This window comes from Neovison vison, chromosome 7 (genome assembly GCF_020171115.1).
Source record: "Neovison vison isolate M4711 chromosome 7, ASM_NN_V1, whole genome shotgun sequence".
Classification (NCBI taxonomy): domain Eukaryota; kingdom Metazoa; phylum Chordata; class Mammalia; order Carnivora; family Mustelidae; genus Neogale; species Neogale vison.
In genome coordinates, this window is record NC_058097.1 from 56651182 (window position 1) to 56708673 (window position 57492).

Here is a 57492-nt window from a genome sequence, read left to right on the forward strand (position 1 = left end):
GATATATGGATTTATGACACTCCCGTCTGTGGAGTGTTTGTGCGTAAGTGGGTCTCCATACCTGTTTGTGTCTAAACATGTCCTTCTGTGTGAGCCCACGAAAGGGGGTGTGTGTGTGCAGGTCGGTGTGCCCGAATGCATGGCCGTGTCTGGTCTGTGGTCAACCGAGTACATGGTTTGGAGTACGCCTATGGGAGGACTCTGCATGAGTGTCCGTGTGTCCGCCCTGACCTCTGACTGTGCGTCCACACGTGTCTGTTTGCAGGTCCTGCTGGTGACTGTGTAGGGCTGTGTGGATGGACGTTTTGTGTGTGTGTGTGCTGGCGTAGTGTGTAGGCACGTGGGCCACGCTGTGTAACCATAGCTGCGATCTGCTGGTGCCTGTCTGTCTGCCCTCAGAGGCAGCCCTCGCCCAGCTCCACTTCCCGTCTTAAAAACACGAGTAATTCCCTATTTGTCAGGGTGTTGTGTCCCTGGGCGTTCAAGGGTTACACCAGGCAGAAAAGGGCTGCATGGGACAGGTGTGTCCTGAGAGCATTCTGAGGTGGGACAGCTCCTATGGGATCAAGGCGAACGTCCATTCAGAGAATTCCCTCCCACAGTGCCCCCAGCCTCCTAAGCCACTCAGCACATTTAAGACAGTCATCCTCCCAGGGCTGCCACCCTGCCACTCTGTCCCAGCCTTGTTGAGGGATGCTGAGGACACAGGGGTGACCCTGAGCCCTGCCCTCCTGAAGCCAGCACAGGGCTGGGGTGAGAAGGCGCTTGCAGAGGGCTGGGCTGGGGGAGCTGGGAGGGAGGCTCAGTTGTCTGTAGGGGCCCAGAAATAGCCCCTGCTTCACGCTTGTCAGTTCACGCTGAGCCACTAGAGGGCCACGTAGGGGTTTTTCCAAGGCAGGATGGGGACAGTGGGGAGGGGAAATTCTGGGCAGAGGAATCTGAGTGCCAAGACAGGGGAACATGGTCAGGTATCCTTAGGGTGGAAGGATCTGGGCCGTGTGCACTGATGAGGCTGAAGCCATCAGCAGGAGTCAGACCTGCTGGACCTTGTGCGACTGGGCGGGGAGTGTGGACTCTGTCTTAGGATGATGGGGAGCCCCAGAGGGTCTTAGGCAGGGGAACAAGCCGGCCAGATTTGTGTTTCAGAGAGCTTGTTGAGATTCATGGAGAAGAGGAGACTGCAGGTCCAGAGCCACGGAAGTGGCTTCCATAGGCTCCAGGGGACAGAGGACGGGACCATGAGCATGGAGAGGAGGCGTGGGTTGGAGAAAGGGACAGAAGGAAGAACCAGTTCTTACCCGGTTATGTGCTGCCTGTGTGGGGTAAGGTAAGGGAGGAGCCCAGTGTGGGGTAGATGGCGGTGTCATTTATCGGTTTGGGGACACAGATCAGAAGCAGGTTTGAGGAAGGAGATAATGAGTTCCATTTTGGACACTTTGGGAACTGGGCACAGTCCCTGCTTCTAGGGATTTCTCTGACCAGTGGGGCAGCAGACCCGGATCAACTAAAGTCCTCAAGGACCCCACGAGTGCTCATTAGTAATTATGTGTCATAGTCTAGTACTTGGGGCTGAGGGCTGGAAGGGCTTCCTAGAGTCAGTGTTGTTGGAGCTGGGTCTTGCAGAAGGAGTTCACAGGTCGGGAGGAGCGGAGGGCAGGGCAGAGAGAGCCTCACAGGCCAGGCCCCTGCTCCCTGTGCCAACCTCATCAATCAGCTTGCTGTCCTCCACCTCCTTGCCTGACCCGAAACTCTCCACAAACCTGGCGCATGCCCGCAAGTGTGGCTGAAATCTATGACCTCTCCCAAATGAGAATGTTTGTTTTGTTTTGTTTTTTAGTTGATGTGTAGGGGCAGCTGGCTGGCTCCGTCAGGAGAGCATGCAACTCCTGATCTTGAGGTTGTGAGTTCAAGCTCCACGTTGAGTGTGGAGCTTAAAGCAGTAAGTACATAAATTAAAAAATAATAATAAATCAAGGAATACTTATTTTAAAATTACCATTTTTAATGCAAACATCTCATGGCATTTAGTACATTCCCAGAGTTGAGAAACCAACCACCTGTAACTAATTCCCAATCCTTCCCAGGTGAGAATCTTAGGTAAGCCTTCTTGGTTCAAATTTAAATGCTAGCCCTGCTGACAAAATGGTAGCATTCAGTGAGCTCATGATGTTACTATGTGAAGTTTTTACAGGCATGATCTTGCTAAAATCCTCACAGCAAGCCAGTGAGGTTGGGCTGACCATCCCCAGTTGCAGACGAGTGAAGCAAGGCCCAAAGAGCAGGGAATGAGTTGTTTTGGGCTCCACAGCTGAGCAGGGTGGGACCTGGACATGGCCTCGTGTTATTGACTCTAGATTTCATGCTCTTAACCACCATGCTGGGTGGCCAAGTCCTCCCTTCTCTTTATGAGACATCAGAAAACTGTTCCTGATAATCTTGTGGTTCTTGTAAGCCTAAAACAGAAGATTCCGGTTGTGATAAAGGAAATAAAAATAAAACAGTTCTCTCCATGGGAGGGATGTTTGACCTTCTGTAATGTTTGCATTTTGGAACATTAAACCAAAGACCAGGCCAAGCATTGTCACCTCAGTAAAGTGGAAAGTGAGCAGAACAAGGGGTTTGGCCAGAGTGAAGTGTTGGTTTTCAGGTTTCAGATGACAGCAAGGATCAGGGTGAGCGGCAGGATGGAAGGCCAAGGAGCAGAAGAAAGTCAAGGTTCTTTCTGTCTGGTTGTTGGGACAGCGCATGCCCACCGGTATGACTTCTTGCAGGAGCAGGGCAGGCCTTGGAGGAAAGAGAGGGAGAACGTTTGTCAGAAGACAGAGACAAAGGAGAAAGACTCCAAAAAGGAAGGGTTTTATGAGATGGTGGAGAGTCATATTCCAAAAGTACTCTGGGGAGTTTTTGACTCTGCTAATGGTTGAGAAGCTCCTACCAGATCAAGCATCCTGAAAATAACAGCTATCGACTCAGAATAAAATCTTGAAAACAAAACAAAAACCTGATTCCCTGACATCACTGGAGAGTGGGTAAAAGCAGGCATATACTGAAGGAGGTCAGAAGGGAGTTTCCTGTTATTAAATCTTCTGGCCTGAAGGCAGGTGGAGACGAAGCCTTGAGGATGGCTGAAACCCAAGCAGAAACTTTGTAAATTTTTGGAGTGAAGAAACAGAGGACAAAGAGCAGGGTGATTACAGTGTGTGGTGGTAGCCGTGATAGGATCTCCAAAAAGTGAGAGCCAGAGTGGGGGAGTCCCAAATCTCTGTATAAACTCTGTCCCATTTTCTCACTTGTTGTTGAAGTACTTGCGTGCTAGGAAACTCCATGTGGTGCTATGTAAGTCTACAACATTGAAAGATTTCAGAGCTGTGCATTTGAGTTCAGCCAAGTTAACTGCTCCCTGAAACAAACAGAACAAGACAAATTGATATTCTTCAGTAGAACATTACAGAATCCAGAGTCTTTGCAATATGTGACTTGTCATATCGAGGACAAAATCCAAAATAACTAGGCATATTAAAATACAGGAATATATAACCATACTCAAGAGAAAAGGCAATTGATGGAGATTGACCTGGGGATGCCCATAATGTTGGAATTTAGCTGAGACAGTTTAAAAGTACCTATTATGTCTGTGCTCCATATGTCAAGTGGTATTCAGAAGCAAGAGGTATTGACCTACCTTCTGACTGTGAGACTCAAAGGAGGTAGTCAAATGTGTCCTCTTCATTGGAGAGAGTGTTAGGGAAAGCTGTGCTCTTGAGGGAAGAGCTTATTTTGAAAGAGATTAGGAAAGAGAGAGTTTAGAGACAAAGTTTATTTTTACACAGATGTTAATAGAATACCTACCATGTGCCAGCCACTGGGTCAGGTGTTGAGGATATAGCAATCAGCCAAACAGTCCAACATCTGACTCTCTGCAATTTACATTCTAAATGTGTCCAGGAATTTTGGTCAAAGGCATTCTGCTCAGGAATCTATTTGGGGAAAAGGACATGGAAGCAGAAAGAAAATAAATGGCGTCTTGTAACGAACCAGCAGATAATAATGGCTGTATTTACTATTATTTTAGCTAATGATCATGGAATGCCGTGTGCCAAGAAGTATGCTAAGTGATCTGCATGCAAGACCCTTGCTTAGTTCTAGGAACAGCTCTGTGAGATAGGCTATATTATTATCTACAGCTTTCAAGTGAAGATGTTGAGGTCACCAACTCAAACGTTGCAGAGAAAAGACTGGAATTGAGGTATGTCTGTGCACAGAGCTTGATCTCTTAACCACTACACAATAGTCTACCGGGCAGGTGTTGGAAACATTAAGAGGAATAAGAACAGGCTGGTTCGAGTGAAATCTGTTCACATAAAGCTTAAATTACTAAGGCTACAAATATGGGAAAACTATAAAGAAGAGCAAGAGAATGATAAGTAGAAAATTCAGAATGGAAGCTGTTTCTCAGGAGAAGCAAGAGAAATGATTACAAAGAGACAGAGTGGATTTCTAAAGTTTTAATTTTTTTAAAGATTTTATTTATTTATTTCACAGACAGAGATCACAAGTAGGCAGAGAGGCAGGCAGAGAGGGAGAGAAGAGGAAGCAGTTTCCCTGTTGAGCAGAAAGCCCGATGCAGGTCTCCATCCCAGGACTCTGGGATCATGATCTGAGCCAAAGACAGAGGCTTTAACCCACTGAGCCACCCAGGCACCCTAAAGTTTTAATGTTTTATCTCCAAGGTGAAGTGGCGAATGTTCATTTTCTTGAAACAGTGGTTGTATAGTTTATCAGCATTAGTACATATGATGGGTGTAGCCAGTTGAATGGTGACCCTCAAAAGATACGTCTGTGTTCTGATACCCAGATCTTGTGATTGTTACCTTGTTTGGAAGAAGGACATTGTGGGTGTAATTAATGTAAGGATCTTGAAATGAGGAGAACATTGTGGATTATTTGAGTGTGCCATAAATCCAATGATGAGTTTCCTTATAATAGAAAGGCAGAGAAAGGGATGAGACAGACAGACTTGAAGACAGAGACACAGAGGAGGAGGCAAGGAGAAAACAGGTGTAGATTGGGTTGATGTGGCTAACAAGCCAGGGAACCCCATGGGTTGCAGGCAGCTGGCAGAAGCTAGGACAGAGGTTTATAATGCATTATGGCAGGCTTAAGTAACTCATACAAAAGTTTCACCAAAAAAGGTAACCATTTAAAAACTAGACAATAGGGGCACCTGGGTGGCTCAGTGGATTAAAGCCTCTGCCTTCGACTCAGGTCATGATCCCAGTGTTCTGGGATTGAGCCCCACATCAGGCTCTCTGCTTAGCGATGAGCCTGCTTTCCTGCCCTCCTCTCTCTCTGCCTGCCTCTCTGCCTGCTTGTGATCTGTCTCTGTCAAATAAATAAATAAAATCTTTTTTTTTTTTTAAGGAGAAAAAAAAAAAACTAGACGATAGGGCACCTGGGTGGCTCAGTCAGTTGAGCATCTACCTTCGGCTCAGGTCATGATCCCAGGGTCCTGGTATCGGGTTCCACATTGGGCTCCCTGCTCTGCAGGGACCCTGCTTCTCCCTCTGGCTCTCTCTCTCTCTCTCTGCCCCTCTCATAAATAAATAGATAGAGTCTTAAATAATTAAAAAATTTCAAAAACTAGACCATAATAAATATACATAAGTAGTTGGAAAGCTCTGTTCTCTTTTACTTATTTATTTTTTAAATTTTTATTAAATTTCTATTTTTTTTAAGAGAGAGAGCACGTGCACAAGGTGGTTAAGGGCAGTGGGGGATAAAGAGAATCCCAAGCAAGCTCCAGACCTAGCAGGGCTTGATCCCACAAGCCCCAGATCAAGATCTGAGCGGAAATCAAGAGTTGGTGACTCCACCGACTGAGCCCCAGATGTTCCTCTTCTCTTTTGTTTTATTTTTTTAAAAAGATTTTATTTATTTATTTGACAGACAGAGGTCACAAGTAGGCAGAGAGGCAGGCTGAGAGAGAGGGGGAAGCAGGCTCCCCACTGAGCAGACAGCCTGATGCGGGGCTCGATCCCAGGACCGTGGAATCATGACCTGAGCCCAGGACTGTGGAATCATGACCTGAACTGAAGGCAGAGGCTTTAACCCACTGAGCCACCCAGGTGCCCCTTCTGTTTTGTTTTAAATTGAATGGCTTTATACTTTTTTCCCCCGATGTTAAAGTGATACACACTACTTATTAAAATTGTTGGAGGCACAGCATGGTTGGAGTCGTGGATCAAACCAGGCCCTGACTTGTGTCTCCTTTAAACTCCAGAAGCCTTGATAAGGGATTAAGGACAGGAAAGTTGAGTAACACAGAGAAAGGGTCTGCGCTATGTGTCATGCGCTCACCAATGTGACTTCCCACACGTTCTCCCTACAGAAGGGAACAATGTGGTCAGGGTCTTAAATTCTTAGTTGTTCCTTGTTGTTCCTGTACTTCCCATAACCCACTCCCTGGTTGATTGTAACTTCTTGTATCAATAGTAGCTAATGGCATTAGCCGTGACTACCTGGCATCGTGAGATTTATTTGTAGTTAATGTAAACTTGTTATAGGAACTTTCGGTCATCTGACTAGATACTGATGTATTACTCCTTCTATTGTGGTCTGCCTTATAAATGCTTGTAAGATGTGGAATAAAATCGGCACTGTTGGACATCCTCCTCAGTGCTCCTCCTGCCCCCATCTCTTTTTCTCTTAATTTCCTTTCACCATCCTCTTACCCTCACGTTCCTGGTCGATTGTCGCACCGGCCATGACATAAAATAATTTAGACAACACAGAAAAGGCTAAAGAAAAAAAGTAAGACCCAGAGTACATTATCCTTCAGAAACCTTTACTCCTTCTCCACATCCCAGTGGATGGATTGTGTGTCTTCACATCTTGATCTTGGCCATGGCCCAGAGACTTGCTTTGAGTTATGGATGTGGAGGGATCAAAGACAGGAAAGGCACTTGTACACTGCACCTCTGCCGTCACCCTGAGAACAGGGCTGGGTTGGGGCCAGTGGACATGAGGAGGAAGATGGCCACGGGGAGGGGAGCCACCTCGCCGAGCTGAACCCAGACTAGCAAACCCCCCAGCTAACCCTCAGAAACCGAAGTCCCATAAATGCTTATTGTTGAATGAAGTGTTGTGCTTTGTTACCCAGGGATAAGCAGTGCAACCCCAAATCCACTCTCATAGAAATAAGACTTTCTATTTAGGTTAACTCCCTTCCAGACCTTCCTGAATGCACATAAACATATGTAAGTACACAATTACATTTACTGTTCCCTTTGCCCAAAACCTTGTTACCCGGCATCTTGTAACAGGCTGCTTAGTAATAGTCAAAGCTTATCTGAAGTTGGGTTTCGTTTCTTTCGCAACTTCATTTACAATTGATGTGTAGTGCTGTCACGTGCAGTGGGGTGTACAATGTGATGCTTTGGGAGGTGCCTGGGTGGCTCAGTGGGTTAAGCCTCTGCCTTCAGCTAAGTTCATGATCTCAGGGTCCTGTGATCAAGCCCCACATCAGGCTGTCTGCTCAGCAGGGAGCCTGCTTCCTTCTCTCTCTCTCTCTGCCTGCTTCTCTGCCTACTTGTGATCTCTCTCTGTCAAATAAATAAATAAAATCTTAAAAAAAACAAAAACAAAACAAAAAACCAATGTGATGATTTGGTGCATGTTTATATTGCAAAATGGTTACCAGGAGAGGGCTAGTTAACAAATTGCCTCATATAAACACTATTTTTTTTTTGATGGTGAGAACATTCAAGTTTTATTTTCTTATCAGTTTTCAAGTATGTAATATAATGTACTGTTATGTGTAGTCACCATGCTGTCCCATGGATCTGCAGAAATTTCTTGTCTCATAATGGGAAGTTTGTACCTTCTGACTAACATCTCCCCATTTTCCCCAGCCCCCAGCCTCTGAAATCACCAATCTAACATGGGTTTTTTATAAGTTCGGCTCTTTTAGATTCTATAGGTAAGTGAGATCATGCAGTATTTGTCTTTCTCAGAGTGAACCCTAGTGAAACCATGGGCTAGAGTTAACAGCAAGGTAGCAACACTCCCTCATCAATTGTGATTTCCTCTCACCAGCTTTATTCCAAATGCTCACTTGTCACATATGGCTAATGCCCATCCTGCTGGATGACGTAGTTCTAGAGGAAGAGGAAGTAACCCTTCCACTCCTCCTCTCTTGGCCAAAATGGGAAAGGGAAGCTTGTAATTAGGTGTCATTAAAGTCATTTATTTCAGTGGTTAAAGACTCTTGATAGCTCACCCCTTGGGAGCAATGAGGTGGTCATTCTCTCTCCTTCAATGAGTCTGTTTTGCACAGGAGTCTTCCGTTGGGAGGGCTCACCGATGCTCAGATCCTTGAAGTGGAGGGAAGAAACTCCAGCCACTGAGAGCGAACACAGTTGCTTAGGTTACATCTGCCTTTCACTTAACATTGTATCAAGTAGAAAATTAAAGAGACTTTGTTGAAACATTTTTAGTAATTTCTTTTCACATTCTCGATCTTTCTCTTACTGGAGGAAAAGTACCAATTCATTTAGTTTGATGACCAATGCATGCTGATCTGCTAGAAAATGCATATGTGGATTATTCACCTTATTTTTGTCTTTATAAACACCGTTGAAATGAACATCCCTGTGTTTCCATCTTTGCACACTTTTCTGAAGTGTAACTGTTGTGTCAACAGGTAGGTACAGAGGAGATATTTCTAAAACTAGAGATAATTAGATAAATCACAAAAAATTAGAAAGAATTTGACTTCAAAAGTAATAATTTTATTTAAAAAAAAAAACACAACAACGCGAATTCAAGGGCAAATGCCTCATGAAACCTCTTTATCCAAAACCAAGAATAAAGGTCAGCATCTTCGTTGCATGACAAGTTTATAGACTCAATGAGTAAAACTCTGAATATAGAGTAGGTTCATGGGTAAGGAATATAAACTGACAACTCCTTATGTAGAAATGCAAGGATAAACAAACAAAAGTCAGGTCTCATTACTAATCAAAGAAATAAAAACTTAAACCATAGTGTGCCACATTTTCTTGATCATTAAATTGACAAATTTTGAGAAGAATGATAATACCTATGCTGAGTGAAATAAGTCAAACAGAGAAGACACTTATCGTATGGTTTCACTCATATATGGAACATTAGGAATAGCATGGAGGACATCAGAAGGAATGGAAAAATGAAGGGGGGAATCAGAGGGGGAGAGGAACCATGAGAGACTATGGGCTCCAGGAATCACACTGAGAGTTTTAGAGGGGAAGGGGTTAGGGGGATGGGGGAGTGTAGTGATGGGTATTAAGGAGGGCATGGATTACATGGAGCACTGGGTGTTATATGCAAACAATGAATCAAAAACTAATGATGTACTGTATGGTGACTAACATAATACAATTTTTAAAAAGAATGACAATACATGTGTCTCATGAGGGAGCAGTATGAGAAATTCTGGTCAGAAAATGATAAAAACCAAGCATGAAGTTTCTAAGGACATGACAGATATGGATAGAGAGAGCCTTTCACACATTTCAGATTTAAAGTCTCAAGATCTTCTAGACAATCCAACAAAGAATTTGATTTGGGGACACCTGGGTGGCTCAGTTGGTTGGGCAGCTGCCTTTGGCTTGGGTCATGATCTCAGGGTCCTAGGACTGAGTCCCGCATCCCACAACCTTGCTTGGCTGGGAGCCTGCTTCTCTCTCTCCCTCTGCCTGCTGCTTCCCCTGCTGTGCTCTCCCTCTCTCTCTCTGTTAAGTAAATAAATAAAATCTTTTAAAAAAAAGAATTTGATTTGTTTTTACTGCTGATCCATCTAACAACCCAAGGACAGAACCAGCCTCTGATAGCTGTCAGTCTGTCAGCAGCCCACTCAAGAAAAGAAAAATGAAGTTCATAGTCCCTACATTGCCTAGTTTTTCCTTCTGCTTCTATCATCTTTCTGTTCTGTAACTCTGGTTTTTGTTTTGTTAGCTGAAACCCATCTAATTACTGATTTTCCTTAACACCAGTAATGAACGTGCTGGACTGTGAGCCATGTGGTCAGTGACTGACTCTCTCCTGGTCACCTTAATGTCAGGAGATCCCAACAGTGTGCAGGACTGAGGGCAGGAATGTGTCTGGAATGGCTAGGTGCCTTGTAGCCCTGGGGATGTCTCCTCATGAGAGAAAATAAAGTGTCTTTGAGGGTCTAGAGCTCTTTTGTGCTTTACTCAGAGGGTGATTAGCAATCCTTTTCCAAACTATTTCATGTATTGGACTTGCACACAGGAAAATCTAACATAAGATTTTCACAGCTAAGAATGTGTAGTGATGATTGGGTTATATACTTGCTAAGTGAGTTGGTAGCTCTAAAGATGGCTCATGGAGAGAGTGGTAGGGCTATAATGATGTGTGTTTGTGTGTCTATGTCTATGATGGGCATGGAGATGTGCCTCCAGATTCCCCCTTCAAGAACTTGCTGTTCTTGCCAAGAGAGCAGTGAGCTGACAGCTTCTGGGTACAACACCATCAGGATCCACCTCAGCTCAAAGCTGAGTCCATGCTGTTCCAAGAAAGCCCCAGACCGAGGACGGTTTGTTCACGCTCCCTAACATTACAAAGCCAACTATTATGGGGGCTCATGTACCTGGAACCTATGAGGTTAAGAGAGATTCCAAAGGATGAGGTCTCATCCCTGACCCTCTTTTTCTCCCACCCCATATTCAATTCATCAGCAAACCTTGCCAGCTCCATCTTCATAGCAGATCCCAACCTGGCTCACCTCTCCCTGTTTCTACAACACAGATCTCTATTTCCCCATCTTCAATCTCATCTTCAGGCAGCAGCCAGAGTTTGCTTTTAAAATATGTCAGTTGGTGTATGTCACCCTGTATTCGCCAGGAACCATCCCCTCACTCAGACTAAAAGCCCAGGTCCTTACTGAGGTCCACGAGGCTTCACACAATCTGGCTCTTTCATGCCCTGCCTTCTTCCCATTTCCCCTTCTCTCCCTCCTCCACTCCACCCGTAGTCTGCTTGTGGATTCTAGAACACACATGCACAGCCTCCTCCTTTATGGCTCTGCTGTTTTTTTAAATCTTACTGCCAGAAACACTCCCTTCCCAATAACCCACATAGTCTGTTTCTCCACCACCTTGAGACACCTAGCCTGTCCTGATAGTAATCCCAATCCTGGAATCTCTGCTGTCCTAATATATTATTTTATCATTTACTTATTTATTATGTTTATTTTTCATTGTCTATGTCTCCCACTAGAAGGAAACTCCATGAGGGCAGGAGTTGTGGTCTGCTTTGTTCACTGATGGATCCCAAGTACTTGAAGATGGTATTGGTACATGTTGGGTATTTGACAAACATTGGTTGAATAACATGAAGTATGAGGGAAAGCTTTCATCCATTAAGTGAGTTGATGGAGCTTGGAAATAGAATGATAGGAGGCTGAATAATTCTCCACAATGGAATGGGGGAGAATCTGAAACTGGGATTTGTGAAAGAAGTTCCCTGCAGACCAGGAAGGTACGTTTAGAGGGAGAGACAATTGACGGGGTTTGGGGCAAGGAGCCAGCAAGATGGTTGTGAATAGAATATTGGGGGGTTGAGCATCAAGTGGGAAATCTCTGGTGGTGGACTCCTAGGAAGGGTAATTGATAAGGGGAGTCTAAAAGGTCATTTTAAGTAGTTTTCTATGCCCTACAGTGACGGTGCACAGAACACACAAGAAGCCAGCTACACTCAACAGCTTTGACTCCCTGGCTGCTTTTATTTTATTTTATTTTGTGCGGGAGATGATAATCAGGAAGACGAATGGTGCACTACATTTGGGACACTATCACAAAAAGACATAGAGTCTATAACAAGAATTCGGTGGAGACAGGAAGCACCACAGAGGGGAAGAGAACACAAATTCTCCAGATTGTTGCTGAAATCTTGGACAGCGCATTGCTTTTCCATTGGATGGAGCCGGTACATATCTCTGTATTTGCCCATAACCCTCCCTGACCTGCAGTCCCATGACAGTAGGAATAGTGCCTTCTCTTAGAGCTGTTGTGAGAATTTAAGCTGTGGTGAGTGCCTCTCCACCTTAGAGGAGGTGAGCTGGTGCACTCGCATCCGTGGACAGAGCTCTGGTCTCCGACCGTTCCTTCTGCGCCCAGTAGAGGGCACTCAGCGGGCCTTGAGGCAGAGCTCATAGGTTGGAGGGATATTGCCAAAGCCTGAGACCCTGGGTGTGATATCGATGTCAGCGGGTGGCACCAGCGAGTGTAGAGAGAAGTTCTGAAGGATGGACGTAAAGTAGAGAAAGAGTTCCATGCGGGCCATGGCCTCGCCCAGGCAGATGCGCTTTCCTGTGGGCACAGGGGAGGATGGAGGGTGGCTCATATTTGCACTGGGATCATGAGGGCCTGTGGAGCTTTCTGGCCCCATCACCCCATCACCGCTCAGAGCCTCCTCAGCATCCCTGGGCTCATGATAATTAATACCTGCTTTGTGGGGTTATTGTAAAGACTCAGTGGGCTCCTCTAGGATCTGCCAACGCATGGCAGCTACTTCTCTGATGACTTGATTCCATCAGATCCCAAGAAGGAATGGCTCTAAAAAAACCTCGAATTTGAAGTTTCTGTTCATTTAAATTTCTCAAAGGTTTACCAAATGCCTGTTAGGTGTCAGATGCTGGTGAAGGGGGAAAAAAGGAAAGAAAGAAAGAAAGAAAGAAAGAAAGAAAGAAAGAAAGAAAGACTGACTCACCCTTAAATAATGCTTACTATTTGTTGGTCACCCTTCCAATGGTTTGAAAAGATGAATCCCCACTTTATAGACAGGAAATGGAAGTAACTCACCTATGACTCCAACCTTTATAAGGGTGGGGTGGGGGTTCTGTTTCCTAACCACTGCACTGATTGAATATGGCTTATACTTAAAATACTCTCTTAAGGTGATGTGTCATCGGTCACAAGCTCCTGTTCATCAGGCAAATCCACCTGCTGCCTATTTTTTATACTACCTGCAAACTGTTAAAAAAGAAAATCACACACCCCAAATGGAGTCACTTAGATTAGGCCAAGTCATTAACCCACGCTCAATATCTGAGCTAATTTCAACCTCCCCCAGAAATGCAGTCTTAACCAGTTAGTTGAGAATTTTTTGATCTGCACCCACGAAGTGATCTGCCACATGGACCCTCTCCACCCACTAGAAGAAGATGATGTAATCCGCTGAAAGACCCTTCCCCCAGTTAACTAATTAACTGCTCTTTTGCCTTTCTGTAACCTTGGCTTTTAGGGGGTGATACTGGTCTCCTGTTTGAACAAGATACCTTCTGCTAATAGCCGAGGCATAGGCAGGAGGCAGGGGGCCACATAGTCACGTAGGCAGGATGCTTCTCTGCTGAGTAATAAGGTCCAACTCCCCCTACTCACTCCCCCTCCCCGCCTTTTTCTTCGCGCGCGGGTCTTCCAAAGCCAATCCGCAAACACCAAGTATGCCTTTTTCAAATGTTCAAGTTGTCAGCCAATCAACTCTGCCCCATCCAAAACTTGTTTGTATCTGTCTATAAAAATCCTGCACCACCCCAGCCTGGTGTGCTCAGCTAGCAGGAGCTGCTGACCACCCGCAGGCGCCTGCGCTACAATAAAGAACCTCTTGCTGTTTGCATCCTGTGGCAGTGTTGAATTCTTGGGTAAGGGGATCCGCGGGTCTTACACCGCCTAATAAGATCTTGCCATTTGCAAAGACATGGATGGAACTAGAGGGCATCGTGCTAAGCAAAATAAGTCAATCAGAAAAGTCAAATATCATAGGATTTCATGCATGTGAGGAATTTAAGAAACAAACCAGAGGACCATAGGGGAAGGGAGGAAAAAATAAAACAAGATGAAGTCAGAGAGGGAGACAAACCTTAAGACACTCTTAATTCTGGGTTAAGGGCATTAAGGAGGGCATGTGATGTCTAGAGCAGTGGGTGTTATATGCAGCTGATGAATCACTGAACTTTACCCCTGGAACTAATAATATACTATATGTTAATTAATTATATTTAAATAAAAATTTAAAACCCTGCCCTTCCCCTAGGGGAAGGTGATCTTGTCTATAACAATCCTTTCTTTTCTTTTGCTAATAATTTCCTGCCCACTCTCCTCCCTATACCGACTTTCTATTTCTACAACCCTAAGGCTGCCCTCTACTTACTAGTTGGAATGCTGCTTGATATTTAATAAAGCCAAATATATATTCAAATTTACTCAACTGAATATTTGTTCTTCAACAAAACTAAGGATGCTTTTCACATCTTTAAATGGTTGAAAACAGTCAAAAGAAAAATAACATTTTCTGACATGTGCAAATTCGATGAAATTCAAATTTCTATGTTCATAAATAAAGGTTTTTGTATCACAGACATTCTCATGCATTTTTTGTGCTGTCCATGGTCACTTCTGTGGCACAAGGGGGTTAGTTGAATAGTTCAGACTGAGATTCTACTCCTGGCAAAAACTAAAATATTTTCTACTCCGTCCTTAACAGAAAAAGTTTGCTGATATCTGTTTAGTACTATACCTTTTCTAATTATCAGAGTTAATGGTTCTAATATCCCATGATTCTGGAAAATAGCATTCAACTTTCCATCCAGACCTGAATGTTGAAAACAGACCAAGAATTGGGGGGTCACATCTAGCATGTTCCTGTGGTGGGGGCGGGGGGAACTCAGACCATAGAAACCTACCAGAGGAAAAAGGTACAAAGGCTTCATTCTTCTTGAAGCGGCCCTGCTCATCCAGGAAGTGTTGAGGATAGAAGGCATCTGGATAGCGGAAGTATTTTGGGTCTTTGAGGACGGAGCCAAGCAGTGGGAACACATCAGTGCCCTGGGGTGGAAATTCAGACAGTTAGGAGAAATCAGTGTTGGAGGATGGGGGCAGGGAACCCGGAGGAGAGAGGAGTGAGATGGAGGGAGAAGGGGTAACAATGAGACCCAGCTCTACCTTGGGCAGAAGGTAGCCTCGGAAATGAGTGTCCCGGATGACATTATGGGGGACACCCATGGGTACAATATCTGTCAGTCTCTGTATCTCATGGATCACAGCATCCGTGTAGGGCATCTTCACTCTGTCATCCACACTTGGGATCCGGTGTGGTCCAATCACCTGGTCAATCTCTTCATGGATCTTGGCTAGAAGGGGCCAGCAAACATAGCAGACAAGGATACAGGAGGTGTTTCTGGAGGTCAAGGCTAGGCTATGGGTTTGTATCTTTAGTACCTGTGGATCCGGAGGGAGCACACCACGTGTGTTTGCAATGCCTCTTTATTCTTAACCCCATCATTGGTGGGGTGCTCCCAGACCAATGGGAGGCACACAGCCTGGAGCCTAGAGTGCCCGCTGGGATGTTTGGTCTTTATCTTGCAAGTACTAAAGAGCAGGGCAGTGTCTTGGTCCCAGATGGGCTGTCATACACAGATTTTTGATAGGATGGAGGAAAGGTACAACACATAACCAGGACAGGATTGAAGCAAGTGACAGCAATTATGTCACAGGAATTAAGAACACTATTGGTGCAGTTACTCCTCCCTGAACTTCCTAGATGAGTGACTCTGAGGCAAATGACTTAACCTTCTGAGCCTCTTTCTTTCTTTCTTTCTTTTTTTTTTTAAAGATTCTATTTATTTATTTGACAGAGACAGCGATCACAGGTAGGCAGAGAGGCAGGCAGACAGAGAGGGGATTGCAGGCTCCCCGCTGAGCAAAAAGCCCAATATGGGGATGGATCCCAGGACCCTGAGATTATGATCCGAGCAGAAGGCAGAGGCCCCACCCACTAGGCTACCTAGACACCCTGAGCCTCTGTTTCTTCATCTTCCAAATGGATGAGATGGTTCAACAAGTTTAGAGTTGTAAATTTTACCTAAAATGCAGCATGCAAGTAAGTAGAATAGTGCCTAGGCACATAGCAGGTGTCCGTTAAATATCTGATTGTTTAGGTATTTAGTTGTTATTATTATCATTTGGTAAAACACAAGAACAATGGAGCAGGGGCTAGAAAAGTTTGAGTGGAAACAAGTTAGTCTCTCCCATTGTCTATACCAGGAAAATTTTTTTGGCTTGTTTTGAATTGCATTAGAAGGGAGAGATGCCAATATTGGGGGTTTTCTTTAAGCAAGGAATGAGCTCCTCATCACTAGAGTTACCCAACAAGACCACACTGCAATTTATTGGAGATGGATTCTATTGGATTCCTGCACTATAGTTGGCTAAATAAGGACCATCAAAGGTAACTACCTCCTAATCCCCAGAAATTGTGCATGTTACCATAGAGGACAAATTTGGGGCTTTGAAGACATCATCAGAGTAAGGCTCTTGAGAGGTGGAGATTATCCTGGATTATCCAGATTGGCCCTAAATAAAATCACAAGTGTCTGTATAATTGGGAAGCAGAAGGGTCAGAGTAAGAGGAGATGTGAGCACTGAGGCAGAGAGATTTGAAAATGCTATGCTTCTGGCCTTGAAGATGAAGCAAGGGTCATGAGCCCAGGAATGCAAGGAATACAGCTCTTGAAGCCGAAAAGGCAAGGAAACTGATTCTACCTTGATTCCACCCAGTGAAATCCTGTGTAAACTTCCGAAATTCAGAACTGTAGGATAATAGATTTATGCTAATTTAAGCTACTAAATTTCTGGTAATTTATTACAGCAACGATAGGAAACTAACACAGGCACCAAGTAGAAGATTAGTTAAATAGCCTTCTAAGTCAGAGGTGAGATTCTGTACACTGAGATTCCAGAGTGTGAAGAGTGTATGACCGTGGGGTTCTAAGGTTTCAAGATTATGTCTTCTTCCCTGTTGGGAGTGGGGGTCACCAGGTAAGCAGCTCAGGTGAACACTCACCTTCCACCTCAGGGTACTTCATCATTAGCAGCAATCCATAACGTAGTGTAGAGCTCACAGTCTCTGTGCCAGCAAAGAATAGGTTGAGTGTGGTCAGCACCAAATTCTTGAGATTAAATTCTGTGTGGGGATTATTTGTATCCTGAAAATGAGAAGGATAGGACACAGAATCACCCTCTTCTGTGTTTATCTTCTTATTTTGTCCCTTTGTGGAAACACAATAGATGGTTAAACCAAGTGACTATCTGGGAAAGGAAACAGCCAGAGCACAGGTCCTGGGGCAGCAGTGTCCCCCATGTATAGAGGAACAACAAGGAGGCCAGTGTGATTGGAGTGGACAGTGGGGAAAATGGGAGGAGAAAAAGTAGAAATTTGAAAGTTCTAGGACATTAAGCTATATAATTGTAAAATTCCAAGTGCTGAGTGTAATAAAAAAATACATAAATTTCTAAAATTCCAAGACTTTATGATATAGAAGTATTAAGTTTCTAAATTTCTACATCTCTAAGACTTAAATTTAAAGCTTAAACTCTTAAGCTTCTCAAATTCTCAAAGTCTAAGCTTCTCAAATTCTAAGACTGTAAAGACTCATTCTGGCTTTCTGTATTTGTAAGTCTCTGGTAGTTGTAATCACAAATGATTTGAAAGTTATAAGTTTTAAGTATCCTTGCTCTTAAATTTTCTAGATTCAAAGTTTATTTTAAAAGCGTAAGAGTAGGGTGCCTGGGTGGCTCAGTCGTTGGGCGTCTGCCTTCGACTCAGGTCACGATTCCGGGATCCTGGGATCAAGCCCCACATCGGGCTCCCTGCTCAGCAGGAAGCCTGCTTCTCCCTCTCCCGCTTCCCCTGCTTGTGTTCCCTCTCTCACTACCTTTCTCTGTCAAAAAAATAAATAAAATCTTTAAAAAAATAAATGAAAGCGTAAGAGTGTATGTATGCCTTCATAGTTTCTATATCTCATCTATAAATAAGATCCAACAATGTAAAACAATGCTTGCTCTTTTAACTCCAACAGGTTTGCAGGTAAAAGTTGCAGGTACTAGGGAATAGGATGATGAGAGAAAAGGATTGGAGAAGAGGTACCTGGTACATCTTGATGAGGAAGCAGTCAATGAAGTCCCGAGGGTTTTGTGGGTCAAAAGATGCTTCGTTGATCTTCACCCTAGAGGCAATGAAGTCCTTGAGCTCTTCTACCAAGTAGTAGATGCGATTGTGTCTTCCTGGCAAGTACTGCATGATCCCGGAATACATGTCATACAGCTGTGGGGAATAAGCAAAGGGAGTTTGTCAGCAATGGGCACCTGGGGCCAGTGTAGGCTGAGTCTGGGGTCAGCTAGCTGGGCTCAACACCCAGATCTGGGTCTGAGTCCATTTGCTTCTTGGAGGCTCCAGGTGTATCAATCCTTGCCTCCCAAGGTTGTGGGGAGGACTAAGTGAGGTACAGGCAGGTGCTTAGTTCACTGAGATTGGGAGTGGGCAGGGAGGTGCTTAGTGGGCACCTGTGCCCAGGGTGTGCTCATCTCAATGAAACTCTCATTGATCATCTGCAGCAGCTTCAGGAACTGCTGGTCTTCATAGTCAAAGCGGCTTCCAAAGACGACAGAACTGATGACGTTGGAGACAGTGCGGCTCAGGAAGAAGGTGGGTTCGATGGGAGAACCTGGAGGGGAGAAATTGTCTAGGTTGGAGACAGTGATTAGGAGCATGGGATGGAGAATCATTCAATCATGGATACAAGTCTTGGCTCCACTGTGTAATAGCACATGTTAGTTACTTCATTTTTTTGTGTTTCGAGTCTAGATTTCCCAGTATGCAAATTGGTTTAGTAACCAAATTGGTTTAGTAACCTGAGGCTTCAATATAATTATCCATGTGAAATGCTTAGCACTGTCCTTGCCATGTAATAAGCACCCAGAAAGTGCTGGTGGAGTTTAATCATTACTTTTGGTTATTTAACTGTGTTTGTGCTGTAGAGTCACAGATTTGGGAAAGAAGTCATGGTATGGGACACATTTAAAAAAAAAAAAAAAAAAGGAAGGCTGGATTCTGTGTATCTCTAGCAATGATTCCATTTGAACTATTAAGAAAATTCTTCCTTTGGCCTCATCTGCACCATCTAAAACAGGATACCAGATCTGGGAACAATTTTTCTAGAACAACACTCATATTCACAAATACACAATTTTGCAAGTAATTTCTGGGGGTACAATGGACATTCAAAGTCTTCATGTCAGGGTGTCTGGGTGGCTCAGTGGGTTAAAGTCTCTGCCTTCAGCTCAGGTCTCGATTGCAGGGTCCTGGGATGGAGCCCCACAATGAGCTCTCTGCTCAGCAGGGAGCCTGCTTCCCCTCTCTCTGTCTCTGCCTGCCTCTCTGCCTGCTTGTGATCTCTGTCTGTCAAATAAATAAAATCTAAAAAAAAAAAAAAAAGCCTTCATGTAGACTGTTTAGTTAGCACCCATGAAACCTAGAAGGAAAACTCTGATTTAGAGAAATTTCTCTCTCTTGCTATATCTTATCTATTCCTCTTTGTACTTCTAAGCTGCTGTGTCTTTTTTCTCCCTCTAAATCCTGTTGGTTCCAGACCTAATTTCAGGGCAGGGATTGGATTCCTTAAAAAATATAATCAAATGAGTATAGAGTTTCAGATTTGCAAGATGAAAGATTCTGGAGATCTGTTTCACAACAATGCAAATACACTGGAACAGGCACTTAGGAATGGTTAGGATGGTAAAATTGTACATTATGTAGTTTTATGACAATTGTATTATGTATTTATGTATTTATGACAATTGTATTCCCTAAGTGGAGGTGGCAGAGACCTATGGGTTGGGTATATGTACTATATGTATACATATATGTGTAATTAAATTTGATCCTGTCATCGGAAAAAGGCACAAATTTACATATTGCAAAAGTTTGCACATGCTTTCAGGAGCTCACAAAATCCCTGAGATCCACTAATTAAAGCTTCTGAACAAGTGGTCTCTGAGAGGCTTTCACATTAACTTTTAACATGGAGCCTGGCTAGAAATCTCAATAAACCCTTAGTCTTTTTCATCTTCTCCCATTCTAGAGCCTTCTCCCACCAAGGCCCATCTTCTTATGACTGAGCTCTTTATAATAACCATTCATCTTTTAGCCCTGCCCCCTTGTTGCCCCCCGGCCCCCCCGCCGCCTTACCCTTGGTCTTCCGTAATTCCTCTAGTAAAAAGCCAGCCTCTTCCTGGATCCGCTCCTCAATGCTCCGCTTTCCCATTCCGAAGTCCCGAAGAATGGTCAGAGAGAAGCGTCGGAGGATCCTCCATCGTTCTCCATTAGCCAGAGCTACACCTGCCAGAATCTTTGGGTCAACCTCCTGCCTCCCTTCCCCTTCCTGTGTCTAACTCTGTGCTACACAAGGATGGGAACAAATTATGAAAGCTCTGGACTCTGGTCTCAGGGAAGCCCCTCCCAACCTCCCGGGCTTGACGGAGAGACCACAGTTCCCTCCCTACGGGACCCTCAAAAACAGTCTAGGATTGAGATGGAGGGAAAGGAAATCAGGCTAGGAATGATTGAGGGAGATCATGGAGAGTTTATTACAGGATAAAGACCTAGAACTGGATAAATAACTGGTTGGATACATAGGAAGGGAGAGGGGGTATAGAGAGAATGCCATTTATGGTACCTTGGAATGGAGAACTACTTTTATCTTCTGTACACCATTTGGGTTCTCTAGATATATGCATACATGCAACAGAAGCTCATACCTGTACATCAATATACCCACCTTCTAGTAAGTAACACTTTGAAATGATCAGATGTGTGTAGATTGATAATTAATGTTTAGAAATTTAATGAAATTATTTTAGTGGATTAATGAATGAAAGGAAGAGTTTTGATTGGAATGACTGATAGATGATGGATAAGAGACTCAATGGGTGAGTAAAGTGTTAATGAGTAGAGGGTTTGGGATGAATGGATAAGTGGCTGGAAAGATTTACTTGAAAGGTTAATTGATGGGTGAATAATAGAAGGGTTAGTGAATGGATGGATGGATAGAATGGTGGATAGATGGGTGAATGGAAAGTTAATTCATAGATGTACAGATAAATTGGATAAAAGATATTTGTATAGAAAGGCTAATTAATAAATGGATGTTTTTAGAGGATGCATGGATCAATGGAGAAGTGGATAAATGGGAGAAAATAGATAGGGATAGATGGATGGATGGAAATATGGAAAGAATAGCATGAGGCTGTTTGAAATTGAAGAGTGTGAACAGTTAGAGGTAGATGTATAGGACATATTAGAAAGGTATATCCCTAAGTGGAGGCAGCAGGGACCTATGGGTTGGGTGTGTATGTATGTACAGAGAGATAAGAAGTAATATTTGTTGTCAGGGCTTCAGTGGGTATACAGTGTCACTAATCCATTAAAAACAGAAGTAATGCAGCAGATACTCATGAGTCAGATGTTTTGGGTTCAAAACAAAATTGTTTCACTTACTGTGTGATATTACCCAAACTCTCACCCTCAGCTTCCTCATTTGCAAAATTAGTAAGACATTAATAGTTCCCTCAAAGGAGTCAATGCAGTCATTCATGCAGAGGACTTATCAAAGAATCCAGGACATACGAAGTATATTATCATCATTTTGTCGTTGTTACTTACCATGACCTTGGAAGTTTCGCTCTATCGAAGCCAGTTCTCCACGGCCACTGAACTCATCTGCCCGGTCTACCAGGGCCTCTTTCACTGCCTCATGTCCACATAAAACAACTACTGGCCGGGGACCCATGTACACAGTGAAGACTGGACCATACTTCTCCTTGAGCTGGGAGCAAAGGAAGATATAAGTGGAGGGAGCTGAGTGGAGGACCAAGTATATATCAATCAAGGACCTTAGGGTGGAAATTTCAAGAGGGTACAGATATAGGAATAACAGATAAAGGTGAGTCTTGGGCTTAGACTATTGAGCAAAAGGTACAGATGCCTTGGGTCCTGTGATCCTGGGCAAGACCTCCCTGCCCAGTGCCTCCACAAGCCTTAGTTTCCTCATCTGTAAAATGGTGCACCTGGATGAACTGGACTCCAAGATCTATGCTTCTCTCTCTGCAATGCTCAATTTCTGGAACCCTGAGATTTCATGATACTGAGTGTTAAAGTTCTAAGTCCATCACAGCGCATGAGTTCTTGTGTTTAAGGGTGTAAGGTATTGTGATTCTGAAGTCCTCAGATATGAGAGTCTTAAGTTCCAGTGTGCCAGGAGTCTGTGTTTCCATGAGTTTAAGATTCTGGAATTTTAGTAGTCTAAGGTTTATAAGGTCTATGTTTCTAAGAGTCTATGTTTTAGATGTTACAAAGTTATACATGTGTCTACAGAATTAGTTGTTGCCAGCTCTGTGAGAGGAGTAGTCAGACTTACCTTCATGAAAGACTGAAAAGTGGCATCAGTACGGACTTGCAACACGTTCCCCAGGAAGGGTATTGGTGTGGGCCCAGGGGGCAGCTTACCCCCCTTGTTGTTCCGTTTCCAGGCAATGAGGATGAGTAGACAAGACAAGGAGAGTGCCAGAAAGATGGTGAAAGCCCCTCCTAGCTCCATGGTGTCAGGTTGAAGGGTTGTGTCCAGGGAACCAGATTCTGCTTAAATATGTTCTGGGAAATCAGCTGTGCAGAAATCTGAACACCCTGAGATTTAAGTTTTCCGGGTATGGATGCCATTAGAGAGGATATTGCTTTATCTGGGGGGTTGTTATATAACCTCTAATCTCCCACCTGAATAAAGATGAATTGAATTCATACAGGGAAATCCACTGGGGCCATCCCTCTTTCTTCATATTTCCAGTCTCAGCTCAACCCCTGGTTCAACATGTCTTGGTGGGATGTGGGAGGCAGCTGAACATCATTCTTAGACTATTGCATTAGGAATCAGACATTCTGGGTTCAAATTTCCACTCCATCTTTTCTCCATTGGCAAGTCACCTAACCCTCTTGGTCTCAGTTTCTGGAATCTGTCAATAATAGAGTAACCATATTGTTTTATAAAGTCTTGGTAAAGAACAAAGATGACTCCTTTCTCATTGCTTAACTAATCAATTTCTTTAAAAATACAGTATGATGAAGATTTAGAATAGCAAAAGAAATAACTCAATTGAAAAGGTTTTTTTTTTTTTTTAAAGATTTTATTTATTTATTTTTAGAAAGAGAGTGACAGAGGGCAAGCAGGGAGAGGAACAGGTGGGATGGGTGACAGAAGGGAAAGAATTTCATGCAGATTCTATTAAGGGCAGAGTCCAACATGGGGTTTGATCTCACCACCTTGGTTTTACGACCCCAGCCTAAACCAAGAGTTGGATGCCCAGTTGATTTACCGTAGATGGGCTTGAGCTGAGCTCAAATTCAGAGATTCTATTACTAAAGAAAGAAGGGATAAATGGATGTAAGGGAACAATTAACATGGCATCTGCCGTGGGGATCGACCCAGGGCCAATAAGGAAACAAAAGAAAAGCAATCAGCAAACAACAGAGTTGATATTTGGCAGACACACTCATCCTTAGGAAGGTCTGGGATAGGAAGGGGGGTCCTAGACAGGTTCCCGGACACAGCAGAGGTGAATCCTTTGGGTATCGTGCTGGTTTTGTTCACATGCTTCCAGACGATAAAGCTCACCAGGATGGACATGCGGTAAACAGGAAAAGGGTGAGGCCGTCTCAGATCTCCAGGTCCCCAGGAACAAGGAACCGTCCTTGGCCATGGGCCCTGGCTACAGAGACTCAACTACTTTGGTAACCTGAATACCTTTGGATTAAAATCCCTGGGGGTTGGATCCCATGTGGGAGCTCGCCATGGCTGTGGAGCTTACGTAACTTGTAGTCTCCTCTGAGCTCTCTGCTCAGTGTCTTCACCCCTGCACTCCTCCTTCACTAATGTAGGCATCCTCCACGTTTGTCCTTTCAGAACATGTCCAAGGTCATGGACGTTCTAGGGTCAGGGAGAACCAGGTTTGCATTCTGCCTCTGCTCCTTTCTTGGTGAGTGGGTTCTGGAACAGGACACCTAATTTCTTTGAACCTCCATTTTCCCCTTCCATAAAATGAGAATACCCATAACAGTTCCTCCTTGCCAAACCTGGAGGTTTGTATGGACTAAATGTATTGAAAGCCATCAGCACGGTGCCAGTACTATCATTCAACAACCAACTTACTCTCTAACCCAGGCTCCTCAGACCTTTGAAATCTGTTCTCATGGAGGAATTTGCTGTAAGTGGGGCAGATGGCTAGGGCAGGGAGGCTGAGCAAAGTTTAGGGTAGGCTATGGTAGAGGGCAGGGCGTGGGCAAGACTGTCGCTGGGTGCTGGACTAGCAGGGAGAAGAGGTGGGGACTGCCCATCCCTGAGCCTCTTCTGTACACCAGCACTGTGCTAAATTCGTGACTGTCATACTCTGATGGACCTCCACGTCCTTGTGCATCATTCCCATTTTCCACACAAATAGACTGAGACTCACCCAGGTTACTGGGCTCTCAAGGGCAGACTTAGGATTCGCATGCCTCTTTGTCCTTCCAGAAACTCTCTCCCACCCCTGACTTGCCTGGGGGTCCTCTGTTCAGGGAAGGTTTGGGGATGGGACCAGCTGGTAGGTATCTAAGAGCGAGGGAGACTATGAGTGGAGTGTCGGGAGGGGGTGTCCCTGTTGCTGAAATGGAGGTTTGGGAAGGTAGCTACTTACTGTTGTTTTCCGTGGGAGGAGCAGAGACCTACCAAATTTTCAGGAGCACCATGGTGACCAAGAGTCTCCAGGAAGAGCTAAGAACCCAAAGCACTGTCTCCCTTGCTGAAGCCCCAAATCAGTGGGCTGGGGTAGCCTCCACCATCCTTCCTTCTGTGCTCAGACTTTTAACTGAGCTGAATTGGATGGTTCCCCAAAGTTTCCATTACCACCTTGTTTGCACAGCTTGGCACTTTTCCTAGGAGCTGGGAGAGAGCCCTGGTGCCTGCCTGTCTCCTTCAGGAAGCTCCCCATGACTGCAGCCTCTGACCTGTTTATTCTGTTTCTAGGCTGGGGGAAGCAGTTATCTGATCTCTGCACCCAATCCAGGGAGAATGAGCTGGGAGAGCATCTGTGAGGCTGGGTTGGTGGACTGAGAAAAAAAGAGAGAACTAGGAAGGGTGAGAAGAAAGAAAATGTTCTTCTTGGCCTCTTCCTCATCCCCCACAGTCAGCTGCTATGCATAACAAACAATTACATAATCAACCCCCTCCAGCTAGAAGGAGAGGGATCTGGGCAAAGGACATGTGTCAGTAAGAAGGGAGCAAAGAAAGTGATCTCAGAGTGACAAAAAACAAAAGAGGGAAAGAGTGGCATGGGACAGAAGGAGAGAGACAGAGTATCAGAGAGAGACTGGGGGGAAGGGACAGGAGGGAGGGGTCAACTAGGACCCAGAGCAACAGGGAGAAGGAATCAGAAAAACATACAAGATAGAGACTGACCCTTGGAGGGAAAGACACAGAGAAAGGAAGAGCCAGACCTAAGGAACACTCAGAGATGTGTAGACAGAGAGAGAGAGAGAGAGAGAGAGCTGGACACAAGGAGAGATCTAGAGAAGCAAGAAATAGAGCTGCAGAGGAGGGAGTCACACACATGCTGAGAGCCTGAGACAGAAGGTCAGGGAGAGGGACACAGAGACACAGAAAGCTGCAGGAGTCCAGGGAAGGATCCCAGGACCTGCCTGAAGCAGAAACAGAGGGGCGTCAGGGACCAGAGAGATGGTCCCATCAAAGGGCTGGAGAGCTGGTCAAGTCTTGTGAGCAGCCAGCAGACAGGAGACATTATTTTTCTAGTTTGTGTTACACGTCAGGCCCTGACAGAGCAGATCTCTTGGAATCCCAACCACAAACCTCAATGACAAGGGCCCCAGCTGACACTTACAGAGTACTGACTATGTCCCAGGATGGTCTCAGCACTTGGGCACACACCCACCTGGTCCCAAAGCAACCCCACCCGGTAAGGACAACTACGATCTCCACTGCACAGAGAAAGAGACTGAGGCATGCAGAGGGCTAAGTCAAGGTCACCAGCTAGGAGGAGTCAGGGGCCGGCAGCCAGGCAATCTGGCCCCAATCTGCCATTTTTTTAAAAAGATTTTATTTATTTACTTGAGAGAGAGAGAGCATGAGAAGGGAGAGGGTCAGAGGGAGAAGCAGACTCCCTGAGCAGGGAGCCCGATGTAGGACATTATCCCAGGACTCCAGGATCATGACCTGAGCCGAAGGCAAACTCTTAACCAACTGAGCCACCCAGGCGCCCCTCCAATCTGCCATTTTAAGTTCTCCACTCCCAAGAGAGAGCTGGGAACCCTAAAGACGTGTTCACCCAATTTGAAAGTTAGAGTTCTTAGCCTGGAGCCCAAAGATTGACAGCAGGAGCTTCTGAAAATCCCCAAATGATCTTGCATCATGGGGCTCCATCATGCACCCCGGGAGAAGCTGAGTTCATGTCTTTGGATAGGTATAGTGGGGAGGCATAGCTCTAATTTATTCCCAACATGGTTATTATGAACCCTACTACATGTCGGGCACTGTTCTAAAGGATGGAACTCCACATAGACGAAGCAAACAATCACAACAAAACAATGAGATTCTCTGTCCCTGGAGATGCTATATGGATGGGAAGAGGGATTGATCATGAGCTCTTGCCTCAAGCCTTTTGCCCTTGCTGTGCCCTCTGCCAGGACTGCTTCTCCCCACATCTTCCCACGTCTGACTCTCAGAAGTCACCTCCTCCAAGAAGCCCTCCCTGACCACCCAATCTCCAGCAGCCCCCATCAGGCAGTATCCAGCATAGTTCCTAGTTTAATTTTCCATAGTTCCTAGTATAATTTTCTTCATGGTGTTTATCACCAGCTGAAGTCATTGTATTTATTTAGTGGGCTGCTTGCTTTTTGTCAGCATCCACAGCCTTCACGAGGGGAGAGATTTTGATTTTCGTGTTCCCCCTTTAAAAAAATATATATTTTTAAGAGAGAGCCAGAGCATGCATGCATGTAAGCAGGGGAGGGAAGGAAGAAGGGAGGAGAGAGAGAGAGACTTTCAAGCAGACACCCTGCTGAGCACAGAGCCCAACACAGGGTTTGATCTCATGACCCTGAGATCATGACCTGAGCGGACATCAAGAGTCTGATGAGGGAGACAGGTGTTCCCCAGGCAGGTGGCCCTCTGTCCAGGTCTCGCCCCTGCTGACACAGCTCATGGACTCTCATCCTAGCCCTCAGCTTGGGGAGGATGGGAATGAGACTACTGCTCAGCTCAGGAGTTACCTCTGAGGAAACCGGGGTTGGGGGGGTGGGGGTGGGAAGGGATGGACAGTGACAGGAGACAGGAGGGATGAAGGAACAGAGAAAGGCTGGCTGTCCAAACGCCCTGGCATCTCGCTATCCGGGCCCCAGCCCTCCGCCTTGCCTCCCAGCCCAGCCTTGACCCCACTGGACTGCTGCTCCTGACTACGGGTTTCTCTCTCCAACCCGACTGTGTGCTCTGTGACCGCACGAGTCCCCGGCCGTCTTAGTTTTTGCTGTTTTCCCGCTGCTCCACAATAAATACTAAGGGACAGACAACTTAAATGCAGACAACAGGCTACTGGAACATTCCAGGGGAGAGGTGAGGAGGCCTGAGCAGGGGCTGGAGAGGTGGGCAGGGGTGAAGGCAGCTGACCCTCTCTTTTCCTCCGCCCCCTCCTCCCTTTGCTCATCCTCCCTGCTCTCTCGCACCCTCTTACCTCTCATCTGCCCCCCATCTCTCCCGCACCCTGCCGTCCACGCCCACGCCCATTCCCGACAAGGCAGGACCTCTGATTTCATAATCTCAGTTCTGGCTCCTGCTGTTGACACTGTTTCCTTTAGAAACAAAACTGCAGCCAGTCTTCCCCACCCATCCACAGATCTGACCCCTCCGAGAAGTCATTGTATTTATTCAGTCATTCAGGAGCCGCGGGGTGGGCTGCAGAGAAGGCAGATTCGGCGGGAGGACCGCCGCGCGTGCCCGCGCGCCCGCGCGCCGTGGGGCCGGTAACGCGGCTCATGCGCCCCCTGCAGGATAAGGGCTGCAACCGCAGGGTCCGGGCAGCGGGGAGGGTGGAGGGAGGCTGGGGAGGGAAGTCTGGGTCTGGTGGGTGGGGGCTTTTCAAGAATCTGCTTCCTGAAGAATACAACTTGCGATAGCCCTGAGCTGCATGAAGACAGTCATCCAAGTGGATAGAAGTTAACCGTGTGTTCCATTGGGCGAGCACCCAGGACCTGCCTCCCACCTACTGGCTATCCGTCCTGTGTCTTTCAGGTGTTATGTGCCCTGTCCTCTCCTCCACGGAAGGAACCATGCAAGGAATCTGGACAGAAAGTCTGAGAGCTGGTACCGTTTCAGGAGCTTCCAAGACTTCACATGCCTCCAGTTTCCTTGGCCTGGACTGTGATGGTCAAAGTGCATTCAGGTGAACTTAGGTGAGCTTGCCAAGGGGGGTGCCTTCTGTGTTGTTCTGTTCTCATAACTTGAGCCATGTAAACGGTAAAGCCATAGTAAATATGAAACAGTGGAGACTAGGTAAACTGGGTAGCTAGGATACAGGTGGAACCTTGACCATGGCCATGCAAACAAGTGAGCCGTTGGGTGCAGTCAATCCTCAAGGGTATAGCCTATTTTATCAGAGTAGGTATGAGCCTGGTACATGTTGTAGTCAGCTCCGCCTGCCATAACAAAAAAACCACAGACCGTGTGGATTAAACACATTTCTTTATCACAGTTCAGGAGGATAGGAAGTCCCAGATCAAGATCCGTGCTGACAGATCCTTTTCTCAGTGAGCAGCTTCTGGCTTACAGACACTGCCTTCTCCCACTATTGTCAGATGGTGGGGAGAGGGTACATGGTGCCTGCTATCTCTTCCTTGTCTTCTTCTTCTTTCTTTAAAAGGTTTCATTTATATATTTTAGAGAGAGAGAGGGCACACACGGGGAGGAGAGGCAGAGGGAGAGGGAGAATCTTTAAGTAGACTCTGCATTGAGCTCAGAGCCGAACATGGGGCTCAGTCTCACAACCCTGAGATCATGACCTGAAGCCAAAACCAAGAGTTGGACACTTAACTGGCTGAGCCACCAAGGCATTCTACTTCCCCTTGTTAAAAATGCTCTAATCTCACCCTGGGGGCTCCACCCACATGACCTTACCTAAACCCAATTTCCAGGGATGCCTGGGTGGCTTAGTTGGTTACGCATCTGCCTTTGGCTCAGGTCATGATCCCAGGGTTCTGGGATCGAGCCCACATAGGGCTCCTTGCTCAGCGGGGAGTCTGCTTCTCCCTCTGCCTGCCACTCCTCCTGCTTGTGCTCGCTCTCTCTCCCTCTCAAATAAGTAAGTAAATATATCTGTATCTATATCTATATCTATATATTTTTTAGTGGGCAGCAACAAAGCAAGGTTTTTTGAGTGACAACAGTGATCATACAAAGATCCCAAGGAAGAAGGGGACCCAAGGGGGGTCCTAAAGAAGTAAAATCTTGCCCTAAATAAATAAAATCTTAAAAAAAAAAAAAGAAATGCAACTTATGGGACACCTGGGTGGCTCAGTTGGTTAAGCGTCCAACTCTTGATTTTGGCTCAGGTTATGATCTCAGGGTCGTGGGATTGAGCCCCAAGCCCAGCATGGAACCTGTTTAAGATTCTCTCTCTGGCCCTCCCCCCACCCTCTCTAAAAAAATAATAAGTAAAAAATAGTTTATGATATTTACTCAAAATATTTACTCATCTCCCAAAGCTATCTTAAGAATCAAGTGTGATGGTGACTTCAAAAGTGCTTTGTAAGCAGGAAAGCACCTTATAAATAGCTGGTTGGTTTGGGAGGTCTTTTGCAGTATTCTGTGACTGAACACTGTTGCTCTGAATTTGCTCCCCACCTCTTCCTATTCATTTCCTATCTTCACCAGTTCTGAGCTCTCTTCATAGCGCTCATCACTGTCTGCTATGATTTTATTTTTTTATTTTCTCCCCGACTTGATGTCAGTTCCCATTGGGCAGAGAAATCTCCCTGATTTGCTGCCTAATCACCATCTTAGCATCTTAACATCAGATGAAACCTGGAGGATTTGTAAACTGCCCAAGGGCTTTATTTTTAAACCTTGATCAAGTGCTGTTCTATTTTGACTTGTACTGTAGGTAGAAATAAAGCCCTTTGTGAATGACAACTTCTCTGTGAATGCTACAAAGGAATTAATAAATATGCACTTTGTCAAATGGGAAAAAATCACTTTATTACAATGCACCTTGCCACTCTGCTAAGATCTTTTGTAAACAGAAAAATTTTTATGTTACAAAATGCTGTATAGACCACGTGCAGTGTTTACAAATACTCTATCTGATGTGCCATTTGGAATCTTTTAAGTGGTAAAGTGCTTTGTAAATGTCAAACTACTTAAAAACTACAGAATGTTCTGTAAACAACAAGAAGTTCTGTATACTACAGAACACTCTGCCTCAAAGAGTTTTGCTAAAGGCAAACAATATTTTTAAATGCAAAATAATCTGTCCACATCAAATACCTCTGTAACTATAAAGTGCTCTTCAACTGCAAAACACTTTACATTTTGGAAAGATAAATAGACTGATACATAATTTAAAATAAATTACTGACAAGAGGCAAAGTCTCTGACACAGTGTAAGGTCCTGGGTACCCTAAGTAGTAATTTGTAAATAGGTGCATGTTTGTTGATGGTCTCCTGCTTTGTTAAGTATGTGAATTGTTGGTTATTCAATGTCACTTCTTTCTCCTCCTCTGGAATCTGGGTGGAATTTGAAGCTGCCCTGGCCAGTGGAATGCATACCAGACTTCCAAGGCAAGGTCCTAAAAGGCAGTAGTTTCTACCTGGCTCTCTCTGTTCCATCTTCCATTCCCACTGATTCCCCATGAGTTTAGTGCCAGCAACCCAATCTCACCCCTACTGGAGGATGCCTGGGCTGGCCCATCAATGGCTCTTGAACAACCTCCACCCCACACAAATCAGCCACCAGCCAGAGCCCTTGGAAGAAAAGACCAGTGCCCTGTTTTCCTTCTAAAGTTAGAGGACAGCTTCCACAGCTTTCCTTCTGGCCACCTGCCCCAGCTGAGCCTGAGTCTTACAGTTCATGGCCCCAATAGGGAAGGGAAGAAACACTGGTTAGCTCCATACGTGACCTCAACCATGACCCATCCCTCAGCTGTGAAGGTATAGCCCAGACTGTCCAAAGACCATAATCAGAGATGCAGTAAGCCCCCACCCATCCCAGAACACTGCCTCCCTTCTCCTGAGCACTGGGACCAAGCACGTGTCTGGGGTTGAGGCAGAGAGGATGGGACAGGGAAGGGGCGTTACTCTGGCTGACTGGGACCCCCTATCCCCACATCCATCCTCGTGGGTATAGGAACTAGCTACCCCTCCCATGCTTCTCCATGCAACAGCCTTACTCCAGACATGCCTTGAATGGCCCCTCAGCATGGGACAGGAGGGAAACCGAGGCACAGGGCTGAATGGACAGGCACCCCCTCTCCACAGCACCCCAGTGTCAAGAGCTCAGCCTGGAGAGTCACTGGACTCTGGTATGTCAGGCTCTGCCTTCAGGCCAAAGACGTCACCTCCTGGAGGATTTATTTACTTGTCAGGCACTTCAGGGCTATTTGCTTGGTGCCAAGCCATGTTCTAGCCACTCTGGCCATACTGTCTCATGGAATCTTCAATACCACTTCGGAGGAGCATCTGGGAGGGGAGTTCGGGCCCCATCCTTCCAGAGCCTCAGGTCCGAAGGCAGAAACTGAAGAACACCTGCCTTCCATTCCCAGTGGAGAGTAAAACAAACGTAAGGCCACCCTGCACACAGATGTCCACAGCGGCACTGTTCACAAGAGCCAAAAGGTGTCAACAAGCCACGTGCCAATCACCTGATGGGGGGATAAACCAAACGTGGTATTTCCATCCAGCAGAATATTATTCAGCCCTCAAAAGAACAGTGTTTCCTTTTGGGGCGATGAACATGATTGGATGCTGGACAGAGACAATGATTACATGATACTGTGATTGTACAAAATGCCGTTGAATTGTATACTTTAAGATGGTGAGTGTTTAATTTTGTTATGTGAATTTTAGCCCCCCCCCAAAAAAAAAGGAAGAAAAGAAAAGGAAAAAAAAAAAAGGCATGGTAGCAAGATAGCCGTTGGGTCCAGAAAGAGTAGAACTTTATTTTGATCTCGTTGGTTTTCGTGGATAAGAGCAGAGAAATAGGGGAGGTGTTTTAAAGTACACAGCCCAGAGGCTGAGGGCCACAGTGGCTTTTTCAACTCCAAGAAAGAACAGGAGGGTTGGGGGTGGTTGGGTATAGGTGTGGGCCTCCGTTTCCCCAACTGCACAATGGATGGTGATAACACCAAGTTACTGAAGGAATTTCATGGCCCTGAAGGCCAAGGTTTTACCCTCCATCAACAGGGCAGGCCATCTAGGGATGAAGAGTGAAGACGGTATGCTGACAGAGGAGATTACAAAAGGGATTTTCCCCAGGGGAGAGTGAGCAGGGAGGAGTCAGGAGGCCTCCACAGACTGCCTGTGGGCAGAGGTGGGGGCTAAATGGAAGAGCTCCAAGGGGATCTACAACCTTGGTGCCACTCCCTGGCGGGGCAGGAAGCAGAGCTGGAACTCAGGGGGCATTTTTCCCAGCCCATTCCTCCTGGGAGTGATATCAATATCTTCCAGGGCCTTGGGAGATCTCAAGGTGAAGTTTTGTAGCACAGAGGTCAAGAACAGGAAGAGCTCCGAGCGGGCCAGGCTCTCACCCAGGCAGAAGCGTCTTCCTGAGGGTGTGAGGGGGACATGTGTCATTGGGGGAGCCCTCAGGAGCACTCAGCTGCCCCACCCCCACTCTCCTGGGACATTTGCGTGCTCATTTACACAAATTTACATATGAGGTACTTCTGTTCTTGTCCTCAACACAGGCAACACCAATGTATGCGTGCATGCCTGTTTCTATCTGGTCCCACGTCGTCTCAGCCTGTCCTCTATGGTGTCCTCCTCTGTCTCTCTTGGTCCCCAGTCTTTGCCTGTTAAGAGTTCTTTCTCTGTGATATCTCTAGTTAAGTATATTCTCAGCTCAGCTGATGTTTTGAGAAAATGTGGAAATAGTGGAAAAAATCTTGCAAGCATGCCCTGGATATGAGGAATCATGAGAGAGAAGTAGAGGGGACCTGAAGCCTCTGAGGTCTTGGGTCTGGACCATACCTAGGAGGCGGGCCCCACTATTTAACAGGCTATTAAAATGTAGAACTACTCTGGGGGATGCCTGGGTGGCTCAGTGGGTTAAAGACTCACCCACTGAGCCACCCAGGATCTCAGGGTCCTGGGATCAATCCCCTCATCGGGCTCTCTGCTCAGCAGGGAGCCTGCTTCCCCCTCTCTCTCTATGCCTGCCTTTCTGCCTACTCCTGATCTCTCTGTCAAATAAATAAATAAAATCTTTTAAAAAAATAATATATAGAACTACTCTGAACCCTCAATGTGCAGCCGCTGCTCTGACCTTCTAAGTGTCCCACTCTTCTGGTCACCTTGGTCTCCTCCAAGCCCCTGGACCTACCCGCAATCAGCACTAATGGCATGAGCCTCCCAGACCCAGTCCGCATACCCCAACCAGTGACAGTCTCAATTGGTTGGTGGGCCCCATCATACTTGATAAACATTCAGAAAATCACCCCTGCCTCTCCTTTCTCCCTGCAAGCTGGGGTCAACCACCACAGAAGTGTCCCATCCAGTTGGAGCCTGGGTGGGATCCCATATGCAGCAAATTTTCTAGAATACAGCTAGTCTATGTCGTTTTGTTATGGAAGACTGAGCTGAGGGAGACAAAGAGGCTCTGTGAACAAGAGCCACTATCTCCTCTTGAGTGTCTTAGAAATAAATTTAGCAAGAAATATGCAAAACTTGATTAAGAAAACAAAAAGCCCGAGATGCCACCACATCATACAAGAGTTGGTTCAGTGGACACACACTCTAGTTTTGTCTGGCATATCTCAAATTTCTCAAGTTGTCAAAGCTGTCCAGATGAATCTGCAAATTTAAGTTAATCCCGATAAAATTCCAGTGGGATTTTTGAGAATTTGAAAAAAAGTTCTAAAGAGTACTTGGAAGAAAACCAAAATGTGTTACAATGACCATGTAACTATGTGGGAAAGAAGGGTAATGGAGGGAGTTAGACCCTGTAAAATAATGGAACTTATTACACAGGTATAATAATTCAAATAGTATGGTATAGCTAGAAAAGACACATCTGTGAACCAGTGTGGATATAGGTCAGTATAAGTAAGCCAGGAATAGACCTAAGGAGATTTAAAATGTCAGCCTATGATAAATTTCAAGCCAGTGGCTAAAAATTGAATTAATTGATAGGTGAACGAAGGCACTTGTACAACTACCACAGTGAGTGAATATTCCTTATATTTTTTGCCCTAGGTCCCCCCTGGGCCTCTTTCTAGTCTGGGGCTTGGATTTCAACAACTGGCAAATAAGAAATAAATCAATTCCTTTTCCTCTTTCCCATCCCTACTGTTCTCTTTTTCTTTTATTTTCTTTTTTTTTTTTTTTAAGATTTAATTTATTTATCAGAGAGAGAATGCACAGCAGACAGAGGTGGAGAGAGAAGCAGGCTCCCTGCCAAGCAAGGAGCTGGATGCAGGACTCGATCCCAGGACCCTGGAATCATGACCTGAGCCAAAGGCAGCGGCTTAACCGACTGAGCCACCCAGGCATCCCCGTGCTCTCTTTTTCATCTTACCTTCCTTTTATCTACCTACCTATTATCTATCTGTCTACCCATCACCTACCTTTGTGTGTGTGCATATGTTTAACAGAAAATATAGAAGGATATCCTCTGTGATATTAACAAGTCTGGGCTTTGGAGCTCCTCTCTACTTGCTAGATGGGATGCTTCCCAATTCATGAATCTGTTAATAAAGCCTATTCACTTTTTTGTTAAAGTCTGATTTTGACAGTGAATTACAGATGATTTCTACTTTAATTTTATTGCCTCCTTGTTTAATAAAAATTAGAAATAAAAAATAAAGTTCTTGGGGCGCCTGGGTGGCTCAGTGGTTTAAGCCTCTGCCTTCGGCTCAGGTCATGATTCCATGGTCCTGTGATGGAGCCCTGCATCAGGCTCTCTGCTCAGCAGGGAGCCTGCTTCAGGGATCCTGCTTCCCTTCCTCTCTCTCTGCCTACTTGTGATCTCTGTCTGTCAAATAAATAAATAAAACCTTTTAAAAAATAATAAAGTTCTTTTTATTTTGAAAGAAAAGCTCAAATGCCTTTCTGAATTCTTGGCACATGGCAGAACGCTCAATAATGGATCCCTCATTTGTCTGTTCTTTGTGTGAGAATGTGAGAGCATGTGTGTGTCTTTATCTTTTACTTCATCTCCATCATTGACTTAGTCTCTGTCTTCCCTATTATACCCCCTCTTTTCCTTCTCCCACACCTTCTATGTCTCTAGATTTCTTGCTTTTTCTTTTCTTCTGAATCCTCATCTTTTTCAAAAATCTTCACTGTGTGTTTGGGGTTAGACAAAGGGAGAAAGTCACCCAAAGGGCAGGTGGTGAGCAGGAGTTCTCAAAATGTGGGTAAGGTCTCAGCTTACCTAGGGAGAATGGGATAAAGGTCTCCTGCATCCTGAAGTTGCCCTCCGCATCCAGGAAGTGGCCAGGGTGGAACGTTTCTGGCTTCTCAAAGTGGCATGGGTCATGGAGGACAGAGCTCAAGAAGGGATACACAGTGGTGCCCTAAGAGGGTGTCAAAGCCAAGAGGACCCAAATGGGCATGAACAAGGAGCGGCTGAATCAATGATGGTACATCCACAATGGATTAACAATAGCTTCATCCTTTGTATGGTTGTACAGTTGGTGGCTGATATTTTGAGTAACTTTGCCCCATTTGGTTAATAGTTGTGTCCCAAGCCTTCTAGGTATCCCCACCAACTACCCCATCCCCTCTTCCCCCAAGACCCTTCGGACTTCTCCATAATCCATCGACTGAAAGTTTCACATTTGGCTCTGCTGTTCCAGACCACAGCATTAACATGGGTGATGCAAAAAGTGGATCAAATGAATTTTTTGATTAACCAGTGCATATAGAAGTTATGTTTACACTATGCTATACTCTATTAGGTGTGCAATAGCATTATGTCTGGGAAAAATTTTAATAATTACAATTAATTTCACAATACGTTATTGCTAAAAAATGTTAACCATCATTTGAGCTTTCAGCAAGTCATAATCTCTCTGAGAAGGGTCTTGCCCAGTGTTGATGGCTGCCAAAAGATCAGGGAGGTGGTTGCTGATGGTTGGAATGACTGTGGTAATTTCTTTCTTTCTTCCTTTGTTTCTTCCTTCCTTCCTTTCTCCCTTTCTTTCTCCCTTTTTTTCCTTCCTTCCTTCCTTCCTACCTTCCTTCCTTCCTCCCTTTCTTCTATTTTCTTTTTATTAAAGTAAGCTGTATGCCCAGTGTGGGGCTTGAACTCATGACCCTGAGATCAAGAGTCATATGCTCTACTGACTAAGCCAGATACATGCCTCTGGTTGTGGGCAATTTCTCAAAATAAGACAAAAATGAAGTCTGCCTCATTGATTGACTCTTCCTTTTACAAAGAATTTTGTAGCATGTGATGCTGTTGGATAGCATTTTACCCACAGTAGAACTTCTTTCAAAATTGGAATCAGTCCTCTCAAATCCTACCACTACTTTATCATATAAGCACATGAGTATGAGAATATGTGATGTTTTAAATCCTTTGTTGTCATTTCAATAATCTTAACAACATGTTCCCCAAGAGTAGATTCCATCTCAGAAAACCACCAATAACAGATCATCATAAAAAACATAATAATAATTTAAAAATCTGAAATATTTTGAAAATTACCAAAATATGACACAGACATGAGGTGAGCAAAGGCTGGTGGAAAAATGGCACCAAAAGACATGCTCAATGGAGAGCTGTCACAACTTTCAATCTCTAAAAAAGCAATATTTGCAAATTGCAATAAAGCAACATGCACTAAAAGGAAGTATGCCTAAATTCTCATGGGTTAATGCCCACTAGGCGATTAGATATTACCCTTAGGTATATCTGTGCTTGGGAATCTGTGCAACCACAGAAAAAATGAGTTAGAACCATAGGTATTGACTTGAAAATATACTAACAGCATACTATTGTTATATTATGAAAAGAAAGACACACAAAAACATACAATAAAAGATAAGTTGCACATTGCAATGATTTGCACATGAAGACATGAGGGGAAGGAAGGAAACACAAGTTTCAAAGTGATAGATAAATATGAATTGAATCGGGGCACCTGGGTGGCACAGTTAATCATCTAACTCTTGGTTTCACCTCAGATTGTGATCTCAGGGTAGTGAGATTGAGCCCCGTGTCAGGTTCTGTGTTCAGCCTAGAGTCTGCTTAAGATTCTCTCTCTTGGGGCACCTGGGTGGCTCAGTGGGTTAAGCCTTTGCTTTTGGCTCAGCTCGTGATCTCAGGGTCCTGGGATCAAGCCCAACATTGGGTTCTCCTCTCAGCGGGGAGCCTGCTTCCCCCTCTCTCTCTGCCTGCCTCTCTGCCTACTTGTGATCTCTCTCTCTCTCTTTCAAATAAATAAATAACATCTTTAAAAAAGAAAAGTCTCTCTCTCTCTGACCCTCCCTCCATGGGCTTTTTCTCTCTCTTTCTCTTTAAAATAAATAAATAAACCCTTAAAAAATAAACTTATCTATTCTGTGTATATATGGAGTGCACATTCATAAAAACTTAAAGAAATTATAGAAAGAGAAATAAAGCTTTGAATGTCTTCTCATGAAAGAGGAAAGTAGGGGAGATGACAAAATGCTTTAAAAAAAAAAACAGCTCTATTGTAATACATACTTCAGTAAGTACATGGTTCCCCCCAGTGTATCCAACATCTAATAAAGGTTTAAAAAAAAGGACAGAAGGGAGAAGATTTTTCTACATTTCCAAAATCTGTCTCCTTCCCATACAAATCTGGAAATAATAATTCTCATTGTGATCCATTGACCAGAGACATGAACCATAAGGCTACACCAAGATTCTGTGGTCTCACCTTAGGGAGATGATATCCCCGGAAGTGAGTGTCCTTGATGACACAGCGCGGAACACCAAGGGGGAGGATGTCACTGAATCTCTGAATTTCATGGATGACGGCGTTTGTGTAAGGCATTTTCGCCCGATCTTCAAGGGCTGGGAGATGGTGTGAGCCAATCACTCTGTCAATCTCCTCCTGGACTTTCTCTTAAAATGGTAAGGATGGAAGGAGGGGGTAACATCAATGAATGTCAGTAATAGTGGGCTCAACAAAGTCATACAGAAGATGATCTGCAGACTGGGGAGAAGAGGTGTCTTGTGAACTCTTTGCTAAGATGTTGGGTTATTGTTCCTTCTCAATGAAAGGAACATTCATTGATTTTTCAATGAATGAAAGTCAGTGGCTTCATTGTGGGGAAGTCTTGTCTGATGTTTCCACTCTAGTTATGAGGGGAGATCAGTTGAGTAATGATGGGTGGGTGGAAACTCACTCAGCACTTAAGGCTACCTTTTCCTTTTCTTTTCTTTTCTTTTTAACTAATAATGGGTATGGCTGGGACTGGTGTCATATCATTTTGTCCCAGTGACTTGCTATGTGATCTTGAATAAACCACTTCCCCAATCTGGCCCTCAAATTGATTACCTATAAAATAAGGGAATTTGATTAGATAAGAGTTTCTCCAAGTCTGATCTGCAGACTGTCAGCAGGAGAACTGAATGAGGGCCTTTCTAATTAGCTACAAATCAATATACTTCAAAGAGTCAAGTTCTTTGTTAACCTCAAAGCGTTCTGTCAAGAGCCACGTGGTTTTGTAGACTGGGAAATGCTTTGTGAATGATACTCCGTGATTGGAGCATCCCTCCTAAACCAAGAAGCATTTTACAATTCATCTTAGGTACTTTATAAAAGTACCTTTCAAGCCACAGGAGCTTCATTGAATGGAAAACATTTTGTAAACTGTAAATTACCCTGTCAACTCCAAAGTGCTTTGTTCTCAGCAAAACTTTATAATAAGCTACCAGTCCCTCCAGGGGTGGATCTTTGCTGACCCAAGTGGTCTGTCTTCACCCATCACATGACCACCCTCCAGTATGGCTGCAAGACCCTCGGCTCTTTCTGGCCTTTGACCACCAATGCCCAGCTCACCTACAACATCAGGGTTCTTAAGAAGGAGTACAAATCCATGCAAGAGAGTGTTGCTGGAGCTCTCTGTGCCGGCGAGAAGCAGCGAGACAACTGTGTAGACAAGGTTCTTAAAGTGAAACTCGCTCTCAGGATCAGAGCTCTCCTGGGGATAGCAACAGACAATCCTTAACATCTCCCCTTGCAAAGATTCTCAGCTTCTAGATCTTTTCTTCCAACCCACCTCCATGTAACTCTGTGCCAGTTTCTTCTTTCTTTCTTTTTTCTTTTTGGTATTTCCTTTTTTCTCTATTCGAGGCCAACAGTGGAGCAAAAGGGTGGGCTCTGGACCCAAACTGCCTACGTTCAAACTAAAGTCCTACCATTCACTAGTTAGGAGTCTTTGGGTAAGGAGCTTAACCTCTCTGTGCCTTAGTTCATCATCTGGGGTTGTTTTGATGTTATGTTTGTAAGTACTCCATACATGTTAGGGATTAATATTTTTTGGTTTTTGCTACCTTTCTTTGGGTGTCTCTCTCTCTTTGCAGTTGTCTATCCAGGGGTGATACTAAAATACTTAATAACCAACAACGCACTTGCCAGACCAATCAGAACAGACACGGGCCTATGACCAATCAGAACAGAAATTCGCCTCTGACCAATCAGAACAGTAATAGGCCTCTGTCTATTTAGAACGCGAGGAGGTGGAGAAGGGTCCCCAAGAACCCCTGTGTGGGGGCCGGTGGTCGCTAGGTCTTTTAGTTGCTACCTCAGACCACTGTTCCGGGAGAGTCTGGGAAAGCTGAGGAAGGACTGGGAGATGGGAGGGGAGGGTGGGCTAGTGGCTTTCTTACCAATTTGCAGGGAAGTATTTCAACATTTAAACATCACATACATCGTACCCTAACAAATCGAGTTAGCTCGATATCAGTAGTGTGCCCATCACTGTCTTTCCCACCCACCCCTCATCCAGCTTGGCCCTTGCCTTATCCATGCAGACCAGGAAGGAATCGATGAAGTCCTTTGGGGCGCTGGGGTCCAGCATTTCCTGGTGCCTCTGGATGTTCTTAATGACAAAATCTTCAATTTCTTGGACTTTGCTGTACACCTCCCTGTGGATGCCCGGAAAGTATTTCAGGATGCCGGAGAAGACTTCAAACATCTGCAGGGAAGCAAGGAGGTCCCAGAGTTTGTTCCCTCTGGGCTGGTGCTACAGGATTGCCCTGCATGGCACAGCAATAACTAAAGGGCTTAATTCACCCCCTGGCCTTGGGGAATGGCGCGCCTCCCAGTTGAGCAAACAAGCACATATGTACACACTCAGTGGTGTGTGAACGAGTACACCCTGGCCCAGTCATGCTTACCTCTACTGGGATTTCCTCTCTCATAGGCCTCCCTTTCCTAAGGTCTATTTCCTACCTCCAGCCTGACTCATCACCTTTGGTGCATCTGATTTTTGCCCAGGATCCACCCACCCCAATTCCTGCTCACCCCCACCCCCCCACGGAACCTTTGGCTTCACCTGGCTATAGAAAGAGCTGGAAAGATCGGAGATATCATTCATTAAATGTAGCAACCGTAGGAATCCAGGGTCCTGGTTATTGAAGCGCTGGCCAAAGATGATAGTACAGATGATGTTAGCCATGGCGGAGTGAAAGAAGAAGGTGGGATCCAGATAGGCCCCTGTGAACAGGAGTTCTGTCATGGTAGGGCCCTACATGGTGCTTCTGGGAGGCTCTGATCTGGCCGGTACCATCTCAGCTTGGTTGGTTGGTCTCTTTCTCTTTCCCTTGGCCAGCCTGCCTTTGCTGGTTCTCTTATGGTTTTTTCCTGGACATCCCAGGCTTTTGTCTCATGGTTTTCTTGGGCTCTGTCTGGATCTGACCCTCTTGGTGCACCTTCGTCTTTCTCTGGTTTTGTCTCTGACTCTTTGTTTGAGACTCAGCCCCTTCTTCTCTGTCCTCTCTCTTTCCATGTCCGTCTTCTTGGCCCTCTCCCCCTGACTCTATTACCTTTTTCTTTCTACGTCCTTTCCTTTACAGTTTCTGCTTCTGGATCGATCTTTGTCAGGGTCCTGGGTTTTCCCTCTGACTTGCTTCTCTGTCTGCTTTCTCTGCCTTTTCCTCTTTGTGTCCCTGTTTTCTTCATCTCTTTCTCTTTCTGTCTGTCTCCTTCTCTCTTTCCTTGAACTTGTCCCTGCATCTCTCTGTCTCTGGGTCGTTCTGTCTCCATCTCACCCACCCCCTGCCTGCCCATCCACCCCCTGCCCCTGCCCCTGGGCTCACCCTGGGATTTCTGGAGCTCCTCTACCAGACGCTGAGCCTCCTCCTGGATTTGCTTCTCAATGCTCTGCTTCCCCATCCCGAACTCTCTCATGGTGAGCTGAGAGAACTGCCGAAGGACCTTCCAAGACTTTCCATGGGCAAAGACCACACCTGATTGGGAGGGCACAGAGGGAAGTTTGGGAGGACACATGAGGCGTCCCCTAGTCTTTTCCCCAACCCCCACACCCCACTCACCTCTCCCCTTGAAGAAGGGATCAATGATGGCGATGTGTCCTCGGCCAGAGAAAGCCTCAGCTTGATCCACCAGAGCCTCTTTCACTGCCTTGTACCCACACAGGATGACAACAGGCCGGGGTCCCAGGTAGACTGTGAAGACTTCCCCGTATTTCTTCTGCAGCTGTGGAGGCGGGGTCCAGCTCTCACTCTCTCACTCAAGAGAAGAGTATCCATCCTTACACCTGGGTCACACCCTCCAATCTAGCCTAACCACCACCACCGGTCCCCATCCAATCCCTATCAAGGAAGAAGGGAGACCCGAACTCTGCAGCTTCTTCCAAGCCTCCCTCATACACCCTTGCCCCAAATGTTCTCATCTCTCGCTTTTCCAAGAACTCTCCCAGCTTCAAATTTAAAAAATGACAGAGACTCATGGTGCCTGGGTGGCTCATTTGGGATAGAGCCCTGCATCGGGTGGGCTCCCTGCTCAGCAGGTGCTTTCCCTTCTCCCTCTGCCTCTCCCCTGGCCCCTGCTCTCTTCCTCAAATAAATAAATAAAATCTTTTTTAAAAAAATGACAGTGACTCCTCATATGTAAGCTCTAGTACCTCTCCCTCCCAAACCCTGTAGGACCTAGCTCAAAGCTTCCCCTCTACCATCATAATTTCTCCCTCCAGTCTACCTTCCCTGCATTCCTTCTTATAGGAATTCCAGAAGCTTCTCTCGTGGACATATTGGGCCAGATGGCAGATCAAGGCTGGAAGAAGATAATCCCCAAGCTGCCCTGAGAAGTCCCAACCACAGTTTGAACCCAAACTGCCTTGCTGCTTGCGAGCTCTTACCTGTCCACCCATCTTCCACTTATCCTCCTCCTTCCCCCTCTCCAACTCACCAACTGGAAGGTCTTGAGAAAGCCCTGGTGGTCTATTTGCAAAATGTTCCCCAGGAAGGGCAGAGGCCAAGGTCCTGGAGGGAGGCATCCCCGGGAGGTTGGGTGACCCCAGAGTAGCAAGAGGCCAATGAGGACACCGAGAAACAGGACAGTTGACAGCACCATGGTCCTGGCTGTGTCTGCTTTCCATCCTGCTGCCCCTCTTTAAAGGGAGGCTGCTCTGTTGTTTGTCACTTTTTTGGGTTGGTGGGGGCGGGTGTGTCATAAATCTACCTTGGGACAGCTCTTGGGAACTCTCCAGCAACAGGGAGCCCAAAGTTGGCAGGTGCTGCAGAAGCCAGGATGTTTAGCATCTCACACAGGTCCCCAAACCAGCCTTCTATTGGCCTCTGGCTGCCTGGAGGTATTTTAGCAGACAGTGCCGTTGAACCTGGAATACCTTCCTGTAGGAAGGGTAGTGGCATCAGCCAGTGGAACACATAGAGGTTGGTGAGGAAAGATTGCACCACAAAGATGGCTCTTGGCCAGTTTTCTCAAAGGGTGGCATTGCATCATGAGAGACTTGAGAATAGCTAGAAGGCAGAACGGGTACATCCTGTGCTCTTTGGGAACAGAAACTTGTTCTGGACACCAGAAGAAAATGAGATATGAAGACAAAGACAAGGTCTGATGGGGGAAGTCTAGCTCCATGTTGAGGGTGCCTTTGGGTAGCCTGATTCAACCATTCATTCATTCATTCATTCCTCAGCAAATATTTTGCCTTCTTGGAACTGACCTGGCAGTGAAGAAGTTCTCACCTTCCAGAAAGATCCCTAGTGACCTGACAATAGATGGATCTCACATAGAATAGCATGGATCCCCATCTGACCAGGCTTTGGATGTTTATTTGAGTGTCAGGGGGATTGAAGGGCGCTATTGGGGAATCCAAGGCCCCAGCATAGAATCACGCAGCTCAGGGAGTTGTGGGCCGAGGAGACCCTTGCCCCAAAGGAAGCAGTAGAGACAGTCTTTGGAAATGAGGACAGCAATGGTCTACAGTGTGGATGAACTTCCAAAATATGATGGTGGGTGACAGAAGCCAGACACAACAGAGCACATATTGTATGATTCCATTTATATGAAATACACAGAGCAGGCAAAGCCATAGAGACTGAAAGCAGATTGGTGACTGCTGGGGGCTGAGGGGATGGGGGAATGGAGAGTGACTGCTAATGGGTACAGGGTTTTGTTCTTGGGTGCTGAGAATGTTTGGAACTAGATAGTGGTGGTGGTTGTACCACACTGGGAATGAACTCAATGCCGTGAAATTATACACTTTAAAACACTTTATGTTATGTTAATTTCACCATAATTTAAAAATATATTGGGGGTTAGTTGGGCAGGACCAGCTGAAGAATTTGAGTTTGAGAGCCAGGGAGATGGAGTGTGAATCTTGCTCCTCTACTCCCAGCCATATGACCTGGGACAATGGATGCTAGTGCCTGGCCTTTGTTTACTCATCTGTGAGATGGACGCAATCATCATACCCACCCCCATGGAAATACTGGAAAGAAGATTCAAGTGAGATCATGTATGCACAGATCATGGAGCACGAACAGTTGCTAGGAGGGGGTGGTAGTTCTGAGGAAGGGAGTAGTCACTGGGGGAAGCCGTGGCTTGGGAGGTAGAAGGGAGCCATGTCTTCCCTCTTAGCCCCCAGCTTTTATATACGCAGTACATCCAGAACTCTGTTAACAAAGGAGAGAAAACACTTCCAACGAGTCTTTACAAGAGCTGGAGAATGATGGGCTGAGATGAGGTGGCAGAGAGGACTTTCCCAGGGGGGTGGCACCAAGGAGGGGATGGTGCCGGCTGGCTGTGGCAGGAAGACCCAGAGAGAGGCAAGGAGCTGTTCTCTGCAGAGGTGGGATACTTCATGATCCTGGGATTCTTTGACTGCCCCCCTCCCTCAGCACCCTTCACGAGACAGAAAGCTGATCTGGTACACAGGGGGCACTTTGCCCACACCGATCTCCCGGGGTGTGAGGTCGATGTCTTCAGGGGCTACAGGGCTGGCCACGGAGAAGTTCTGGAGAATGGTGGTGAAAAAGAGGAATAATTCCATGCGGGCAACGCCTTCACCAAGACAGATGCGCTTCCCTGTGGACACACAAGATCACCAGCGTGAGCACAGAGCCAATGCATGTTCCTTGTCCTATCACATGGCAAACCCAGACATCTGTGGCCATTGCAACAGATGTGTATGGGATTAGCCTTTAACCTGCAATTCAGGGTGTAATTCCTGGGGGTTCCCAGGCCCTCTGAAAGTGCAAACATATAGGCCTTGCATATTTCCCCCCCCCCCCGCAGGAGAGAGTTCTTTTCTTAGATTTCCAAAGGGTCCAGCAGTCCCCCAGAGAATAAAGACACATTTCTGGTTGGATGTGTGTGTATGTGTGTCTGTCTGTCTGTCTGCCTCCACTATGTAGGTGTGTGCACATTTCTGACATTTTTAACGTCTTTCATTTCTAATATGGGGAGAAGAGTAACCATCAAATAGGGCTATTGTGAGGTTAAAGAAATGAATATTTGTAAAAATTCCTAGACTAACACTTGGCCTCTGCTAAGGATGCAATAGGTGGTTCTTGCTTTGTGTTTCCTTCTGGGTGTGTGTGGCATGGAGTATGTGTGTGGTGGGGAGTACGAGGCTACTGGGGAGTGGGGGGGTGTGTATCTGGTACTGTGTGTTTCCCTATCTCTGGGTTGTCATCTTTTCTGTCTGAGAGCCACTGCTTCAAGAGTTTGGGGCAAAAACCAAACTGCACCTAAAACTGTGAGTGGGACTGGTGCTTGTGAGAGGGGCGTCTATGGCTTCCACAGACTCTCAGAGGCGTAAGAGCTTCCCAGTAGGTTACAGAGCATGGGCTTGATGAGAAATGAGGACACATGGAGTGGAACCCTCAGGTAGAGACACCGAAAGCCTCATCCTTCATGTCAGGGCCTGTTTATCTGCAAGCTGGCCACCTTGGAAAGGCCATTCCAGACGTTTCCTAGACATTGCATTGGGCCTGCATGGAGGTTTCTGGGGAATATGTCCACATCTTTTTGCACATTAGAAATTAGGAAATACGAACTTAGGAATACCGAGGGCAGAGCTGGGGGCTAGTTCTCCTACACCTGGTTCTTTGACCCAGTTCTTTCCAGAACAGCCTGGCTCTACTCTCTACTCCCACCCTGTCTTCTGGGACACCTTTGCATGCTTTTTGTCCGACCATCTTTTTGCCTTGGCTTGTCTTTCTTTCCTGCCATGGCGAAATTGAGTCGGTCTCTTGCTCTGTTTGTATCTTGTCTCCCTCCTCTTTTGCCCACTTTCTTCCATTTTAAACTCCCTGTCTCTGTCCATTTGCATCTGATTCCATCTGAAACACTGTCTCTCTCTCCTTTTCTCTCTCTCTCCTCTTCCTTGCTCTATTGTCTCATGTTCGCTCTGTCTCTTTCTGTCCCTACATCCCCTGTTACTGTCTCCCTCTGTCTCTCCTTGTCCCTCTCTCTGTTTCTCACTTACTCCTTCTTTGTCTGTCTGTCTCTGTCCTTCTTGTTCTACATCTCTGTCTTGACTCTAGGGTCCTCCTTTCTCCCAAAGAATGAGGACCCTGGGCATTGGGGTTGTCTCTAGAAGGGGCCAAAAGGTGGAGAATATGGACAGAGACAATTCAGAGCATGTCAAGAGCCTCTCTGGTTCCCCAGCGCCAGCAGGATAAATCCAAACACCCCCAGCTGAGCTCTTTACCCTTCTATAATCTTATATAATCTATAATCTACATTCCAGCTCCCAAGGTTCATCTAGTTTCTCAAATATGCCATCATGTTTCCACCTGCAGGCTTTGACCTTGCTGTTGCCTCTGCCTCGATCACTCTTTCTAGAGGCCAACTGATAGTCATCCTTGACGTCTTAGCATAGAGGCCAGGGCTTCAGGGGATGTTTTCCCCAATGAATCATCAAGAGTAGTCAGTCCTTCCTAATTTGTGTTCCCAAAGGCCCTTTTAGAGCACTTTAGATTCATCCATTCATCGTGATAATAATCACCACTTCTGTGACCGCTCCCTTTGTGGCAAGCAGCCCTAAGCACATTGCAAGCACCAACTCATTTCATTAGGGACTATTTTTGTGGCCAGATTATAAGTGCCCACCTTCCCTGCTGGACTGTAAATTTCCCGGGGCAGGAACTGTGTGAATTGTCTGAACGTGAATTGTCCTGCGCATTATTTTCAGCCCCCAGCCGAGCACTGAGCTCAGAGCAGTGCTCGACAGATATTTCATACCAAGGTATAAAGATGTTAAAATAGCTCACCAAGATGTGCCTTTTGGGACATGATCTTACTTCTTAAGTTCCCTCTAGGGAACTTAAAGATGGAACAGATTAAAGTGGGTAAAGCAACTGACATATACATACACACACACACACTGATGCTCAGAAAGCAAAGATCTCCCCTTGATTGTCTCAGGGTGGGAGTGGCACTCCGGGGCCTGGGAAAGGGAGTGGAAAGCCAAACAAAGAGGATCTGTGATCTCAGCTCACCTATGGAGAAGGGGATAAAAGCTTCATTCTTCTTCAATACCCCCTTGGCATCCAGAAAGTGGTCAGGGTTGAAGACATCTGGTTTTTCAAAGTAACGTGGATCATTGAGAGCAGAGTGCAGGATGGGAAATACTTCAGTGCCCTGAGGGAGGGTCACAAGGTCAAAAGATACTGCCATTCCCTTCCTCAGTGCACCCCATAAAAAAATAAAATAAAATAAAAAGGGGCGCCTGGGTGGCTCAGTCATTAAGCATCTGCCTTTGGCTCAGGTCATGAACCCAGTGTCCTGGGATTGAGCCCCATATTGGGCTCCCTGCTCTGTGGGAAGCCTGCTTCTCCCTTTCCTACTCCCTCTGCTGTGTTCCCTCTCTTGCTGTGTATCTCTCTGTCAAATAAATAAATAAAATCTTTAAAATAAAATAAAATAAATAAAAATGAGGGTCCTAGTGATAAAACCAAAGCAAACCAAAGCAAAAACAGGTCAAGGGCAGAGATGAGCCACACCGGAGAGATGCGCCAGCCCAGCTGACCTCACCTTGGGAATGATGTACCCTCTGAAGCAAGTGTCTTTGGTGACCATATGGGGCACGCCAATTGGGATGAGGTCCCCGAATCTTTGAATCTCGTGGATGACGGCATCCGTGTATGGCATTTTGGCTCGGTCATCAAGGGATGGAAGGCGGTGTGGGCCAATCACCTGGTCAATCTCCTTGTGGATTCTCTCTGCACAGATGAGTGGGATCGGGGAACCTCATTTTAAAAAGACCTTCCAGCAGGCACATTGCTTTCTATGGCCCAGTGAGCCAGAGAAAAGGCATAATAAATGGTTAGGTCATTGATACCCCTCAGAGCAACGAGCCTGGGGAAGAAGGGGAGGGGGAAGCAAGAATTCTCCCCTTTTGAAATCTAATGAATGTTATGAATTCTCCCCCCGGGGCACAGATACACACACACACACACACACCCCACAATTTTGCATAGAATTTCAGATTAAGAACTCAAGACTATAAGCCTGCCAAAATTCTCGCTCTAAAAGGAGTTGAAAATGAGCTAATAATTACTGTGTGTGTATTAGAGATGACACACAGAGCTAGGTCCTCAGGAATGAAACAGTGGAATAGATCAGCAGACTAACCCATGAAAAACTGTATAAATAAATGAATACAGAAATTAATCAGCTTATGAGTGGAAAGATCGATGAATGGAAGAACATTAATGAATGTGTGTATGTATGTGTTTATCACTCAATATGTGAATTAATGAATCATTCATCGTTGATTAATAAATGGCCCATAGACAAACCTGATTAACCAGTAAATCACATAAATGGATGGTGGGCTAGAGCTATAGAGGAGTAAGTAAATAAATTAATTAACGAAGAAATAGGTAAGTAAAGGAATGGATGGGGGGCGGATAGATGAGTCTGCCTTTAAGCGACGGGAGGAAACAGTGGGAGAACACGCTGACCCTCCATCTTCCTGTGTTCATTCACAGGACTGGCTTCGTTAGGAGCTCATTCAATACGGGCAGTGCCCCTGGTATAAGAGAAGAACACCGGACACAGCCTGCCTCATTCAGGAAGGACACCAGCCCCAACTCCTGCAGCCCCAAAAGGGGTAAAAAAAAAAAAACCTCCACAGGCTGTCCAGGCCCACCCACCTGTGATGTGGGGGTATTTGAGCATGAGCAGGAATCCGTAGCGGAGTGTGGTGCTGGTGGTCTCCGTTCCCGCGAAGAAGAGGGAGAGTGTCGTGAGGATGAGGTTCTGCTGGTGGAACTCGCTGCTGGGGTCAGCTTTCTCCTGAATCCAAGGGGGAAGCACAGGGGGAGAGGGGAGGCTTTGCTGCACGCTTGTCCCTGGGGCGCCCTCCCCCGCTTCTGGGGCTCTCACACGTCTTGTCTAGTTTACTTTTCTGTGCCCTCTGTGCATCCAGTCGGGAATCCCTCCCCGTCTCTCTGTGCTCTGTCCTGGCTCCAGTGCATTTCCCAACTCTCTGCTGTGTTTGTCTCCCCCTGGCTCCCAGACTTCAGGCCTCTGTAAGTCTTGTTATCTGTTGCGGTCCCTGGGTCAGGCGTCCTGCCTTTCACCTTTCTCTCTCTCTCCCTCTCTGCTCCTGACTTTCTCCTGTTTCCTCTTCCTGTCATTTCCCTTCTGCATCTCCCCTCCCTTTTCCCAATCTCCATCCATACCCTATGTTGTTCCCTCCTTCTTCCCCATTCCCTCCCTCTCACCTCTCCCTTCTCCTCACCCGCCCCCATCTTTTCCTCCCTCCCCGCCCTTCCCACTTCCCTCCCCCAAACCCCACTTTGTCCATGCGGATCAGGTAGGCGTCGATGAAGTCCTGGGGGGAGCTGGGGTCCAGGGTTTCACGGTGCTTCTCCACCACGCGGCCAATGAAGGCGTTGATTTCCTGCAGGTTGTCGTAGACTTGCCTGTGGGCACCAGGAAAGTACTTCAAGACGTTGTGGAAAAGCTCGAACACCTGTGGGAGAGAAGGGGCTGTGAGGTCGTTCTGGAGCTGAGCTGTGGGTCCCAGGGAGGAGAGCTTTCCTGGGCCCTAACACCTGGGGTGTGTCACCTCCCTGTGTCTCTGTCACCCTCTGTCATCATCTCTCACTCACTGATTCTAAGTTTCCTTTGATCTGTCATTCTCCCATTTTTCTCCTTCTGCATCTTCCTCATCGTCCTCACATCTTATGAGGTCCCTGCCTCACCTCTCCGACTCTCTCCTTTGTGCCTCGCCTTACTATGTCTTTAATCACCCTGACCTTTTTCTTTCTTTCTTTCTTTCTTTTTCAAGTAACCCCTTCACCCAACATGAGTCTTTGAACTCACAACCCTGAGATCAAAAGTCCCAGCCTCTACCGATCGACTGAGCCAGCCAGGTGCCCTCTCTGCACCTGTCTTGTCTACTTCAGCCAGCTGATCTCTTTAGCTCAGACATCAGACATCTCTGACTCTGTGCACTTGCCTCACCTCCCTTGCTGTGCCCAACGTTGAGAACCTGTTGCTTCTGCAAGATGAGCCTACTGACTCCTTAGGAAGGACGATATTTATTTTGAAACAGATTTCTAGTATCATCTGAGGATTAATGTAACACCTAACTTGTTGCAAATAATTGCCAAAGAATGTGCAAAAGGATAGAGTACAACGTAAAATTCTTAATCCTTCTTTCTAGGGGTAACAGTAACGCTGGTGAATCTCCTTCCAGAGTTTTCTCTCTCTGTGATTTTCTGTGGGAGGAGAAAAGTGAAATCACCTGCTGGGCTTCTGGGGGCGAGGGAATACTCATCCTGGGCCCCATTCCAGATTTGTGGAGCAGATTCTCTGGTAGGAAAGTCACACGAATTTGTGTTTGTGTCCTACACACATATCCAACATGTATTCCTCGTTAAGAACCATAGACAGGCAGAGTGCTCTGAAGTTTAATTTTCTTTTTTTCTTTCTTTTTTTTTTTAGAGAGGGAGAGAGAAGTGGAGGTGGGGCGGAAGAGGAGAAAGAAAGAGAATCTTAAACAAACTCCATGCTCTGAGCCAAGCCTGAGCTCTATCTCACAACCCTGAGATTGGGATCTGAGCCGAAATCAAGAGTTGGAAACTTTACCAAGTGAGCCACCCAGGTATGCTTTCAGTTTGATTTTTTAAACTTAATATAAAATTGGGGTATTTCCAGGTTCATTGAGAAAGAGAAAAGATACTATTTTGTTTTAAAAGTGGAGCATTGGGTGGGGGCACCTGGGTGGCTCAGGTCATGATCCCAGGGTCCTGGGATTGAGCCCCACATTGGGCTCTCTGCTCAGCGGGGAATCTGCTTGCCCCTCTCTCTCTCTGCCTGACTCTCTGCCTACCTGTGAACTCTGTCAAATAAATAAAATCTTAAAAAAAAAAAAAAAGTGGAGCATGGGAGTCCCTGGGTGGCTCAGTGGGTTAAGCCTCTGCCTTTGGCTCTGGTCATGATCCTGGGGTCCTGGAATGGAGCCCCACGTCGGTCTCTCTGCTTGATGGGGAGTCTGTTTCCCCTTCTCTCTCTCTGCCTGCCTCTCTGCCTACTTGTGATCTCTATCTGTCAAATAAATGAATAAAATATTTAAAAAAAAAAAAATTAAAAAAAATTAAAGCGGAGCATGTTACTTTATAATCCGGGAGACATTAAAAAAAACAAAAAACAAAAAACAAAGAGGAAGGAGAAGTGGCAAACAAATGTCTTTCCTTATTTTCATGTGTCCTTTGAATTGCTTCAAGCAAGGAGTTTGCCCAAGACAGAGGTAAAGGTTTGGAAAAATCAGGGACAGAAAAGGAGAGAGCCTGACAGCCTGACTCATAGTCTGTCCCCCTGTTTCGTCATACTCGGTTTTCCAGTCCCTGTCTCCCGTCCCGCCCTCCAGCTCACAGTGTCCCTGTCCCTTCCGGTTGTCTCTGCCCCTCTTCCATCCTGAAGCTGCACTGCAGGGCCCCCGAAGCAGATTGCCCCTCTTCCTTGCCCTGGATGCCCACTTCATGCCTACCCTCCCACACCCTCTCCCTGACCTGGCTGGAGAAGGAGCTGATGAGCGCGAAGGACTGGTAGAACAGGTCCAGCAGCCGCAGGAATTCAGGGTCTTTGTAGCCAAAGCGTTTTCCAAAGACAATGGAACAGATGATGTTGGCGGTCATGGAGTGGAAGAACAAGGTGGGGTCCTGGAGGGCTCCTAGGAGGCGGAGGAGGCACGGATCATGGGACACAGATTCAGACAGAGGCCTTGGGAACATTTGGCAACTGCCCCATCTCTGCGTGTCTGCCCTCCCTTGCCCAGTGACGGTAAAGAAAGGGGGACAGAACAGCTAACACACACCAGCCCTGACGATGTGCCAGGCCCTATGCCAAGCACTTCATGTATTATTTTATTAAATTCCCACCACAACCCTGGGAGGAAAGTACTGTTCTGTTATTATTTCTATCTCACAGACGGACAGAGAGATTGTGTGACTTGATCAGTATTAACCCAGCTTCTCTTCCCTAGGGTCGGCTTTCAGACCCGGGAAGCCCAGCTCCAGAGGCTTGCTTGTTAATCCCTCTCTGGTCTTGGCTCCGACCCTGGGAGCAGGGAGTTAAGTCCCAGGGGCAGATTAGAAAGCTTTGCTCTTCCTATCTCTTGTCTGCCACTCCCCCCTTCATCTCTTCTCTCTGCCTCCAGGGCTCCTGGTAGGTGTCCCGGGGAATTATTCTGTATTTGCTAGTTGAGGTCTGTCTATATCCTGGCCTCCCTGACCGAGTGTCCGGGAGCGACATGGCATCAGCCTCTCTCTGCAGATCTCACCTGTCCATCTTCTCTTGTCCCCAGCAGATCCTTCCCTGAGCCTGTCTTTCTGTCTAATTTTCTCTGCCTTAGTTTCTTTCTGCCTCTCCCAGGCTCTTCAGTCTCTCTCCATCTTGGTCCCTCCATCTCTGCCTCTTTCTCCTTCCCTATCTCTCCATCTGAGTCACTCTGTTTCTTCCCATCTTGGTCCTCTGTCCCTATTCCTCTATTGCTTCCTATGTCTCTGCCTCTCTCTCCCAGCCTCTATTTTGACGTCTCAAAATATCTCTTGTGGAGGGACCCTGTCCTCTTTATGTCCCCTGTCTCTCTTTGCCTTCTTTTGGTTAGTCCTATTTTCATCCTTGATAGATGTAATTAATCCATGAGTTGGTTTCCCTGAATCCAAGTAAATAGCATGCTAATATCTAAGTTTATGCCTTTGAGTTATTCTCGACACTGTACACCCTGCATCTCTTCTGGCTCCCTGGGCTCCTCTCCTACTCGTCCCTGTGTGTCCCTCTGTCCAATGATCTCTCAGGATCATTCTCTAGCTGTACCTCTGTTTCTTTGCCCATGAATACCCTGCGCACCGTGCCTTGCCCGGGACTCACCTTGGGTTTTCCGTAGTTCCTCCACCAGGCACTGAGCCTCCTCCTGAATCCGTTCCTCCACACTCCGTTTCCCCATCCCGAAGTCCCTCATGGTGGCCAGAGAGAATCGGCGAAGGGCCTTCCAGCGTTCCCCATTGGCAAAGACCACACCTGGGGGTGTAAGGAAGGCCTGGGCTGCCGAGGAGACTGGAAGGAGACCCTGGGTCCTTTTGTACCCCCTTATCCTCTCTTCCCGGATTCATCCTCCCCAATTCCCTTCTCCATCCTTCCCCTCCAGGTACCTTCACGGCCCTTACCGTAGCCCTGGAAGACGGGCTCAACTATAGCAATTTTCCCCCGGCCGGAGAAGGCCTCAGCTTGGTCCACCAGGGCCTCCCGTATGGCTTCTATCCCACACAGCATGACCACGGGCCTTGGCCCCAGGTACACCGTGAAGACATCCCCGTATTTCTCCCGGAGCTGTGAAGCATATCCACACCCGGGGTTACTATTAGTCCATTCGCCCTGATGCAGCCCTCTCAGTTGCTAAAGCATAAAGACACATATGTATTGATTGATCTTGCTGCCCCCCAAGACCCTCTGCCCCAGGCTGCCTTTCCCCTTCCCAGAACCCACCAACTAAAGGATTAACCCATCACCCAGCCAGGCTCTGCCTGATCAGCGCCCTAAGCAGTACAGGTGGTTAAATATCCCTTCCTCCTGCCCCCACCTCTGAGTCCAGCCAGATCTCCCCAGCACTGAAACCGAAGGGTCATTCTTCTTGTGACCCGGTGACATCAACCTGCTATCTGCCTCCTGACATGATTTCCCTGCAGAGCTACCCGAAATCACCCACTGGGTAGACATGAAGGGAAAACAATGGCTTTGGGATGATCATGAAATCTGAGGAGCCATAAAGTCAGTGAGCCACTTGCCGAATTGCTAGGCGGTATTTACTGAAACCAAACACAGGTCTACTCAGTGATGCAACAGCTCCACTCCCAAGCTCACACAAAATGTACTCACGCGTTCGCCAAAATACAAACAGGAACATTCATGGAAGCTTAGCAACTCAGCTAGAGGATAAGTGTGTAGTGATACAGTCGTGCTGTGGAATACTACGTAGCAATTAAAAAGAAGGGGCTCTACAGCCAGCAGTATAAATGAAAGTCACAGGGTAGTGTTAAGTGAAAGCAACAAGACATGAAAGTGTCCATGGGTCATAATTCTAATTATATATTTATTTATGTGTTTATTTATGTTAGAGAGAGCCTAAGGGTGCAAGCAGGAGGGAGTGGGGTTGAGGAGGAGGGAAAGGAGGTGTAGAGGGAGAGATGTAATCTTAATTAAACTCCACACCTGGTGTGGAACCCAATCCAGGGCTCTATCTTACAACCTTGAGATCATGACCTGAGCCAAAATCAAGAGTCCAACGCCCTAAAGACTGAGCCACCCAGGCAACCTGGTCATAATTCTGTTTATATGAAGTTAGGATAGTGGGAGGGTGGTGACTGGGAGGGGACTGGAAGTGGGTTTCTGGGGACAGAATGTGTTGTTACTTATCTGTACGTCAATTATATGAGTATGTTCCTTTGAAAGAATTCACTGAGCTGAGCACAGGGTTTGTGCCCTTTTGGGGTGAGGTTAAACCTCAATAAAAGTTGACTTAAAATCATAAAACAGGTTAGGGGTGCCCTGGGTGGCTCAGTCAGTTAAGGGTCCCACTCTTGATTTCAGCTCGGGTCATGATATGACATCATTTTGAGATTGAGCCCCAAATCAGCTCCGGACTGAGCATGATACCCTTTTAAGATTCTTTCTCTCCCTCTCCCTCTGCCCCTCGCCATGTTAGCGCTCTCTCTCTCTCTCTCTCTCTCTCTCAAACAAATAAATAAAAGCTTTTAAGAAATCACAAAAAGGGTAAGTTTACTGCAAAATCTCTCACACTGCTCTGCAAAGCCTCCTTACTGGTATCCCTATTCTCATTCCCATTTTGCTACAATCCGGATCACCACCCACCCCACCCTACCCTGAAGCCAGAATAATCCCATGAAAATGTAGATTAGTTAATACCACTAACTGCTCCAAATCGTCCAGTGTTCCCACTGTGCTGAGACTAAGATCTGAATTCTCCGCCACGGCCCCATGACCCCTCCGCTTGTCCTCCCCGGATCCTCTCAGATCCAGTCTCCATGGGGTCCTGCAGATATGCTGGGCTTGCTCCTGCCTCTCGCTGGTGCCTTCCTCCTGCATCTTTCAGGGTCTCTGCTCACAAAACGAGATGGACTGAGCCTCTACTTCACTGTTCAATCGAAAGTAGCTCCATCGCTCTCTAAAACAGCACCCCGCTTTCTTTTAATCATAGCTTGTCTACCTCACATCTCCTTATTTGTTGGTCTCGTCTGCCCTGTCCAAAGTCACATCATCAATGCCTAGAATATTCCCAGCCACCCAGTTCTCAACAATGTTATGAAACACACGCTCTTATCACCATCTCTCTTTCAGAGGAAAAAACTGAGACCCAATGAGTCAGAGGTGAATCTAGAACACAAAATCCACCTCTGTCTGACTCCAGAAAGATCTGGGAGCTGGGCCACCCTTGGCAAACTGTACCATATGACACCCACTAGCCCGTTCTCTCCCTTCCTACCTCCAAAGATGATACAAGAAGGGAGGACCATGGAAGAACTGTAGGGGGTTCGGAACACTGAAAATCATATGCAAAAATATTTGTGGACTTTTGAAGGGGATAGAGCCTACAGCTTAACTAAATTCTCAAAGGATTTTGTCATCCCCACATTGCTGGCCATTCAGCCCAAGAGGCCGTTGGAGATGAAGGCATTCCATGCTGGAGCTCAGTGTTCCCTCTGTGCCATCTCAGCTGTGTGACTGCAGACAAGTGTCCTCACAGTCCATACCTCGAGGATGGGAGAGCCCACAGCAATGCCAATAAATTCTAGCCTCACAATTCTGAGCGAGGACATCAAGTCTGGGAGTTTACGGGAAAGCACGGTGCCCTTGTGATGCAATGAAACTACATAATATGTAGAAAACAATGAGAACTACATAATATGTAAAGGTGGGAAAATCCTCTTTAGTAAAAGCAAAGGGATGGCAGGCCAAGATTCAGGAGTGTGGTCGCCATGGTGTGAGGAGCAGACAGAGCAGCACGGGGCAGCTGGAAGTTACTGTTGGTCATTCAGTTCCTCTGTTGGGAGGTGGGTTCGTGGGTGTGAACAACATTATTAATAAATGAATGGATTATCAGACTAGAAACCATGCCTGGAAAGCAGTGATCCAGAGCCTGGTAAATACTCCCACATTAGCTATTATGGCTCATTCAAGGTCATTATTGCTGCACTCCGTGCCTGACATCCTGGACTCTTTGCCCCTCCTCCTCCAAACACCGACCCCAACCTGGACCAGACTTTGACCTCTTCTGTTGGCAGAGGAGAGATCTATTTGATGGGTGACACCACCCCCTTTTCTCTCTCTTCCAGAGCCCGGCAGGCACCCAGAGACTCCACCGAGGGGTGGCAGAAGCATGAAATTCTACACCATGGCTCGCACCCAGACACTGCTTCAAACCCCCTTGCCCGCTCCAGGGACCGTACCCACACACTTCAACTGAGCAGGGACGTCCGACTCTCTGACCACCGTCCAGCATGCTGCACCCCCATGCCCCTTCCTCCCTCCACCCCCAAGCCTGAAAGGATGCCTTCATGCCTTCTGGTGAGTGATCCCCCAGCACAGAGACAGGGACCGGCCCTTGGACCCCATCCAATCTCCATCTCACCCTGAGGAAGGATTTGAGCAAGCCATTCCTGTCCATCTGAAGAACATTCCCCAAGAAGGGCAGAGGACGGGGACCTGGCGGGAGGCGGCCATAGGCCTTCGGGTGGCCCCTCGTCAGCAGAACCAAGAGTCCAGTGAGGAGAGCAAGGAGGAGAAGGACGCTGAGCTCCATGACTGGGTCCAGCTGTCTTCCTCCCGACTGCCGCCCAGAGCGCAGCCTTTTATCTCGAGCCTGCCTCCCCACCTCGTTATGTAACTTCATCCCCTCCCCGCCTCTCCTCTCATCATGGCCAAGAACTTGAAAGAAAGAGCGGTACTAACAGACCCATATTTCCTGCTTGGGCAACCCCATGGGTCTGCGGAGATGATGTGGTTGTGATTCCAAAGTTCTCAAGAGTGTGTGTGTGGCCCGCATGTTGTATTTGTCTCACAGGCACGGTGGGCAGGCCCCGTCCCCCTGTGTGCATGCGCCAGCAATCACTCCCCCATGCCTCCTTGCACCTGTGGGCATGTGTGATTTTGTATGTGAAGCGCTGTTTGCATTGACGGGAACGTGCTGATATGTTTCCACGTATGAATCTGCCTGGGGTCGTGTACATATCTCTGTGTGTGAATGGGCTTATGTGTATTTATGTGGCTTCATACGTGAGCGTGTGTTTACCTTTGGGTGGCAATGGCAGTGTGTGTCCCTGTGTGTGAGTCCGTGTGTGCCCACGTGTTTGTGCGTCC

At 46.3% G+C, this 57492-nt stretch overlaps 3 protein-coding genes across 3 annotated transcripts; all 3 read right to left on the reverse strand.

Moving 5' to 3' along the window:
* Positions 1–12186: 12186 nt before the first annotated feature.
* Positions 12187–22489, reverse strand: LOC122913924 (cytochrome P450 2G1). Its single transcript, XM_044260570.1, has 9 exons — positions 22310–22489; positions 21556–21718; positions 20083–20232; positions 18399–18559; positions 17983–18159; positions 16900–17041; positions 15000–15187; positions 14741–14882; positions 12187–12368 (listed from the first exon to the last, which is right to left on the reverse strand). The coding sequence occupies exons 1-9, from the start codon at positions 22487–22489 to the stop codon at positions 12187–12189; spliced, it is 1485 nt and encodes a 494-aa protein (XP_044116505.1).
* A 9095-nt stretch (positions 22490–31584) lies between these two features.
* LOC122912057 (cytochrome P450 2B11-like) lies at positions 31585–42759 on the reverse strand. Its single transcript, XM_044257355.1, has 9 exons — positions 42544–42759; positions 41670–41832; positions 41436–41585; positions 40673–40833; positions 40136–40312; positions 39175–39316; positions 38047–38234; positions 35571–35712; positions 31585–32742 (listed from the first exon to the last, which is right to left on the reverse strand). Exons 1-9 carry the CDS (start codon positions 42706–42708, stop codon positions 32540–32542), a joined length of 1491 nt encoding a protein of 496 aa, XP_044113290.1. The 5' UTR covers positions 42709–42759; the 3' UTR covers positions 31585–32539.
* Positions 42760–43640: 881 nt separating this feature from the next.
* Positions 43641–56954, reverse strand: LOC122912058 (cytochrome P450 2B11). Its single transcript, XM_044257356.1, has 9 exons — positions 56765–56954; positions 53286–53448; positions 52990–53139; positions 51630–51790; positions 49409–49585; positions 48762–48903; positions 47638–47825; positions 47103–47244; positions 43641–44682 (listed from the first exon to the last, which is right to left on the reverse strand). The coding sequence occupies exons 1-9, from the start codon at positions 56933–56935 to the stop codon at positions 44492–44494; spliced, it is 1485 nt and encodes a 494-aa protein (XP_044113291.1). The 5' UTR covers positions 56936–56954; the 3' UTR covers positions 43641–44491.
* Between the last annotated feature and the right edge of the window lie 538 nt (positions 56955–57492).

Coding starts and splice junctions, on each gene's coding strand:
- LOC122913924 (XM_044260570.1), bottom strand. CDS start 22,489: ATGGAGCTAGGAGGGGCTTTCACCATCTTTCTGGCACTCTCCTTGTCT. Junction 21,719..22,309: donor CTTTTCAGTCTTTCATGAAG/GTAAGTCTGACT, acceptor CTTTGCTCCCAG/CTCAAGGAGAAGTATGGTCC. Junction 20,233..21,555: donor GCGAAACTTCCAAGGTCATG/GTAAGTAACAAC, acceptor AGATTCTGGCAG/GTGTAGCTCTGGCTAATGGA.
- LOC122912057 (XM_044257355.1), bottom strand. CDS start 42,708: ATGGTGCTGTCAACTGTCCTGTTTCTCGGTGTCCTCATTGGCCTCTTG. Junction 41,833..42,543: donor TTCTCAAGACCTTCCAGTTG/GTGAGTTGGAGA, acceptor CCGCCTCCACAG/CTGCAGAAGAAATACGGGGA. Junction 39,317..40,135: donor TCCTGGTCTGCATGGATAAG/GCAAGGGCCAAG, acceptor TGCTATCCCCAG/GAGAGCTCTGATCCTGAGAG.
- LOC122912058 (XM_044257356.1), bottom strand. CDS start 56,935: ATGGAGCTCAGCGTCCTTCTCCTCCTTGCTCTCCTCACTGGACTCTTG. Junction 53,449..56,764: donor TGCTCAAATCCTTCCTCAGG/GTGAGATGGAGA, acceptor TATGCTTCACAG/CTCCGGGAGAAATACGGGGA. Junction 49,586..51,629: donor TCAGCTCCTTCTCCAGCCAG/GTCAGGGAGAGG, acceptor TCTCTCCCACAG/GTGTTCGAGCTTTTCCACAA.